The 72,089-nt window shown below is 41.2% G+C and overlaps 2 protein-coding genes across 9 annotated transcripts in view; one reads left to right on the top strand and one right to left on the bottom strand.

Annotated features, from left to right (window-relative positions):
* Positions 1 to 762, bottom strand: part of LOC135225745 (uncharacterized) — a 221,641-nt gene extending 220,879 nt beyond the window's left edge. Inside the window, exon 1 of one of the 7 annotated variants that reach the window (XR_010317084.1) lies at positions 570 to 762. Coding sequence is in view for 3 of the 7 variants with exons in the window: in XM_064265142.1 (XP_064121212.1) it covers positions 570 to 584 (15 nt within the window). In the remaining 4 variants the exon portion in view is untranslated. Of the gene's footprint in view, positions 1 to 260; positions 489 to 569 lie in introns of those variants that run through there. The other 6 variants (XR_010317083.1, XM_064265142.1, XM_064265143.1 and 3 more) reach the window with 6 other exon arrangements.
* A 20,699-nt stretch (positions 763 to 21,461) lies between these two features.
* LOC135225743 (large ribosomal subunit protein eL36-like) lies at positions 21,462 to 52,836 on the top strand. Of its 2 annotated transcripts, none has more exons than XM_064265138.1 (4): positions 21,462 to 21,592; positions 47,528 to 47,637; positions 47,779 to 47,913; positions 52,688 to 52,836. In XM_064265138.1, the coding sequence occupies exons 2-4, from the start codon at positions 47,533 to 47,535 to the stop codon at positions 52,805 to 52,807; spliced, it is 360 nt and encodes a 119-aa protein (XP_064121208.1). In that variant the 5' UTR covers positions 21,462 to 21,592; positions 47,528 to 47,532; the 3' UTR covers positions 52,808 to 52,836. The 2 variants fall into 2 exon arrangements, with proteins under 2 accessions (XP_064121208.1, XP_064121206.1); XM_064265136.1 differs by lacking the exon at positions 21,462 to 21,592 and adding an exon at positions 22,593 to 22,672.
* Positions 52,837 to 72,089: the final 19,253 nt, after the last annotated feature.

Below are 72,089 nucleotides of genomic sequence, written 5' to 3'. Positions count from 1 at the left end.
AACCTGGTGAAGTAAAATGAACTAGATAATCAATGCTCTTATACTTTTAATCACTAGCTTCCTTCATCATACATGTATGAAGTGTCCTCATCTGACAACGTCGATACCGACCTATCAACATGCCTACGTAGGTCTAGATTAGGCTATGAAACTGTAACGTTGTCCAAACATAAGGTGTCAAAGTATGGATGACCTCCAAAGGCCTTGGCGATTCACACATTGATTAGTATTTACACAGACTCGCACTGCTAAAACAATACCTGTGCTGAACTTTCCTACTAGGTGGTAGGTATTAGGGTAGGTTATTGCATTTAGGCTGCCACTAGTTGGTTTACGTCACCGCCCATTAGATACCTGGTTACAATGAAACGAGTTCTGTCATAATATTCAATCACTGACTTTTAACATGGCATTAAATATGGATGTTAGTCTGCTGCTTCCAAGAACAAGCAGGACGTGTGTCTACCGCATAAAGGGACAGACCGACTGTGAAAACGAATTTCCCGCCCGCGACTCGTCAGTCGCTTTCACCTCATCTCTCTCGCCCAACAAACAACTTTAGTACTTACACTAAACCCAGACATTTGGGATGTGACCACTGTGCGACAACTACTTCTTGATATGTTCAGCCGATAACTGATGCCAAATCTCCTGTCCTTATACTAACACGACTACAAAGAAAAGTAGTGGAGCCTGTCAGGGTAACAAAGCGACAGGAGCTCCGGTAGTGACTGGGACACAGAGTGTTGGGCGGCGGTGTTTTATTCATAGAACTGAGCCGCATTCGTATCAACGAACTCACCTCAGTCATGTTCGTAACTTGTCTGGCATGCACCACTGGACCACTGCTTGCACAGATCTTGACCGTCTTAATCACGTATCAACAACGATCAATAAACTGGAGGTTGTCAGTATTTCATTATATACTTTTTTGTTTGTTTAAGGGATAATACGTTACATTCATTCCTGACATGAAAAGGCACAGCATGTTAAATGAGTTTCGAAGTAGTACGGCACGGGTTTCTATAGTAGATACTACTCTGCAAGTTAATTTGCTCATTTCTTTAGTTTAAATTATATGTTTAAAATCATGTGAAATCGCTCCCTGGTCCCAACAGCAAGAGATTTCTTGATGCAGTTGGAAACATTATAATGTTAAAAAGAGCAAGAAACTTATATTACTAATGAAAATAATGAGGTCATATCAACCTATTTCTTACATCCATCGTGGATGTTGAATTAATATGTTTTTCATAACGCTTTCATGTGACCACATATGGAATGAATAAACTTGAATGAGATAGAAGTTACCTCATTAACAGACCTTCCTATCATCTAATGCGCAACTGCATTTTGGCTGAATGATGCTATATATATATATATAGATATAAAATATATATATATATATTATTATCTATATATATATATATTTAATATATATATAATATATATAATATATAATATATATATATATATTTGTGTGTGTGTGTGAGTTGCATTATCTATACCAAAATTTGGTCAGCCATTTTTCACCATATTATCAAAAGATACGTCGCTTGACCACATTTATTGACAACGTATTATTTTAGAATGTCGAGAAACTCAATGTTTACGTCATATATGGCTACGAAGACGGTGCTCTTGACGTGTTGGCGACTTTTTTTTAATGCAAATTCCTAATTAAACTTTTGCGAGGTACAAATATATATAATCTCAGACGTTATTTCCCTATGGATTATCTTGCCTGAATTAACGTTTCACCACTTGGGTGTTTTGGTTGCGTCAGCCGCCATATGACGGTGCTGCAATACGAGGCAACAAAACGTTTCGTTCTCAGCCGGGTCGATCGATGGGGTGTTGGTGGAACACGTAGGAATCTAGTGGGTAGCACCAGCTGATGTAACTTCACACATCATCGTGATTCAAGTTAAATTTGGATGCTCCTTCCAAGCAGATTTACGGTTCCTTTGAGGTACTTAATTTCTGATGAAAAGGCAATAATTACACGCAGATATTCCGTATTCACTATCAGGGATGGTTCCTCGAAAAGAAGAAAATGACAGACAGTACTAACTGCTAAATTTTATACGCTTGAACTGATGACCAGGCACTTACGAAGTCAATGTCTATCGTTGTTATTAAACCAACGGCTCAGATTCGAATCCTGACCGGAGCTAGAGCATTTACAACATATAATTCCTTTTGGCTGTAAGTTATTAATTTTGGTGGTAAGGAGTATTGCAAATATCTTACGGCACTTGCTCTGGGGTCCTGCAATTGAAAACCTGACAATTTGCGGGCTGATCAGTATTTCTTGAATGGAAATCTCTTTTCTTTATTCATTCAGCATATCAATTTTATACGGAGACAGGCTTGACACTGCTGTAATGAAAGTGCAGTTGCCTGCGTGTTTGTGTGATAATTGTAAAAATAAAACAATGTAAATCCGCCACATTCCAGATGTTGACGTACAGTACATGAGCTGATGATAATTTTACACTCGACGCAAAAAAAATTCTCACTTGCTAGTGTGAAATTCTACGGTTACCGGTTTCGGCAAAATTTCCTGGGAGCGTTCGATGACAAAATTTATAAGATAACATATCACAGTAGCTATCTCGATCATTTTTTTTTCAAACGGGTTGTCAAACAATTCTTAGTATCCATTTTTCACATGAAAAGGTTGGCGTTATCTCTTTGTTATTCGAACGCTTATTGTAAGACATGATAAGGTCGAGAACTCTTATCATCTATCATATCTATATATATATTATATATATATAATATTATATATAATATATAATATATATGTGTGTGTGTGTGTGTGTGTATGTGTGTGTACTATACACACACACACACACACACACATATATACATATAGAATATATATAAATATAAATAAAAATATATATCTATATATATATATATATATATAATAATAAATATATATATTGTTCTGAACTGCTCGTTGACTCCTGAAAAATGTAATCTAACACTAAAACAATTGGCCTTGAATGAAGGAACGAGAGATCACTCTACAAAGAAAAAAAAAAACTATGACAGAAGGCCGATATTACTGAGGAAGGAGGAATTTACATAAAAGCTAGACTTTAGTTTTAAATGCACTATATTTACATAGGTCCAGGAACTAATAAGGTGGTTGACGGTCGATCCCCCAGACACACATGGCTGGGGCAACCAGACACAGAGTTTAGAATTTTGTGCAAACGGGGTATTGAAATGCAAGGCTTACTCCAAAGGGTTCCCAATTTCTCGCAAAATTAGGCACGGTGTTTGTCTGCAAAGAGATTGCATCCTAGGATAAGTACTGAGGCAAGGGAAAACGTGGGCGAGCGTTACACACTACTTACCTTCAATCAAAAAAATTACAAAGCGCTCAGCGGCGATGGAAATGACTGGGAGTTCACAGAAGGAACTATTACGTTGCTTGAATTAACTAGGGGATGTTTACTAGTATCACAACGGGAGTAATCACAGCATTGAACCAAGATTGGGGGAATGAGAAGCTAAACAAAGGAGGGGGAAAGTCGCCTTGAAAGAATGGAAATGAAATACAGACAAAAGGCAAAACAATTCCCTGGCTGAACTGAAATTTACTCTCACAGTACCTGGAAATCCTGGGCTTGGTAGTCTTCTTATCTGCTGATATTTCTGTGCACTATGGAAGTGTAAAAATACTTGGGAATTTCCCAGAGGAGGCAGGGGGAGCAGTAAGGGTGAAGTAGTGTCTGCAGGGCAATGTCTGAGGAGCTTCTGAGCTCTCCTAGCTCTGAGAGGTTCTGAGAGCGAGTTGCTGGGTTCCTGCTCCTTTTAAAATTTCTCCCGGTAAGTGCTGCCCAATCCCTGTGGGGAGTAAATTCAGGAGAGCCAATGGGAACAAAGAGAGTTTGTCTAGAGAATAGAGGCTTTCAGTTCAAAGGGGCAACTTATATAGACAAGGATAAATGAGTCTTGTCATAAGAAATCTTAACTTTCCTTGGTTCTGGCTTAAAATCTTGAACAATATATATATATATATATATATATATATATTGTTACGAAGTGCCAAGTATCTGGTTACCATTCATCAACTGTTACCTCACAAAAGCCAGACACCTGAACCCTCATCACAGGTATTAAACGATTGAATACTCTAAAGGCAACAGTGATCCCTTAACAACTTACCAGTATTGCAGAAAATCAGACCAAGTTCATCAAAACAGGTGTGAGGTAATCTTGTAAGTAATTAAATTAATCAAAGGGCATCACTCCATCAACAACTTTAAAAGTCTAAGTATTTCCCTGATTTCAGAAGTCTAAGTACTTCCCTGGTTCTAAGTCACTTCAAGTAAATTGAAGGAAAGCAGATCCATTACCACTCTATGTTTCTACCTAACATCAATATAATCAAATGCAAATATACTGGTTAGAAATGAAATACTTATAAAAATTTTAAATACAAAAATTTATTATGAAACTCAAAATTCATAAGTGAAATTCACAATATCAGGGAAAATTACTGTTACTTGAAAACAAAGTAAGGTTTAATTAATTCTTGAATCAATTAAGTAAAATTAAATCAAAATTAATTTATCACAAAATTCAAGAAAATTAATTCAATTGAAATTCAAAAGTGTTAAGCAATAATTGAAAATTTGAAATTAATTCACAAGTGCTAAACAATTTAAAACTTGCAAAGAATTCTAAGTAAATGCAAATTAATTCACAAGTGTTAAATTTAATTAAATGAGCAATGATTAAGCAATGAAAATAACTAAGTCAATTGAATTGTGAATGTAAATGAAAATACAGAAAAATGTGGACAGTGTAAAAATAAAGAGGCACACTTCAACAAGAAAATGAAAAAATGCACAAAATGAAACAAACGCAAAACACAAAAATTTGCAATGTGTAAAAGTGTAAATCTTTTCACTCAAATCATTGTAAACATCAGTTTTTACCAAACCACTGTTCCTATCAGTTATTAGCTATTAGTTTCTTACCAAACCATCATAACCATTAGATATTAGTTGCAACTAATAAAAATATAACACACTTTACCTTTTTGGTATACCAACTTCTTTCTTTGCTGCAGTCTTGTTTCACTTTACCAAAAACCAGGTACCGTTACAAAAACAATGTTTGTTCAGATTCCACAAAAACACTATTTAACACTAAATAAACTCTAAGAAATATCAAATATGAAATTCTCAAATTACGAGTGACCAGTTTATAAGTACGAAATCGTTACGTTACTTTAAGATCAAAAGTGCTATGAGAGAGAGAGAGAGAGAGAGATCTGAACGCCTCGTGGTTCTGAGATATAATGAATTCTCTTCCTTTCGGAAGCTGGACAGGGGATATGACACAAAACGTTTTTGGCACAAATGTTTCCAGAAGCTTCGAAATCTTACGCAACTTTTATCAAAATGTGTAATCTGCATGTGGCACTCGGCAAAGACATACACATATGAGTCCAGTCTGTTAAAAAAAAAAGACATGTACTCTACTCGATCGACCGAAGCAGAAGGCCTTATCACACATGATGACAGATTCCCAAAACACATTGAAGATTCGAGCTCGCTTATCAAACGTGTTGACAGAATAGGAAAGCAAACGGATCTCGCAGTTCCTCTAATCTCACAGTGCTGACATAATAGGGAAACAATCGTAGTTTTGAACGGACAAAGAAAATCTCTCTCTTTTTACATTCTACGTTATATATATATTCTTTTACATCATGTTATGCGAAATCTGAACACACATTTAAAACATCCTATCTCTAAGCTATCTAGGAATCTGAAAAAATGTTGTAAAATTCAATTCTAACATTTTATACAGTCTGAGAGGGGATATATGCATTTTGATAAAGTAGCAATATATAATATATATATATATATATATATATATATATATATATATATATATATTGTGTGTGGGTGTGCATCTGTGTGTTTATGTATTATGTATGTAGACTACAAGTTTGTAAGTAAATAGTAAATGTTGTCGTGGGTAGATGGTCCCTGCTGAGTTGGCATCCTGTTGCTCGCGAGTACCCTCACTCCTGCTCTTTGATCATTTTTTAAACTCTCAAATGACCGTTGAGTGCACACAAACACATGTGTGCATATATATATATATATATATATATATATATATATATATATATATATATATATATAGTAGAAGCCAAATAACATTATAACCCCATTGGCTACATGTTCTTCTGATATCTATAATTACAGTTTCAAGCAGCATATACTTACTGTACTTCATACTGAGGAAATGGAAAGCGATTTGCTTCCAGTAGGTCTTTTAAGAAAAAAAAACGAAACTTACAAAGAAATATGTTCCTCCTTTACATTGACAAGTTTTCGTCAACACTAAATCTAACATCTGATATCAAAGTTCATATTAATCCTAAAATTTTAGTGTTCGGTACTTCAAAGGTTTAGTTATACTATATTGGCAATATAAACTATATTAATCTAGTATTTAAAAATGATTATGAAAACAGAATGCTTATTGCTCTCGTCTTGAAAAACAAAGGACAGGTTGCTCTTGATGCTTCAAAGGTTACCCACGTCTGATCTAAAGATTTGTTGAATGTGGAGGATAAAGATGAGACATAACTGGGTGATGTATGAGTGGAAAGGGGTACTTGAGGTTGAGATTGCTTGTAGGAGCGACTGCTGAAGACGTAACGAGGCAAATTAAGACACCATGAGTTGATGAGTCGACAAATGAGATGCCGCGGGTGGTGGCGACAGGATGATGAAGTCTGTCTGAACTGGGTGTGTAAGGTATGTCTAGATTGGGAAAAGGTTCTCAAGGATTTAGCGAGAAGGGGAATTGTTACATTGCATCAAAGTTAAAGTAAAATTAGTATGATTAATCTTTGCATTTCCGATGGGATTTTGCAGGGGACTACAATGGCTGCAGTAAAAGAAGCCTGACTTCCTATTAAAATAAAGAAGAAGAAGAAAGTTAAAGGTGATAGAAGTGACTGTAAGAAATATAGGGTCATTACATTACCCGTACTTGCAATACCAGGGAAGGTGTGTGGTAGGATTTCAACCGGGGAAGTATATTTAAGCGAGAAGCGCTAAAGTGAAGGGGGCGGGGGGGTGGCGGGTAACTGTCTGTGACTGCTGACATAGACATATAAGAAGTTTATGAAAGACTCCGTAAAGTAGCAAAGTATTGAGTGTTGAGAATAAATACAGAAGTTGTCTGAAGTGGCTATTGTTTTTTTTTATAACGGATCACTGGTTTGGTTTGCAAGTGGGTCCAAGACATAAGAAGTCAGAGAGCTGTGAGTGAAATGTGGAGTGGTTGATGTTGGTATATACTAAAGTACGGATTAGGGATAGTGAAGAAATATTGTAGAAACGAGAGAAAGGTATTGAAAATATTTGCCAGAGGAGAAAGTTAAGAGTGAATGTCAGCAAGAGTACAGTTATGAGGGTGAATGTAAACCAAGAAGGCTCAAGGAATGTCATTGTGGGTGTTGAAAGAAAGGAAGCGCTGGATTCTTAAAGGTATTTGGGAGAGAATGTAATAGTGGATAGTTGGACGAGAAAATAGGCGATTCAACGAACAGATGAAGCCAGAATCAGAGTGTTTTGAGATGGTTTGATCATATTATATAGAAAGAATGGACAAAGATAGGTAGTGAAACGTGTATAATTCAGAGGAACTGAGAGACACGAGGAGATGAAGATCTAGATAATGCTGGAGAGATGGAATAAAAGAAGCACTGGAAAGGAAAGGTTTGATAATTATCTAAGAATTTAAAAAGTCAACGAAAGTTCCTTTGAAATATTTCATTTATCTTAGGTAGATATGTAAGAAAATGAAAAAGATGGTACGCCACGTTTGAAGATAGAGGTCCATCTTTTAAAATGTGTGATTGTAATTGAAGAAAGTGGAAAAACTGCGCAAATCGAAAATAAAAACATCGCCTGTAAGTATTCTTCATCTTATTAACGGTGGCAGTGATTTAATATTTATATGATCATCAGAAAATTATGATTCAGACATTTTCCATAGGTTGTTCTTCACTGGGGAACTTCCAGCATCTTTGACAGAAGAGGGACACTTTTTCTGACAAAGTGTTGCAGTGTCACGGTGAACTAAACTATATATCTTTTCATGCTATTTAATGCAAATGCGTGAATTAGCGAAGCCCTGATACTTGCAAGTTGATTGAGACTGCAGTGATGATTTCGACAGCGTCAACTCACGCATCTTAATCGAAATCTTTTGGATATTCATCAAAAAATACTTTCCAAGAACGATCTCGTCTGGGGTATATCAATTAATAAATAAATAAAGGTTTGCGCATTTGAATATCTGGAATATATCTTTTTCACTTATCTGAGCACAGTACGTACATAGAATTTATCGTTCCATTATCAAAGTGTCTATTTGCACCATGGCTCTGAAATAGCAGCGTTGATTATCTAATGCCTTATCTGTCGTTATCTCCAGGTTCCAAGAGCAAGATCTTCCATCCATCGTCTTTGTCTGCGGTGACGACGCGACGCCCGTCTGTCTGTCTGTCTGTCCGTTACTGTGGCCACGTGCCTCTCGATTTCATCTGTTCAATCTTTCAGCTCTCTCGTATTTGAATGCCTGCACAAGTTTCTTCCTTCCAGTCAGCTGAATAAGTTCATCTTTCAGTACTGAATTGAATACAGACTCTAGGCCACAGGCCAAGCACTGGGAGCTATGAGGTGATTCAGCACTGAAACGGAAATTGACAATGATAGGTTTGAAAGGTTAACAGGAGGAAAACCTTCCAGTTACACTGCGAATCAATTGTTAGGAGAGGGTAAAAAGTAAAAGAGAAGAAAGAGACTATGAAAGGAGGCACAGTAAAAGGAACGAAAGGGGTTGCAGTAGGGACCGAAGGGACGCTGCAAAGAACCTTAAGTAATGCCTACTGCACCGCATGAGGTACGCTGACGGCACTACTCTCCTACGGGGCACCTTTCAGTAGATCTGACCAGTGGTACTTTTATTTTCAATAATCTTTTATGCATCTATATCTTCTCAAAAAGGTATAGATGGATTTTTGAGGAGTTAAGAGCTATTGCCCCCAGAAGTCAAGTTTTGAAATGGATGTGGATACCGAAACAAGAACTTTTTTTTTATTTTTTATTTTTATTATTATTTTCTTTTTTACTTTTGTTCGATGGAGGGTAAAACATGGTGTTATAAGTATACGTTCTTTGACTTGTTAGTCTTCGGGTGCAGTCCCTCTGCGCCTCTCTCCACTTTCCGCCAGTGTTTGACCTGAGTAGACACCTTCTCTATTTCGTTCTAATAATGAAATGCAATGTTTGGAACTCTGCCTCCAAGATTAAGCCACACCGTTTTCTCCTTATTCCCCACTGCATTTTGAAACCTTGACCTGATGACACTTTGCACATTTGATGAATTCATTCTCTTCTGGGAAGAGGTTTAGAAAGCACTAACCAGCCAGATTCACGCTCTATACTCCACTAGCAGCTATTTCATCTCTATCAATACTTTTTTGTTAACAATATTAACTTACCTGTAGAGAAGATACAATATTAATTAACACAGAAAATAACAGGACTCGAATTTGCAAGAGTCATACTCAATAAAAAATAAAGTCAATATAAGTTGAATGATTAGAAACATGAGTAAAGAAACGAACACTTGGGTCAATGTTATCAGCTTAGCTCAACATTCTCGTGGTCTTCTAAGCCTTTCATCTTTTTGGAAGTGAGAACCACCTCGATGTTGCCTAAAGCATTTCCTCTCTCGATCTTTCAGGAGCTGCGATTCCGACCTGTGGTTCGCATTGGGATCTATCTATGAAAGTATGAAGGGTATTCAAGTAACTGACGAAAATTTATTGATGTCTGCTGAGAGGGAGGGAATCTTTCATTTGAATTCTCTTGCCATGGAACATTTTGATCAAGAAGACATTTTCGCGATATTTCACTCACACACACACAGAGTACATGTTGGTGTGCTTGGAAATGAAGAGGCTGATCAATTGGCAAAAACAGCAGCAGCATCAGAACTACTTAGACACCCAATATTGCACTGTGAATATCAGATGGTCTCGTTGTGATATACGGCGACAACTTTGGGGCTCTTTAGGCCAGAATAAGGCGAGAGAGATCAAGAGGGTCATACCTCCTTGGAAAGTATAACTTTATGCCCCGCAAATGGGAAACAACCCTCTGTCGTCTTCGCACTGGCCATATTCGTTTAACACGTGAGTTTTTAATGAGGGGCAGGCCTTGCCCATTCTGTGAGGGTTGCTTAGTCCCCTTGACTGTATAGCATTGGTTGGTCGAATGCCCCAGTCTTGGGGATTTAAGAGTTCGATAGCCCTCTGAAGCTCGGAGTGGGGATGGCGGGAACCTCCTTCCCATGATCCTTGGAGAGGATTGTGATGTGTGATGCTGGCGGCATTTTTGAATATATTTTGGAAGCCGGAGTTTTCCATGATATCTAATTTTAGTTCTTTCAAGTTTTAATTATACTATTACAAATATACTATTATACTACACTATACGTAGTCTTTTAATTGACAACAAACGTCACGATACCTGATAACTTAAAATCCTTCATTCACACACACACACACACACACACACACACACACACACACACACACATATATATATATATATATATATATATATATATCTATATATATCTATATATATATATGATATCTATATATATATGTTTGGACCAGACGATACATCAAGCGGCAGTTTCCTCTTCCTAATTCAGATAACTACGATGATATCATCGTTCCAGAAGCTATTTTCGGCGTTTTACACAAGTATATAATAATTAAAACATTGATTAATATTAACTCAAAAGTTACTGACTGTTGGGAACTAATTTTGAAAGCAAACTCAGTACCACGTTATCTTCCCCCGCCCCCTATTCTATCTTACTCAGCCACCACGGTGGAAAAAATCCCCTATCTAATCAAACACACACACACATTAACGGAGACAACACCTGCACCAAACCTTTATGCGAGTGATATATCAATCACAAGACCCTGTTAGCTGCCTGAATTCGCACAAGTTCATTTGGAAAGATTTCTTCTCTTTATCTGTACAGAGACCTTCAGAAAACTTGCACAAATGCTTGTTACATGTTACAACATGTTGTGATATGTCCTCTCTGCATTTATTTACAGTCCTACTATAAACTGATCAGATTTTTATATTATTCTATTCAAACTGCTCATGCATAATCATTACGCTATGACAAGTGTTGTCAATATGTAACAATTAGGTAATCTACCACAGTTTGTAAGATGCATAGCTCAAAATAATGTTCATAATTATGTACATCTGTTATAAGTGCAGCACCCAATAGCACAGTGTTAAGACCAGTGTTAATATACGGATCGGAAACATGGGCTCTAAGAAGAAAAGAGGAAGCAAAGCTTCAGAGAAGAGAGATGAGAATGCTGAGATGGATTATAGGAATATCGCTGCTTGAGAGATTGGAAAATGATGAAATAAGAAGAAGGGCAGCCTTAGTAAAGATTACAGAGTTGGTAAGAGTCACAATTGATTGAGATGGTGTGGGCATGTGGTGAGGATGGATGACGAGGAGGGAGTGGAGAGGGCTCCGGAGGAACCTGTTAGAGGCAGAAGATCGAGAGGGAGACAGAGAATTAGATGGCTAGATAAATTGAAGGAAGATATGGAGAAAAGAGGTTTGGTGGAGGATGATGCATTTGAATAAAGGACAGTGGAGAAGGTGCATCAAGCAACCGACCCCTTAATGTAGGGCTAGCGGTGGGAAAAGTGATTATAAGTACCACTCTATCATTTTTTTAAAATTAAAGTTACTTTTTCTACTAACTCTGAGACAAAACTGCGGCTGAAAATTGCTCGCAAGACCTTGTCATTTCATATTAATTAAAAGAGAGAGAGAGAGAGAGAGAGAGAGACAAACCTCATTGCATCTCTACAGAATATTATTGAAATCCAAAGCTTGCGATGCAGAAGGATTAAGAAGTTTCGTCAGGATATGCATATTGGATTGCTGGTAGTAATGCATTCGTCATTTCATTTGTTATTTACTTTTCAAACATTAGTAGAGTAAGATTTAACTTGATTTCAGGTTTAAATGTTTCAATATATATATAATTTATATATATATATATATTATATATATATATATATTATATATATATATCCATCTCATCAACCGTTTCTAGTCCACTGGAGGACAAAGGCCTCAGACATGTCCTTCCACTCCCTTCTGTATATGGTCTTTCTATGCCGTTCTATAACCCCAAATTTTCTTAGCTCGTCAATCCTTCGTCTTCTCTTCCTTTCTCTGCACCGTTTGCAATCTCTAGGGACCCATTTTATTATTCTTTTCGTTCAACCCAAAGAGCTATGAAAGGCTATATATATATATATATATATATATATATATATATATATATATATATATATATATATATATTATTCGAGCCATGTCTTTTAATATCTAATTCGCTCTACCTCGGAAGGATTATACTTTTATTTATGTAAACAGAGGGGGAATTTTTTTTAGTTGATAATAATTTAGGCTTCTCGTGGGTTCGAACCACCGCCCAACGGACAGTGAAGAAATCAGGACTTCAGTGATGTTATCGATTTGGTTTGAACCCACGAGAGGACGAAATTAATAATATTCAACTAAAAAATTTCCCTTCGATTTACATAAATAAGAATATATAATCCGAGGTAGAGCGAATTAGATATTAAAGAACATTTGTGGCTCGAATAATTTATATGAATCACGGTGATGTGATAATTATTCATATATATATATATATATATATATATATATATATATATATATATATATATATAGATGTACGTGATTTCAGATCAAACCCGTACAGTATTCCAATATGATAGTATTTTCGCGTTATTCTACTGGATTTATTTCAATTTAAATATCATTTAGAATGTTCTAATACTCGATTTCTTAATTAAACGAGAGTCAGAGAAAGTGTCCACATACTTTAAGAAAAAAAAAAAAAACAATGGACAGCGTTGAATGGCATGTTTTCGTATAAAGCTACACATCGGGTACTTTTAGATGAACAAACATGTGCAAACTCAAGAAATATATGACAGGAGCAACCTGCTTACACGAAAGGGTCCAGAGGTCATAAGAAAGCAGTTGAAACATCTGCATATACAATAACTGCGATTGATTAGAATTAAAGTAAAAGACACAAAATTAACCGTAGAAATTTCTCAGTAAAAGGGAAGAATCACCTTCAGTAGGTCACAGGGGACAAACAGATAAATGGCCAGCAAGGCCCAACCCAACGCGCTCCTACCGCATGTCGACACATACGTATTTTGGGTACATAAGAAATAATGCTCAGCGAGTCATGGCGTAAATGGCAGCATACGTGTAGCTACTGCCTTCGATCAATTGGGACCTTGTTGAAATTATTGAACGGTGTGTGTGTGTGTTCGCTTGTCTTCCTGTACAGACAAGCATATAATTCCTAAAACGCAGAAAATAGTAAACAATCGTAATTCTATCGTGTCTCATGCATATCTATTATTCTCAAATATACCTAATTTACTATAATCATCTTTCCATAGTTTTAGCTTTACACTCGTATACACAATTCCTTTGCATGGTTATTCGTTCCCATATACCTACTTTTAATAATTTTATCTAATAATTAATATATGTTTAGTAACTTTCACTGCTTAATCCTGTCTTTTCTATGTGCACCACGGAAGTAGACCAATCTTTTGTGATTCAGTATCCCATGATAAATTCTGGAACTATTACTACTTTTATTTGGAAAATATGACAAAGTCAGATAATAAAACAATATTTCGGAGATGCCTGAAACCAAATATAAGAGAACCGCCGAACGGAAGCCGATCGTGCGATTTACGAACCAAAGGTGGGCCGATCGGCCCTTCGAACACGGGACATGGCTCATACGTGTACTGGACATTTTCATCGCGGTTAATTGCACTGTTCTGTTATTTATTTTCCCCTTGTAATTTTACATAGAAAAGGCGCGAAATTTCTCGTTCATTGTTGCGACGTTTGAATTGTTTTAATATTTTAAGTTATAAGACATTTTTACATATTTCCATTTGAAAATAGGGTTCTGTGGCTTTTCTGATTACAAGAAGACATTTTACCAGCGTCCATCGACCAATATTATCGAAGGTTTGGAGTCACAGACATTCCAGTTAAATATGTTACTCTAAATGAAAATTCAATGAATACAGCAAAAACAAAATTACTGTTAATTAATGGGGATTTGTCAAGTGAATTTAACTGTTTGCCTTTCTCATGGGTTTTCTAATAAAAAAGAAAAAAAAAAGTGCTCGAAGGTGAAGAGAACGTTTTAGATGGAGTATGATTAGAAAGTTGAAAGTGTCGCAATATTCAGATGATGCTGTTCCGATCATCAAAGAGACAGGGTTACTGAACTCAATTTAAGGCTAAGAAAAAAAGAAGTAATGAGGGCAATTACGCATCGAGGGATAACATATCTTAAGGTTAAGCAGAGAACGTTTAATGCTGTGAGGTGGAATCTCCGAATCTTTCAAAATAATAAGGAAAATTTACCCATTAAGGTCTTTTGACTTGGAATTTAGTAGTAAATCAAACAGTTGGCAGACTGAATATGACTTGGAATTCAAATAGAATGAAATTGCATATGGAAGTAGGATTATATTCAATTTAGGTACTTTCGGGAGTGTTGTACAGGCATCAATGACATAACAGTGAAACTATATTTATAAAAAGATGTAGATTTCAGAATAGGGTTTTAAGATGAATACTGGTAGTCAGATGACAGGGCCAAGTTCTCCAAGTAAATGAGAGATGAAAGTGAGATGTAGATGACGCATCCCCTGGGAGAATGACGACAGAAGGTAATGTCAGCTGGGCTACGTCGGCCACCAGAAAAGTTAGAAGACGAGATCCACTTGGATCAAAGTATGAAATGGGATCTCCTGTGGAAGATGAGAGGCAAATCAAACCAGTACACACACACATACATTATATAAAACCCATAGTGTTTTAATGGGCTTTTTCTACTTGAGACGTATCCTGTTTTAACAGAAGTACATTATATAGTAGGCTACATGTGCGTGTTTGCGAGGTTGTATACCCGCATACCATATATGTTCTCACTCCGGGAAATGATCAGACTCTTGCAGTTTTAAAGCAGGGACTGAAATATGTTGATTAACTTTGACGGTTACATAACTGGATGCGACGATTTTCACCACTTATTGCACTGCGCACAATAAAGTTATCCACCGCCACCGAGGACATGACTGGTACCTGACAACAACGCGCACGTTTCTGTAACCCTGTCTCTCTCTCTCTCTCTTTCAAGAAGCACTCTATCGCGAGTCATTATCTGTTATTCCATCATTCTGTGTTTACTCAAAATTTCCTGATATACCAAGCAAAGTGTTCCTCTGGATTTGATTTGTTAGACAAAACTTATTGGACAGAGTAAGACATGACGGAACGACTGATGGAAAGAACAATGTCGGGGTTTACATTAGGTAGAGGGTGTGTGAGATAGTGCTTGACGTATAAAGTGAGTCAGCAGTTCAAAATAAAACAAGGGGGGCACGAAAATAATAAAATCGAAAACGCCCATGTGAAGGATGTTAGTGTAAGTTAGAGAATATGAGCCGTTGAAAGCTATACAAAGTTTTACTGCCAGCAGTATTCAACATCCCCATTGCACTTCCATGAGGAATAGTTGGCTCGACTGTCGTTTTATATACGTCTGTTTTTTTTTTTTTTTTTTTTTCTTTTGTCTGTTGCGCCGTGCTAACTCCCTCGCTTTACTTATTCGGTAACTCGGCATTTCTGTCATACAGCCATCGCCTGTTGTAGAGATTTCCAAATACCTGTTTAATTTCCAACATTTGTACAAACATTCCTTCAAGTTTTGGTTTCCATTTTCATAACCTTGATGTTGCATCTGCACTGGCCTTCTGCCTTTGCGAAGTAAAACTGCACTGTCCTGCAGGCCATCTTTGTTATCCCCCTATATCATCTTCAAAGATGAACTGTTCAATCCTGTAAATATCCCATTACCTTGCAACTATATGTAATTTCCTCTTTTGAACTTCTTCCAACACTGCATTCACAAAGATATTAATCAGCCACATGAATCTACACTTGTAAACACACTTCTACGGCAAACCAGCCACTCTCGCATCCACATGTTCTATGGCCTCTTCACTTTCATCGTAAATCTTTAAATTTATATTTTGTGATAGCTTCTTTAAGGGCTATATAGTACCAAACCTACAGCTTGTCTTCCTTTCCATTCCTCAACGTAACTGTTCCAAGGGTGAACGTTGATCCATGAATTCACTTTCTTGTCAATCCTTCTGTCATAAAACGTCTCTCTCTCTCTCTCTCTCTCTCTCTCTCTCTCTCTCTCTCTCTCTCTCTCTTACACACACACACGCATACCCTCTTCCTAATGTAAACCACGACATTGTTCTTTCCATCAGTCGTTCCGTCATATCTTACTCTGTCCAATTAGTTTTGTCTAACAAATCTTATCCAGAGGGACACTTTGCTTGGTATACCAGGAAATTTTGAGTAAACCCAGAATGATGGAATAACAGATAATGACTCGCGATAGAGTGCTTCTTGAGAGAGAGAGACGGGGTTACAGAAACGTGCGCCTTGTTCCCAGGTACTTCTGTTAAAACAGGATACGTCTCAAGTAGAAAAAGCCCATTAAAACACTCTGGGTTAAAGCTAAGGACTATATTTCGGTGGACTGCTTATCAGGGAATCAGTCCACCGAAGTATATCCTTAGCTTTAAACCAATGTTTATATATATATATAGATATATAAAGAGATATGCCATGAAGGAAAATAAACGACGGAGTATCCGCGAGACCTTTTGACGTTTAAACGTCCTTTACTAAGCAGAGGAACTGACATACATGAGGAAAAAGACAATACAAGAAGATTCGTATAACTGACAGATAGGGATTATAAAGAGATTAGTACCTAGAATCAGACACACCTGGAAGATGAGTAACCTTCCCAAACAAGCATAAACAATGGGTGCAATTAAAAGTTTAAGACAATCATCTCAGATACAAGGACAAGACAAGTAAAGGATTATAGGTGACAGCTATTCAGAACTTTGGTAAACAAAAACCATATTCACAATACATATTCACACTACATGTTAGACATACATTACAACGAAGATAACTCTAAGGCAACTAATTTTTATTTAAGTCTGTAATTATATCTTTGAGGTCATTCTTAACATGTTACAAATGCAAGGGTCTAAATGAAAAAGGTCACGACTAACATTGAAATTACAATAAAAAGTAAATTATATTAAAGCAGATTCTAAAAGATTTTATGATAAGACATCTCTTCACCTTGCAATTACGTTTACTTTCGCTATTCTGTTTCCTCTTATGAGATGTGTCGTCACTACCTTCTCCAAGTCTCTTGCGGCTGCACATTCGACCAGAATTCGTCTTAAGTTCTTGAAGAAGTGCCTTTCTGAACAAGTGCTCCCTAAATCCTTGCTGCCACGCCGTCTAAGAAGGTATGACAATCACCCATTCAATGAATTTAGTGCCATGATGTTGAAACCGCACATAGCAGCTGCCAAGCAAGAAGAGAAGGAAAAATTCAAGGAACTGGAAAAAACAAGGATCTCTCAATCATTCCATCCCGGCTGATTGGAAGGACTCGCCGCGACGGGAAATTTACGAAAAACTACGTAGGACTACAGATGCCCTGAAAAGGAAACTCGACAAACTAAAAAATCTTATTGATAGCAGTGATTGGACTAATCGTGCACGTCAAGATTGTGTTGTTAACCTATCTAGTAAACAAATGAGTGAAAATGTTGTGAGTGCGCTTGGATATGGTTTATCTTTCTTTATAACAAGTCGACCTTCTGCTTTAATGATTGCGTCATCCCTAAGTAAATTTAAAAAATATTGTGATCTTTCTCAAAATCATGTTGACATGATTTCTCAAATCATGTCAACATGATTTTGGCAGCTCCGTATTGTTTACGGAGCTGCCAACGTTAAGCATGAAAGTAACTTCCCTGCTCGCTGTAGGAAAAGTTTGACCGATCTTAAAAGGACAATACTATCCACATTACAAAAGCTGATAAGTCAAATAGTATAGTAATTTTAGATAAAGCTGACTACATATCACGTATGCAAGCCCTACTGGATGATGATATGACTTATAAAAAACTAAAAAAAAAAAAATCCCCTTGATCAAGTCATAAAAACTTCAATAGCACAGTGAAAAATATCCTTAAAGATAAAACAGAACTACTAGGCAAATTGTCAGTCAAATCTCCTTCGCTACCTTACTTGTATGGATTAGTCAAAACGCACAAAGAAAATAACCCTATGCGGCCTATTATCAGTACTGTTGGTTCAATTTCATATAAACTTTCGAAATATATCACTAAGATCTTGTCCCCGTCACTTGGAACCATCTCCGGTTCTCATATATATAATTCTCTAGATTTAGTTGACAAATCAAACAAAATTGCTCTTTGCCCTACTGATAGATTCGTTAGTTTTGATGTATGTTCTCTTTTTACTAAAGTCCCTATAGACTCTATTTTAGAATATCTTAGTAATGAACTAACTCAGCATGAATTACCTCTACCTATAAGTCACATTATTTCATTCACGAGTTTGTGCCTTTGTGATTGTAAGTTTATATTCAATGGTGAATTTTATCAACAAATATTTGGCATGGCAATGGGAAATCCTTTATCACCACTACTCTCAAACTTGTACATGGAATTCTTTGAAAAACGCTACTTACCTAATATAATTTATATTCCTGTAAAGTGGTATCGTTATGTTGATGATATTTTAGCTGTTCTGCCTGTCGGTGTTGATGTAAATGATTTACTCTCTAAATTAAATAACCAGGTACCATCGATCAAGTTTACTCTAGAATTATAAAAAGACAATTACCTCCCTTTCTTAGATGTTTTGATACATAGAGAACCATTTCAATGTAGATTCATATTTATAGGAAACCGACCAACAACCTAACTTATGTTCATTTCTTCTCAGGCCACCATCTTAACATAAAAATATAAATTTTTTCTTCTATGTTTTTACGAGCATTGCGCATTGTCAGTCCACAATATTTGGATCAAGAAATTGAATACATAAGAAAAATAGGGAAAGATTTATGCTATCCTTCACATATATTAGATATTTGTTACAATAAAGCCCACAAAAAGTTTTATAGTGTAAGTAACACGCAGAAAGAAAATTCTAAGAACATTCTCAGTTTGCCTTATTTTAACGGATTTGAAACCATTAAATCATTGTTAATAGCTTTTAATGTCAACCTTGTTTTTTCCTATAATAACACACTAAAAGGAATGTTAATAATAAATGGCCCCTGAGAAAGCAACAACATAATATATAAAATTCCATGTATGGATTGTCCCTCATTTTATCTCGGACAGTCTAGCAAGGGCCTAGAAGTAAGGCTAAGCCAGCATAAATATTCTGTAAAAACTGGGCAAACATCTAATGCAATATTCATTCATTTAAGTGAAAACAATCACCGAATAAAATTGGGTTGGTAGTTCAGTAATTGCAAGGCCACGAGATGTCTTATCACAAAATCTTTTAGAATCTGCTTTAATAAAACTTACTTTTCATTGTAATTTCAATGTTAGTCATGACCTTTTTCATTGAGACCTTTGTATTTGTAACATGTTTAAGAATGACCTCAAAGATATAATTACAGACTTAAATAAAAATTAGTTGCCTTAGAGTTATCTTCGTTGTAATGTATGTCTAACATGTATTGTGAATATGGTTTTTGTTTACCAAAGTTCTGAATAGCTGTCACCTATAATCCTTTAATTGTCTTGTCCTTGTATCTGAGATGATTGTCTTAAACTTTTAATTGCACCCATTGTTTATGCTTGTTTGGGAAGGTTACTCATTTTCAGGTGTGTCGGATTCTAGGTACTAATCTCTTTATAATCCCTATCTGTCAGTTATACGAATCTTCTTGTATTGTCTTTTTCCTCATGTATGTCAGTTCATCTGCTTAGTAAAGGACGTTTAAACGTCAAAAGGTCTCGCGGATACTCCGTCGTTTATTTTCCTTCGTGGCATATATCTTTATTTATGGATTTATCACGTTCCTAACTTTCGTGATACAGTTATACACACACACATATGTATATATATATATATATATATATATATATATATATATATATATATATATATAATAGATAGAGAGAGAGAGAAAGAGAGAGAGAGATGAAGAGAGAAGAAGAAGAGGAGAGAGAGAGGAGGAGCGAGAGAGAGAGAGAGAGATGTGTTTGTGTGTTACCTCATGAAAGTCTATTAGACTACGACATCGTATCGGGGATGCAGCCTATATTATACCTACTAAGAGCGAGGCCGTAAGTTTTTGAATACAGGAGACGAAGTAATGTGAGAGAGAAAGAGGGAACCTTATCTTGAAGATAACCTTAGGGCTATGTTACGTTATAATCTTGTACAAGAATGAACTTCAGAGTCACTCAGATTATTTTAACAATGAAAATCGTTTTCAAAAGGATCTTGTTAATGATTACTGAACCTGGGTGATTACCCGGACCTGATCGAGACACTGAACACAAAACTTTTTTTCTGTTATTTCACCACATTACGTTGACCTTTCCTTCACAGATGACGGGTCAACATTACAATACCACGAATTCTTGTCATTGTTACCATGAAGTATTCAGCTTAAGTTACTACGATTATTTAATTAACATCTCGGTGTCTACTTTTCCAACATACTACGTCAGCCGTTTGCTTCCTTTCGTTCAACTTAAAACATTCAGCGCCAGTGCGATTTTTTGCCTCTTATGGCAGAGACCGGTTGATCAAACAAACCCAGTTTCAATTTTTATATCTCTTCTAGTTTCAGAGAAAACATGTAGTCAAAGAAGCAAGGGGAGGTGGTAGGGGTGGGAAAATGTGGTTCCGTAATTATTTGAACAACTCATGCATTAGATGCAAAAAATAAGACTATTCGTTATTCTACATTGTTATATAAAGCTATTCTTTTACCTGTTGTAGGTGTATCTACCCTTAATTCTCTTTTCCCTCGCTGATATCAGAATCACTTGAGCATCGGATATTGTTTGCTTCAGTGATCATCAGCTAATAACATAGATCCGTGTTACGTTATTATTTTTATAGTCATATTCCTTCACAGAAGTGGCTTCACGTGCACAAACGTACTCGGCAACCACCATCACCGCAGTCTTGCTCTAGTCAAGGGTGATGTTAGGGCTGAAAAATCTCAGGACCTCAGGTTCATTTCCCACGCTTGTTATCAATATCATTAATCGTATGCTTCAAGAATTCCATCTTATCCAGTTACGGGCTGCTCCAGGAGCAAGAGCCCGGTTGTTTCATCGGGTTTGCTTCGGCGCACCGCTAAATCTATATGCAGTCTTGTCGGTAATTGTATCTGATGCCCTTGTGAAGCCCACTTTAGGTAAAACAGCTAATTGCTATCTGCATAAAAATTGACATATTTAAGAATGATTAAAATAATAGTTTAATTTCAAAAATTTACCCCATAAAAGTAAGAATTAAACCGTAAAACATAACGGGAACTCGGGGAGCATCGAAAGAATATAGACTGGATTTCAATAATTTATTGCACATTGTATAGAAGAAAAAAGAATTGTCAGAATAATAATAATCATAGTCTTACTCGTAATGTAGTGTTAGCTGACAGTTTCAGATTATCACCACGGGATTACTTGCAATTTTCTCGTAAAGGTTATCCTTCCATGTTACAAGTAACAAAAACGATACGGAATGGTTTCGAGGAAACTTCCATAGCTTTATCTGAAAAATCGTACACATTTTCTTCTTGTTAAAAGTTTAAAACAGAGCACTCACTATCTGCCAAATTAACCTTCAGAAATTACAGACATTTAAAACAGTAACAATTTACAAGAGCTTAATTAAACTCATTATAAGTATGGGAAAAGAAAGCAGAGACAAGAAAAATAATAATTGTAGGTAGTCCAAAAAGAAGGGGCACTAAAAGGAAAAAAAACATTGTATTTCATGCAAAATGGCAAATGATTTTACCATACTCATATTTCCGTTTTGTAAAGTTTCATGTATCGAAGAACATTTGAAATTTACGCAAATCTGTATCTAAAATAACAAAAATATACAAAGAATATTCGCTAGCTATTCAAAACTTACAAATCTGAGTGATTTTCTTAGAATAATCTTGTATCTAGATGTTTCTTTCTCATCGACACAATTTATGACGTCATTAGAATGGCTCCTTACTGTTGTTATATGATATGCATCCACGATCAACATGAAAGGGACTACACTTAAATATACGTTATTTTGGGAAAATGTCTAGTATATTTTGCAATTATGACTTCTAAAATTAATTTATGCCAATTTTGTATTATAAACGAAGTATTCAAGCAGGAAAGACAAATATTAGCTAAATTCAAGATTCCTTTTGTACTCGTCTGCTTACGTATGTTTCCTTTCCACGCGAGGTGAGTTTTGGTGTGTAAGGAACGAGATTCGCTTACAGGTATTATTACAATTTACCCCTTATTATTAACTGCAGAGATAGATTGCGTATTGTCCTGATTTTCTGTTAAGAGGCACCATCGAAAGAATAGTAAAATTAGTGGATATTAGCTCAAAGAAATGTAATTTGTTGTGGTTCGCGTTAAGGACACATGGAAACCATGGCACAGCACTGTTGTGTTTTACATATCCAGTGGCGTTATTCGCCTTTTATTTCTTGTGCCGATGGTAGTTTATTGCTGAAGTAGTTGAAGGTTACTTAAGGTATGCATTTCAGTGACATACCGGAGTCAAGTTGCATTAGACTACTAAGATAAGTGCCGGCGACGTTCTGGTTGTCTTTTTCGTGTCCAAGGTCTGTGGTACTCAACTCGTAGCAATCACTGTTAAGTTTTCCTGGTTTGCTAGCCTAGGGTACAACACTGTTGTGCGGACACTACCGTTGCGCGGTCACTTGCCCAAAAAATAACTTTAGCACATCCAGTATCCTGAATTAGGGGGAACAACCGACTGGACCAGCGGATCCAGTTTCCACCGCATGTGAAGCCACCCTCTGAAAAAGTACTTTAACTTGGTCTGACACCCGAGATGGGCACCGGTCACAAGTTGTTGGTGGTGAGAGCAAGAGCTCGAGACTTAGCTATAGGGTAAACAAACGCATGGACTGGCTCAACACACCGAAGGTCATGAATGTCCACTCTCTGAGAAAGTACTTAAGGTAAAAAACCTCATGGTACAAGGGTGGACCATGTACGATCAATGTGTACAACCCCCCCAAAAAAGTACATTATAATGCGTCCTGACATCGGAGGTGGGCATCTTGTTGGTGAGAAACGGAGCTAAAGACCTCTACTCCGGTGTCAGGACGCGTTATAATGTACTTTTCTTGGGGTTGTACACATTGATCGTACATGGTCCACCCCTGTACCATGCGGTTTTTTACCCTATAACGCGTCCTGACACTGGAGATGGCCATTAGTCGCGGCTTGTTGTTGGTGAGGCACAGAGCTAAAGACCTCTACTCTCCTTTCAAAGTAAGTATTTTCCCCAAAGTTAGAAATTAAGGCCAAATTTATAGCATTAAACAGAGGGTAGTGAAAAGGGTGGCCAACGCAGTGGAAATCTCACCAAAACGCTTTCGAAATTTTTACTTAAGGTAAACAATCACGGACGATCCACCATCATCACACTGGCCGGGTCTTATTCACTCGATATTTAATTGGTGAAACAAGAATACAAATGCTGCTCTAGGCATACCATTCAAAAGATTGAAGTTTCATCAACATAATGTTATATATAAGAAAGCCCCATACGAATTAAAATAAGCATGTGACGCTCTTGTAAAATAGGGTAAAACACCGCATGGCCTGCATCAATTCAACAATGATCATAGCATGCCACCCTCCGAAAAAATACTTATAACGCATCCTGACACCGGAGGTGGGCATCAGTCGTGACTTGTTGTTGTTGAGAAATGGTCCTAAAGACCTCTACTCTCCTTTCGAAGTAAATATTTTCTCCAAAGTTAGAAATTAAGGCCAAATTTAAAGCATTAAACAGAGGGTAGTGAAAAAGGTGTCCACAGCAGTGGAAATCTCGCCAAAACGCTTTAAAAATTTTTACTTACGCTTCATTTTTTTAGAAGATTGACGCCATCTCGATGTTTACGGAGTCGCTTTTGTCAACAAATTTCCTATTTCCTGTGATAAATCTGCACACCACTTGTAACCACAGACGCTGGGGCACTTTCATCACAACAATCGGAACACGGTCCCTTACCGCGATGTTTTTAAGTAAACTACTCTGTTGGTAGAAGACGACGACGAAGCGTGCACTAGATAATTTTTTAAATAAATAGTAAAACATCAATATTTTACATATTTGTGATTAATTTGAAAATATTCGTTATTGAAAAAGTAACTCGATCCTGACTCAAAATTTTAAGTAATTATTTTTTGGAATTAGAACATTCGTTTAAGTCCTGTATTATGACGTCACGACATCTTGACTCTCGTACCTATTGTAAATAATTGCTATAATCAACTTTCTTGCAGAACAGTTTACCAGTTATTCATGCAGATTATCAGCTATTCATGTAATTGTTATAATTGTAATGCGCATATAGATCTTTATTATTTACTTTTTGGATATATGGAGATGTTTTACTGCTGGATTACCGCCGTAGTGTGACGCAATCGCATTCGGTCCCTGGTACTCTTGTCTGTTTTTGCACCATAAGAAATTATGGGGCCGAATTTGCAACGACCAGAAAGTCGTTAAAAGAGGAAAGGTAGCATTGAGGAGCATATTATTAGGGTAGAACACCACGGCAGGCCAACCCTCATCACGGTGGACGGGTCTTATTCACTCGATATTTAATTGGAGAAACAAGAATACAATTGCAACTCTAAGCATACCATTTAAAAGACTGAAGTTTCGTCAACATAATGTGATTATATGAAAGCCCCTACGAACTAAAATAAGCGTGTGAGCTCTTCGTAAAATATGTTTTCAAGGCAGTTTTGAAATCCAATATGGCGGCTACGTTTTGCATGGAAGGTTCTCATCAGTGACGGCCACCATCTTTCCCCAGCCTTCCCAGCACTCATTTGAACAATGTTAGCGTATATATGTAACGATTATTGAATCTTACTCAAGATTGCAGTTGTAATCAGCATAAAAAACAACATTTTGTTGCCTATATTAGTGAAAGTATGAAACTTGTTATTCCCGGGTTGGTTTGAACTGAATTCCTTTTCTTCCTTGTACTGGTGGTTTTTTACCTTACTCCATCACAACTGAAACTCCACAGTGCTTATTTGATTGTAATTATACACATTTTGGTTCTTAATTCACTCCACAGTGCACTTGAACCATGCTGTGGTTCCTGGTTCCTAAGCACTCACTCCGCAAACACAGTTACGAGCAGCAGACGACAACACTGATTATGAGATGCAAAGCTATATTCCCTTAATTGGTTCTTTACTCAATATTTTAGTTACTTTACTCAAATATTTAGTTGTTTAACTTTACTTCAAAATGTTTATTTAATTCATGTCTATTATCCCTTTTTTGCAACCAAATTAACCCCCAAAAATTACAAATGTTTTCGGATGTATACTTACGAGCAGACGACGTGAGGAAAAATGACTCATCGTTGCCAATCTAGTGGAGCGTCACACATACGCCGATGCATTTACAAACTGTTTCGATGAATTCTAGTTGTCATGGTAATGCAGTAATGATAAAATTGCTGTAATATGTACGTATATATAATACAAATAGATACGCTAATTTCACTTATTTCCCCGTTTTTGTGCAAGTCTTATACCTAGTTTGGAGGGTAAACACACCAATTGACAACACTGATAAACAATTGAAGAGCGCAAAAGGCCGCAAAGAATGCCGTAGTCCCCTTGAATAAGTGCTGGTAAGAGGTTGGTTTACGATTGTTGTGATGAAAGTGCCCCGGCGTCTATGGGTACAAGTGGTGTGCAGATTTAGCACAGGAAATAGGAAGTTTGTTGACACAAGCGACTCCGTAAACATCAAGATGGCGTCAATCTTCGAAACATTTTTAGTTGTAAGTAAAAATTTCTAAAGCGTTTTGGTGAGATTTCCACTGCCGTAGCCACCCTTTTCACTACCCTCTGTTTAAAATCTTAAAATTTGGCCTTAATTTCTAACTTTGGAGAAAATACTTAATTCGAAAGGAGAGTAGAGGTCTTTAGCTCCGTTTCTCACCAACAACAAGTCGCGACTGATGCCCATCTCCGGTGTCAGGACGCGTTATAATGTACTTTTTCGGAGGGTGGCAAGCGTTGATTGTAGGTGGCCTGTTTGGCCTGCTGTGATGTTTTACCCTAGTTTGACATGTGGAAGTGCAAGTACCCTCCAGTCCTCTGGTAGGGTGGGGAGGATTAGGGTAAAACACCACATGGCCCGCAGCAGGCCATGTACGTCCAATGCATGCCACCCTCCGAAAAAGTACATTATAACACGTCCTGACACTGGAGATGGGCATCAGTCGCGACTTGTTGTTGGTGAGAAACGGAGCTAAAGACCTCTACTCTCCTTTCGAAGTTAGTATTTTCTCCAAAGTTAGAAATTAAGGCCAAATTTTAAGATTTAAACAGAGGGTAGTGAAAAGGGTGCCCACGGCAGTGGAAATCTCACCAAAATGCTTTCGAAATTTTTCTTGCACTTCTATTTTTTAGAAGATTGACGCCATCTTGATGTTTACGGAGTCACTTGTGTCAACAAACTTCCCATTTCCTATGATAAATCCACACTCCACTTGTACCTACAGACGCTGGGGCACTTTCATCACAACAATCGGAACACGGTCCCTTACCAGGACGTTTTTAAGTAAACAACTGTTTTGGTAGAAGACGACGACGAAGCGTGCACTTAGATAATTTTTTAAATAAATAGTAAAACACTAATATTTTACATATTTATGATGATTAATATGAAAATATTCGTTATTGAAAAAGTAACTCGATTCTGACTCAAATTTAAGTAATTATTTTTTGGTATTATAACATTCTTCTAAGTCCTGTATTATGACGTCACGACATCTTGACTCTTGTACCTATTGTAAATAATTGCTATACTCAACTTTCTTGCAGAACAGTTTACCAGTTATTCATGCAGATTGTTATCAGTTATTCATGTAATTGTTATAATCGTAATGCGAATATATATCTTTATTATTTACTTTATGGATATATGAAGATGTTTTACTGCCGGATTACCGCCGTAGTGTGACGCAATCAATGTCGGTCCATGGGCCGAATTTGCAATGACCAGAAAGTTGTTAAAAGAGGAAAGTTGGCATTGAGGCGCATATGTTTTGATTGAGAAAAATACAAATTTATGCAATAGCTAGCTTGTAAAAAATACTTGATTACAAAAAACTTGATTGACAACTAAGCAGCATACCTACTATGGGTTTCAGAGACAGTGCAAGCACGTTTTTTGGCAATATTTCTGTAACGAATATTCGTATCGACGAGATTTTGCTATAGTGCATTACACCCAGTGCCGTAATTTATAAGGGTATCGTGAATCACTAATCGTAAAGAATAACAACACGTCCTAGTACCAAGAGACAAAACCTCCATTATCCAGAAATGGATACAAACACGCATTAAAAGCTCCACCTACACCCTCCCCCCCCCTTACACCGCCAGCCCTGTCCTTCCTTCCTTCGCCTCTCTCTCTCTCTCTCTCTCTCTCTCTCTCTCTCTCTCTCTCTCTCTCTCTCTCTCTCTCTCTCTCTCTCTCTCTCTGTTGCCAATTGGTATGTTTTCACCCTCCAAACTGGGTATAAGACTTACACAAAACGTGGAAATTGGTGAAATCGGCCTATGTATTGAAAAGTATACATACATAAATATTGAAGCAATTTTATCATTATTGCATTACTATGACAACTAGAATTCATGGAAACAGTTTATAATAATGCATCGGCATATGTGTCAAGCTCCACTAATGTGGCAACGATGATTTTGCCATTCTTAGCATGCAAACATTAAAGGTTACATTTATTTCTGGCTTACAGTTATTTAAAAAAAATCAAAATACTAATATAGACTTAAATCAATGAAAAGTGCTAGAAAAAAAAAGCACCAAAAAAATACATAATCTAATAATCCGTAGTAGTCTGTTCCTCTATGGTTTTCGGCAGCCAGATATACGACAAGGGTAGAAACATTGGATTGTATCTACTTTAGAAATATCTGTAATTTTTTGGGGTAATTAGGTTGCAAAAAAGGGATAATATACATGAATTAAATTAACATTTTTAAATAACAAAGTAAAGTTGAACTAAATATCGAGTAAAGTATACAATTTAGGGAATAAAACTTTGCAATGTCGTCGTCTGCTGTTCATAACCATGTTTGTGGCGCACGCTTAGGAACTTGGAACAGCAACTTGTTTAAAGTGCAATGTGTGGAGTGAATCGAGACCAAAATAACAATCAAATAAGCACTGTGGAGTTTCAGTTGTGATGACAGTAAGGATAAAAACCACCGATTACAAGGTAAAAATTAATTCATTTGTTCCGACACGGCATACAAACCTTCGGTCCTTTTACAATAGGAAGGTACTAGCGGCAGCTGGATAGGTCGTAAGCTTTCGAACAAGGGGTTCGGTAGTTAACTGCTTGTCCGACAGGCGCGCGCGCGCGACTGGGAGGTAAACAAATCACTTTTGCTTTCGGCCTCACAGTGGATGGACGTGTGTGTTCGACGCTCTCTCTGCCCGCTTCTCGTCGTTGCTTTCTGAGTATTTGGTTGTAATTGTGGTATGAAAGAGTTATTGTAAGTACAATCATTCTCTCTTTTCATATTAATTGCTTCAATCAATTATCTATTTATGATGGAATCTCCTCGCCTCGCTACCCCACGGAGACTTTGCCCGGGTATCGAAGGGCGTAAATGTGGGAAGTTCCGATCGTTCCCGGAGATTGACCCTCATATTTGTGTGCTCGGTGTCGGGGGCGCGAATGCACCCGAGCCGAGCCCTGTGATGTATGTAATGATTGGTCGGAGGCGCCAGTGGACTTGTATGAGGGCAGGAAGAAGCGAAGGCCTGCAAAGGAGTCGTCGGAAAGCTCTCCCCGCGACTCCTTTGGTGACGGACACTTCGTCTTCTTTCCTGCCGCCCGCTCAACTTCCACGTCTCGCGCCTTCCCCTTCGGGGGGTTGGGGTGTCTATGGATCCTTCTCCTCTCCCTGACTGTGGTCGAGTGTGGAGGAGGGGCCGCCTAGATACCCTGACGTAGAGTTTGTACTCGGGTCCATCGGGTACCGCTCTATCCGTTCTCTTCGCGCGAGCGGGTGTTAAGAGGATACCGTTCTAATCACCCTCACTTTTGCCTCCTCGTTTGGCGGTTGCCGCGAAGGATGACCTCGGACAGGTAGTGGGCATCGTTGGGGCTGCAGGGGCGTGCCCGCGTGTCCAGGGGCTGCTCTATCATCTCGCTGTCTCCGTGGCGGTCAACCATGCAACTGGTCACGTAACCCCACCACCGACCCTTACCCCGTAAACAACCCCGGTCTTTAGCGCTTCACCTCCTCCCTGGTGGTTTACCCCCCCACCCAGCACGGCGGTCCTCTGTAAACACCCACTACATCGGTGCAGGGGCCGTAGTCGCCGTGCTCGGGGGTTAGTGTGATGCCCGCCACCTTGGGGTTTTGCCCTGTGCTGCCGCGGTACCCGGACTTCCATGGTGTCCCGAATGGAGCTCGGCCCCTGGGACCTCCCCACCCGGTACCTAGGACCGTCCCTGTGCCGCTGGTTTCGCCCATCTGGACCGCCCACCCACAGTCTGCCCGTATCCTGCCCGTGACCCACACCGCTGCTGTCCCTCCTGTAACTGCCTCCTTCCTGTTATCGTCTGCCGTTCCCTGGTGATGCTCGCACCTCTGCTGGATGTTGTTTGTTTGTTTTCCTGGCGACCGCTGGCTCCCCCTATGCTGGTCCTGTTCGTAACAGGTTACGTCCAGGGCCCTTTTGTTTGCTTTGCTTCCCAACAGCAGCCCCCTGCTGTCCGTCCTGGATGACAGATCTGAACGTCCGGTCCTGAGGGAGGTTGACGGAAGAATAAGGAAGAAGAGGAGGGAAGGTGTCGTCGTCGTCTTCTATCGTCTTTCTTCGTCGTCGTCGTCCGTTCTGCCCGCCTCTTCCCTTCCCCTTGTTTCTTTCTGAAGGCTCCCCCGCCTAAAAGGAAAGAAGACGGTTCGCCCCCCCCCCCCTCCCCCCCTAAAAGAAGTCTCCTTCGGGAACTTCTAAGGGCCCGTCCTCCGCTCTTGGTGAGACGGGGGGTTTCTTCCGCTGGTCGCCCTGCTCCTTCGGGGAGCAATTACCCTGTCCTCTTTCTCCCGCAAAGGAAGAAGAACTGACGGGGACCAAGAGGGGGTGCCGGCTAACACCGGTGGCACGTTCCTCCTCCTGCTGTCCGTGGTTATCTGCCAACGCAGCAGGTCGGGTCCGGTCTCCGGCCAGCGTCGTTTCGCGAGAGGTAACCGCGTGTACGGATCCGCCTACTGACCATCGACCGTGGCAAGGCCATGGAACCAGACCTCTGGAGTCCGCTCCAGCGTCATGGTTTCATGGCACGGAGCGGAAGACTGGTGACAGGACCGCTCGCAAAATGCGAACTCTCATCCATGGCCAGCTCTCGCTCTCCTCCCGCTGGCGGAGCAGCTGGCTACCCCCTGGGCGGAAATACGTGACTGGTCCATGACCGGACCACGGGCTGAGGCTGGGACGAGGTCCCCCCTCGTTTGCGCCGGCAACCAGCCGCGGTCTGGTACCTAGCGAACTGACCGCAACCGTGAGGATACGCACCGATCTCACCACCGTGACAGTGGGAGCTTCGCCCGGTCGCCTGACCGTCAGCTCTCACAGATAGATGTCGGATCGGGTACGGGCGACCAGCCCACCCAGCTCCTCTGACACACCGAGAACCGGGGCCGCTGTTCTCGGTCCCAAGCCGTTCTCCACAGCGAGAACGGCTCGACTAGGTTCTGGCAAGCTCGATCGCCCCGCACTGGGCGGGTTTGCGATCGCCTTGCAGTCCCTCCAAGCCCGCGGGTTTTCTGCCCAGCGATCGAGGAGAGCGTCGGAAGGTCTTCCTCTCCCATACCTTCAACCTCCTCGGGTTACACCTAGGGAGGGGCGAGGTATTGAGGAGTGAATCGTGAGGGGTGCGCCCCTCAGGAATCCCGACCACGTATCGTCGTAACTCACCAGGCCCTCGGTCCTGCGGACCAGCCAGGTCGTACGCACGGGTGGTTGGAGGGGAGCCTAGAGGGGGCTGGTCGCTTTGCTGCTCTCCTTTGAGGGGTGAGGTATGGGTCATCGGAGGAGGTGCTGCCCTGTTTGAGGGAACTGGACGGATCCCGGACTCCGCAGGAATGCAGTCACCTCCTGAAGATCCTAGAGGAACTTTGCCGAGGTTATTGCGCTGATTCGTCAGCACAACGACCTAGCGGGGTAAGGATCGCCCCGCCCCTCCCACCATCCGAGCCGACGCTCCCGGTCCTCGGGAGTCGTTTCTGGGGACCCGAAGTAGGGAACCCAAGACCGACGGTGGGTTTTTGCCACGGCGTTTCGGTAGCTTGCGGACTCAGTGCTGGACCAGGTTTGAAATCGGGGGCTTGTCTCCTGGACAAGACGTTCCGCATCAAGTCTGGCATGGTCTAGCAAGCTGCTTCCACCTCCTCTGCTACGACAGCGGCTGTTTTTTTACGTGCCATCTGGGAGGACCCTATGCCGGCCAAATCAGGTGAACCCTCTGGTAGTTTAGCTAGGCTGACTCCACGGGGGGGGGGGTGGTGTCCTCCTGCCAACAGGCTTCCTGTCCCGATAACCAGTTGGTTTCTCGCAGGCAAGAGGCACTCGGCTGGAAATCTAACCGCCATGGCATCTTTCCAGGCCGTTCTCCTGGCTATATCTTGTGGTCCCTCACAGTTATCTACTAAGGTCCCGCAGCCAACTGCCGGGTGGGATTTCTTTCTCCCGAAGATGACTCGGCCTTGCAAGGAGACGCTTTAGCCAGTCCTGGGGGAAGGGGAAGAGCCATCTACCTTCCTTGCCCACCAGACGGTGAACCTGTGGGCCAACCTTGGTTTCTCCCTCCGACGAAGGGACGCTGTCCTTTACTCGGGTTTGTTTTCCAGGGCGGCCGGGCGTGAGGTCGGCGTTGGGACTGTCGCAACGGAAGCCTTTACGGAGTTCCGCTCTCCTCCTTCCCAGGAGGATGATGGTGGAACTCTGCGGTGGACGGAACCAACGGCGCCACTGATTGACAGTTGACCGTCTTGGTTCGACCATCAGTCCTCGAAAGGCGTTCTGGGCAGCCGCTCGGACTGCCGGCCAAGAGTCTAAGAGCTTTCGGCTAGCGCTTCCTCGGCGTGCTAAGACGTTGCTAGCGTCGAAGCCCCGGGGTGGAATGGACTCTGTCCTTCTTCGTCTGTCTTAATCTAGCAGGGGATCCCGTCAACCAGCCCATCCTAACGCCCCTCCTCCATCCCGTTGGAGGCTCTGGGAAGAAGTCGAAGAAAGGGGGGAAAAGTGGGGGAAACAGGGACTAGGGCGGCCGTTCCCCCTCAACCTGCTGCCGGAAGGTTGGGGTGAGGGGTGCCCTGGCCAGCCATTGGGTCAACTTGGCAGCGCTAACGGCGCCGAGACCTGGAATTGTAAGCATGTCCTTCGGGAAGGGATATCTATTACCCCGCACTTGCGAATCTCGGCCACCCCTCCCACCTCCAACCCGTGTCCCAACAAGCAGTCGTACGTTCCGGTCATTCGAAGGACGTAGCACTGAGACAGGATAATCAGACCATGCTGAGCAAGAGATCTGTAGAATAGCGTCCACTTATCAGTCACCGGGCTTTTACCCAGTCGACTCTTCCTGGTGGAAAAGTCTATTGGGAGGCCTGGCCCCGGTGGTTATAAGATCTTCTCTCCCCTGAAAGACCGGTTTTTGTTTCGCCAGAACCCGGTTTTCACACGATGGGAGACGGCACTCCTCAGTGCTCCGACTCCATCTACCCGGGAGAAACGATTTTCATGCTTTCAGTGGACTTGAAGGAATGCGTATTTCCAAATACCCATTATCATCAGTCCTCCAGAAAGTACCTCCGCTTCATCCGTCGACGGGACCTGGTGTAACCAGTTCAGGGCACTGTGCTTTCGGTCCTCTCAACCGCCCCACAGGTTTGTTCATCGGCGAGTGTTGCACTTCTGGTGTCCTGCTTGGGCCCCAATTCGCCCACGGGATAACGTCTGATGAGGTATCTCGACGATTGGTTTAGTAACCCTGGCTAGCTCCCCTCCGCTCGCAGTTTGGCTGACAGGTAACGTGGGATCGACTGCTCGAGTTCTTGTCGCGATCTGGGGATCGTGGTGAACTTCGAGAAAGTCCGATCTCGAGCCCCACAAGCGAAGGATGAAGTACCCCTGGGGTATGCTGATCGAGCCACGGTAGGCAGGGGCGAGTCTTCCCCGCAGACTCCGGCGGATCAGGTCAGATTCAGGGAGGCAGCCAATCCCAGTTTCCTGTCCTCGGCCGAGGAACAGGTAACCTCAGTCGATGGCGCAAGTCGTGGATCGGACTACCTTTGTCGTCACTTCCGAGAAGTTAAGTCCCTCCAACGGGCGTCTTCACCTGCCGGTCTCTTCCGTTGGAAAGACTAAAGGAGGAGTTGGTCGCATGGCGACGATCCCCCAAAGCTTTTTCGGAGTGTCACTGACACAGGAGGTTGAGGCGAGGACCTAGCCCCTGGTGGTCTTGGACCGACAGAACCTCTTAAGGAGGAGAGTGCCTCTACGCACTCCCCCCCCGGACATGCAGCTGGTTTCTCTGACGCATCGACCGAGGGATGGGGCAGCACACCTGGGGGTAGGAGTTGCCTGACTTTCAGGAGTGTGGGTAACTAGAAAAAAAAACCCGAACGCCGCCACCTTCCACATCAATGTACTGGAAACTCAAGGGCAGCGTTCCCTCCGCTCTCCAAGAGTTTCAGACCAGCTTGATGGGACCACTCAGTGGTGTTTTGATGTGCGACAACACCACGGTGGTGGCTTACGTCCTACAATAACAGGGGGCCTAGGTGTCCTCCTCCCGTTTGTACCAGTTGACCTCGGCAGGTGCCACGGGATTGGCTCAGGCACACTCCAATAGAGCTGTCTAGGCACGCTACATTCCAGGTAAGGAAGGGAATGTAGTAATCAAGACTACGCTCATCCAAGGCCGTCTGGGGGGGGGCGGGAATCAGGTGATAGGGACCGAATTGGTCTCTAACACCAGGACTTGGTGCGGAAAGGCTCTTCGACCTGTGGGGGTTCGACCAGTCGTGGATCTGTTTCGTGCCACCCGGCGTCAACCAGGAACTCCCGGGTGTTCTTCCCTCAATCTGTTCTTCTTTCGTACCGGTTGGGCCGGGACCCCATGGGCATCTGCATAGGACCGCTCTTCAATCCACCCGTGGGATCCCAACCTCTTCTTCGCCTATGCCTTTCCCCCGTTCAGGCCTGATTGTCGCAAGGTGATCAGTCGAGCCCGCTGGTCACCTGTGAATCTCATATATCCTGGTTGGCTCCCACAATGGCCCGCAAGGCCATTTGGTATCCGGACCTGCTGGCTTCTTCTCGCCGGGATAACCGAGAAGATTCTTCCTCCCTTGGCCCAGGAGACCTTCTTGTGCCCCCACACGTCGCGGCGTACCACCAGAGCAGTCCAGTCCCCTACGTCGTTCACGGCTGGCTGTTATCCCCACATCTCTTGCTGCGAACGATAGGCTTTTATCTCGTAGCGCAGTCAACCTGAGAATGGGCTGGAAAGGTCCGTCAGTCCCTCTGCAGATCTGTGTACCAGGTGGGAAGTGGGCCCGCCGTCTTCCTGTGGTTGGTGTCCGTAGACTGGGTCTATCTCCTCTCAGAGCCCCACTCTTCAGCAGGTAGTGGATTTCCTCGGTTTTTCTTCGCCGCGAGAGAAGCTCCTCTCAGTCCCCCCACTAGGTCAAAGGATACAGGAGCCAGCCTTGGCGCCTCGTACCTGAGGACTGAGGGGGTTGGACATCTCGAACTTCCGGTTCGCGCTCTCCTTGCTTATGATGGAGCTTCGAAAGGTTTTTCTTGCCCACCCACGGGTTAACTCAGGCCCCCTGCCGTGGGACGTTTGACTCTCCGTCCTTAGGTGTCTGACTCGAAAACACCGTTCGGCCACTCCGGAGAGTCGTCCAGACAGGATCTGACCCCTCAAGACCCTCTTCTTCCTGCTGGCCCCTGGCATCGGTCGAAGAGTAGTCGGGTGGAACTTTCATGGTCCCTTTCCTATGATTGTACGACACTCCATTGGGGATGGGTGATCCGTGACGCTTCGTTTTCGTCCCAAATGTTCTTCGTTGCCGAAGACTCGAAAGACCGTCGGTCCCTGACTACAGGTTGTCGAGTCATTCACGATTCCCTCCCTATTGGACTTCACCGATAATGATGCGGATGAGATGCTGCTTTGTCCTGTGAGGGCGCTACGGCGCTATCTGAAGAGAACTCGGCACCTCAGGCCTGAGTGTCGACGCCTCTTCGTTAGCACCGGGGTCACCAAGAAAGAAGTATCCAAGAACACTCTTTCATTCTGGCTGCGTGAGGTCATCAGGAGGGCGTATGAGGCTGATGGTAGTGACGACATCCGTACGTCCCGTCCGAGAGCTCACGAAGTCAGAAGTATTGGCCCCTCGTTGGCGTTTCGTAAGAACTTCTCCGTGGCGCAGGTCCTGAAGGCAGGGGTCTGGTCTAACCAGACTACCTTTACGTCCTTCTACCTTCGGGTATATTGCCCACAGGTCCTTGGATACCTTTTCCTTGGGACCCGTGGTGGCTGCTCAACAAGTTGTGTAGCTAACCCAGACCCTCGCAGGCTGAACAGCATCGAGTCCTGGTGTGACTGTGTGGATGGGATGTGTGAGTGAGTGAGTGACTGGCTCTCTTTTCATCTTTTCTCCCCCTCCCCCTCTACCTGTGGGCAGAGGGCCTATGGTCGTCACTACGCTGGATGAGGACGAGATGCAGGTGAGCTATATGACAGAGCCCCATCCATATCCCTTTCACTAGGGATAGGAGCAGAATATCCACCACTTCCTTCTACAAGGGGGGTGAAGTGGATGCCTACAAGAGTCAAACCCATGACTTTATATTTGCTCCTGTACAGGAACAAGTTCTTACATTGCTGGTACGAAGAGATACGCATGCCTCTCTCTTAGTACTTCGGTCCAGAGGTCTGACCATTGATCCTGCGGTGCACCCCACCCCGATCATCGACAGAGGCTTGGATCCCTCCCTCGCTCTTACGACCAGGGAGACTTCCTAAGGTTGGGCGAACACCAGTCTGTTCACAAAAGACTCAGATTCCTCCCACCAAGAAGTGAGTCTTCCTATTGTAAAAGGACCGAAGGTTTGTATGCCGTGTCGGAACAAATGACAATTTGTCCAAAATTGCATTTTTCCTAACTATACAAACCTGAGGTCCTTTTACACATAGCCCCACCTCATGCCACCCCTCACTCTGCAGTTTTTGCTTGGGCCAAAAGCAAAAGTGATTTGTTTACCTCCCAGTCGCGCGCGCGCGCCTGTCGGACAAGCAGTTAACTACCGAACCCCTTGTTCGAAAGCTTACGACCTATCCAGCTGCCGCTAGTACCTTCCTATTGTAAAAGGACCTCAGGTTTGTATAGTTAGGAAAAATGCAATTTTGGACAAATTGTCATTTCAAACCATGACCCCGGGAATAACAAGTTTTATACTCTCACTAATATATGCAACAAAATGTTTTATTGTGCTGAATACAACTGCAATCTTGAGTAAGATCGATAAATGTTACATATTTATGCTAACATTGTTCAAATGAGTGCTGGGAAAGATGGTGTCCATCACTGATCAGACCCTGCCATCCACACAGTAGCCGCCATATTGGATTTCAAAATTGCCTTGAAAACATATTTTCATACAATAAACTTACCTGTCAGATATATACATAGCTAAGACTCCGTCGTCCCTGACAGAAATTCAAATTTCGCGCCACTCGCTACAGGTAGGTCAGGTGATCTACCGGCCTGCCCTGGGCGGCAGGACTAGGAACCATCCCCGTTTTCTATCATATTTTCTCTGTCGCCGGTGGTATCAACATTGTTGCTATTACCTCCTGACTTAGATTCTTATTTCATCCTTTGATCATCGTTTCTCGGCTTTTTGGTGACGTATCTGGATCGTGTTTTTGGCATTCGCTACTGTGGACTGTTTTTGGAATTGCTTTTTGGATTTTTCTCAGTATGTCTGATTCAAATGTGAGTGTGAGAATGTGTGTGAATGTAGGCTGCAGGGTGAGGATACCGAAAGCTTCGGTTGATCCTCACACTGTATGTCGTAAATGTAGGGGGTTTCAGTTGTTGCTAATAATACTTGTCATGAATGCGAGGGATTAAATGCAGAAGAGTGGAAGACTTTAACTTCTTATTTGAAGAAGTTAGAGAGGGATAGGGTTAGACGTCTGAAAGGTGTGAGTTCAAGGCCTATTGAGCCTTTTACTGATAATTATTCTAATCCTAATGATTTAGATTCTCCCTATGTGTCTAATTCACAAAGTGTACTTTCGGAATTGGCCTCGGAAATCGCCGATCTGAAAGCTACTATTCGAGACATGAAGTCCAAAATGGCGGACTTACAAGGTAAGGCTAGTGAAAGTGAGCATTACAGTGAAGTGAGTTCTCCCAGTGTTGTGGAGGGGGCGTTTGATCGTCCCTGCGACGCTCCCAGGCCTAGACCTCTTCCAAGCTCCCATGCCCAGAGGAGAAGGAAAGTCGAAAGCCTTAAGGAGGTCGTGGGGAATCCCAAACGGTCGACGTCCCTTCAGCAAGCTCTGTTTCGTGGCAGGCTGCTCAAGGGCGCTTTAGAAAAAGCGTCCTTCGTGAGTGTTTCTCATCCTCCCTCTCCCTCACCTAAACGAGGGTGGAAGGAGTCGGATTTATCGAGGCCTCTGAAACGTCATTTTGAAGAACCCGAAATTGATTCGAGCCCAGAGCGTTTCTCAGATGACGCTCCCTCTTCTATTAAGAAGGCGAAGGTGGCGTCAGCGTCACCCGACGAGGACGCAGAAGTACCCTTTCCTACTTCTCCCCCGATTGATGACGAAAGGTGCTCATGCAGTTGACGTGGAGAAGCTTCAAGGAAGATTATCATGGCAGTACAAGAACAACTGGCCTCTCTGGTGGGAGTTTTAGCGCCTCGTAGGAGGACGTTGCGCTTCCAATCAAGAAGTCTCGTCCTCTCTCCCCTGCTAAGCGAGAAGCGTCATGCAGACGTGAAGCTTCTAAACATATCACAGAAGCTTCGGGTTCGAGAGCGAGATCGGTAGCTTACGAAAGATACGTAACGCCAGAGAGACGTGAGACGTCTTTTAGACATGAAGGTCTTTGAAAGCTGATGGTAGACGCGAAGCTCCAACCAATATTTTGGCGCCAGTTTAGGACGCCTTTGAGAGCGGAGCGTCTTCCAGGCGCGAGGCGTCATCCAGACGTCAGCAGCCAAGTACGCGGGAGGCGTCAGCCAGGACGCTTGGCGGACGAGAAGCGTCATCCAAGCGGGAAGCGTCTTCTGTTTATGGAGAGAAGCCTGAGCTTTTGGGCGCCTTCCAGGGCTATCAAGCGGGAAGAGAAGGAATATCATTCCCTTAGCCCCTCTCCTATTAGGAGTTTTTGTCTCCTCCAGAGGAAGAACATACAGAGTTGGGAGCGGAGACTCATTTAGATCCCGAGTTAGAAGTAAACTCGGACGAAGAATATCAAGGAAGAGAAGGACTGTCGACTATAAAGTTTTGACTGCCTTGCTTCTAGAGGAGTATGGAGACTAATTGACTCCTGCCGCTCCTCCTTCTCCGCGCGCTCTGTTTTCGAGTGCTAAGACGAAGAAGTCTTCGTCTTTTCTCAAAATAAAGCCCACCATTTCAATGAAGAGGGCTCTACAATCCTTAGACTCTTGGATGAAGTCTAAGAAGGACTTAGTAAGAACGGTCTTCTGCATGCCTCCAGCGAGACTAGCTGGTAAAAGAGGCATTTTGGTATCAGACGGGAGAGAATATGGGTATTGCTCTTCCGTCTACGTCAGAAGCAGACTTTTCGACCTTAGTTGACGCTTCACGTCGACAAGGTCTGAACTCGGCACGTATTATGTCATTTCTGAACTGGACCATCTCCTCAGGGACTCTTTCATGTATTGGAAGTTTTCAACTTCTTAGATTGGTCCCTTGGGGTGATGTCCAAGAAAGCCCATGATTCTGAAGAATCAAACCAGAAGCCCTTTTGTGCATATTGTCTTTGTATAGACAAAGCGGTGCAGGATGGCTCGTTTGAAATCTCCTCTTTGTTTGGAGCAGGTCCTTCTAAAAAAGAGGACGGTATATGGTGCCTTTTTAACCAAGGCAGTCTCCCACGCTCAGAGGCAGCGCTGCTGTATTCGCCTTTGTCTGACTTTTTGTTCCCTTCTCGTTGGTGAAGGACATTGCTCATTCATTAACTGAGAAGGCGCTCAGGACCTTCTGACGCAGTCAGCAAGGAAGAAGAAGCCTGCTTCTACACCTGACAAGAAAGGACCGAGTACATCGGTTCAGGCCCTTTCGAGGTGGCCCTACCTCCAGACCTCCCGCAAGAAGGAAGGCTCCTGAGAAGAGAGGTAGGTCTGCCTTTCGTCCCTTTAAAAAGGGAAAGTGAAGCTTCTCTCCTCCAAGCACCAGTAGGTGCCAGGCTCCTGGGATTTGTGGAGGCCTGACACTTATAAACGCAGACGCGTCATCATTGTCTGTAATAAGGAAGGATATCGTATCCCTTTCCTGAACACTCCTCCCCTCCTAACGTCAATACCACGGGAACTAACAGCCAAGTACAAGGATCCTGTGCTGAGGGATACTCTTCGATCGATGGTGGAACAAATGTGGGCACAGAGCGATAGAACTAGTTACTGGATCAAAACTTCTCGGGGTTTTGACAATCGCCTTTTTCTGGTTGCGAAGGCCTCGGGAGGCTGGAGACCAGTACTAGACGTCAGCTCTGAAACAAATTTGTTCGGAAGGAGAAGTTCTCGATGGAGACTTCTGCTTCAGTCCTTGCGTCATTGCGACAAGGAGATTGGATGGTGTCTCTAGATCTCCAGGACGCCTATTTTCACGTCCCGATCCACCCTTCATCGAAGAAGTACCTCAGTTTCATGACGGGGGGGAAGGATCTTTCAGTTCAGAGCCTTGTGTTTCGGCCTGTCCACAGCTCCTCAGGTCTTCACAAGCCTGATGAAGAATGTGGCGAGGTTTCTTCACCTCAAAGGAGTAAATATCTCTCTGTATCTGGACGACTGGCTCATCAGGGGCCAGATCAGAGAGACAGTGCTTGAGGACCTGACGTTAACTTTAGATCTGATCAAAGCGTTGGGATTGCTCGTGAACCTCGAGAAGTCGCAGCTGACCCCCAGACAGAACTTATCTATCTGGGATTCGGATGGATTCTCGGGGTTTTCGAGTATTTCCTTCGCAAGAGAGAATCGCAAAAGGTTTGCAGATAGTCTCTCTCTTCTTAAGGAAGGAACATACGTCGGCGAGGGAATGGTTGAGCCTTCTAGGGACCCTTTCCTCGCTCGAAGAGTTTTTCTTCCCGCTAGGAAGACTTCATTTACGTCCGCTTCAATTCTTCCTCAAGAAGTCTTGGAGTTGGAAAACTGGACAACTTTCGGACGCCTTTCCCATTCCAGTGGAGATAAGACAGCACCTGGAATGGTGGTTGTTGCCCCTCTGGAAGAGAACAAAGGGATCTCTCTAAGACACAGAACCCAGACCTAGTGTTGTACTTCGACGCGTCGGAGAAAGGTTGGGGAGCAACATTAGGCTCGAAGGAGGTGTCAGGCACCTGGGAACCAGCGCAGGTGGCTTGGCACATAAACTGCAAAGAGCTCTTCGCCGTGCATCTGGCTTGAAGAGTCTAGAACCTCTGGTGTCGAACAAAGTAGTGCAAGTAAACGTGGACAACACCACCGCACTTGCCTACATTCGAAACGAGGGAGGGACTCACTCCTCGTTCCTTTACGAACTGACGAGAGACCTTTTGCTTTGGACGTCTCACAGGAACATCTCCCTTCTGACAAGGTTCGTTCAGGGAGTAAAGAATGTGAAGGCGGACAGACTCAGCAGGAGGAACCAGGTCCTTCATACAGAGTGGACCCTACACGAGGAGGTGTCTAAGATCTCTGGTCGCTGTTGGGGACACCTCATGTGGATCTCTTCGCCACATTCATTTCCAAAAGGCTGGCAGTCTTTTGCTCGGTCGTGGAAGATCCAAGAGCTCTTATGGTAGACGCCTTCCTGCTAGATTGGTCTCGCGTAGACGTCTATGCTTTTCCTCCATTCAAAATCCTGGGACTAGTACTAAAAAACAAAAAAGTTTGTGGCGTCAAAGGAGATGAGGATGACATTGATAGCCCCCTTTTGGCCGGCCCAAGATTGGTTCACGGAGGTGGTAGAGTGGATCGTAGACTTTCCAAGATCCCTACCAAGAAGGATGGATCTTCTCAGACAGCACACTTCAAGAGGTATCATCAAAACCTCCCCGCTCTCGCGCTGACTGCCTTTTCGACTATCGAAAGGCTCGTCAGAGCGAGAGGGTTTTCTCGCGAAGTTGCAAGCGCATCGCGAGAGCACGAAGAACCTCCACTACGTAGTTATCAGTCGAAGTGGGAGGTTTTTAGAAGGTGTGAGAACTAAGAAGTTGTCCTCCTCCACTACTCTATAGCGGAAATTGCTGATTTCCTTCTATTCCTGAGAGAGCATCTCATCTAGCTGTATCCACAATAAAGGGATACAGAAGTATGCTCTCGGCTGTCTTCAGGAATAGAGATTAGATCTGGCAGATAATAAAGATCTCCACGATCTCATAAGGTCCTTTGAGACTTCAAAGTCGAAGGAACCGTCCCCTCCGAACTGAACCTAGACGTGGTTCTCAAGTTTCTTTCATCTGAAAGATTCGAACCTCCTCATCTGGCTTCGTTTCGAGACATCACCAGAAAATGCCTATTCCTATTATCTTTAGCTACGGCAAAGAGAGTTAGTGAATTACATGCTCTGCAAGATAAAGTAGGTTTCAAGGGAGACTCAGCTATTTGCTCGTTTAAGACCCTGTTTTTAGCTAAAAGAATGAGAATCCCTCGAATCCCTGGCGTAAGTCATTCGAAGTCAAAGGCATATCGAGTCTCGTAGGAAGAGAAGCGAAAGATCTCTATGCCCTGTAAGAGCTCTAAAGTTCTACATTCAGAGAAAAGCATCAGAGGGAGGCTCTAGACAAGGTCTTTGGTGCGCGGTAAAAGACCCCACCCCCACAAGACTGATGTCCAAGAATGCTCTGGCATTCTTTGTGAGGAACGTCATTACAGACGCGCATAAGGTCTGTTCTGACGAACAGTTTACGACTGTTGAAAGTTAAAGCTCATGAAGTGAGAGCAGTAGCGACGTCTCTCGTCGTTTCATAAGAATATGTCGCTTAAAAACATCATAGATACGACATTTTGGAGATGCAACTCAGTATTTGCATCTCATTACTTGAAAGACGTTCGTGTGACTATGAGAAGTTTTTTTTTCTCTGGGTCCTTTCGTATCGGCGGATACGATTCTGGGTACGGGAGCCGACACCAATCCTTAAAAGTATATACATTTCTTCTTTTTGGTTATGGTCTGGAGTCTCTTCGAACAATGGAGACTTGGTTTAGCACGGGCGGCCGTCTATGTTGTTCAGTAAGAGAATCTTGTCATATCTAATTAGATGAGTATAATTTTTTTTTTTTTAGAAATTATGTATGTGTGCGTAGTGGTTTTTGAGTTACGGTTGTTGTGAAGAGTTCGGGGATAACTCGGAAACAATCCTTAGTCTAACATATGGTTAGGATCAGGTGGTCGGGATTGGTTTGTGTGCTCCTTCATAAGGTGTATTGTCATATAAGTGGATCAGCACCCAGTTGACAAAGTCCTTTCAGGCTCTGCCGAGTAAGCGGATAAAGACCCATCGGCAGACCCTCAAGAACTAACTTGGCCATAGATCATATATCTCGCTAAAGTTTCTTGAGGTGATGCAGACTACTGGGCAAACACCCACGAAGTCTACCACCTATCAGGTAGGAACCAAGGTTTTATTTATACTACAACATATGTTTTTTGTTTACCTGTCTATTCCACATAGTAGCTGTCTTTACACCCTCCACCGAAGGGTGCCAATCAGCTATGTATATATCTGACAGGGAAGTTGATTGTATGAAAATGATATTGTTATGTTACAATAAAGTTTCATACATACTTACCTGGCAGATATATACAATTAAAGACCCACCCAGCCTCCCCGCAGGAGACAGGTGGAAGAGAGAAAATATGATAGAAAACGGGGATGGTTCCTAGTCCTGCCGCCCAGGGCAGGCCGGTAGATCACCTGACCTACCTGTAGCGAGTGGCGCGAAATTTGAATTTCTGTCGGGGACGACGGAGTCTTAGCTATGTATATATCTGCCAGGTAAGTATGTATGAAACTTTATTGTAACATAACAATATCATTTTACGAAGAGCGTCACATGCTTATTTTAGTTCGTATGGGGCTTTCATATATCACATTATTTAGACGAAACTTCAATCTTTTGAATGGTATGCTTAGAGTTGTGATTGTATTCTTGTTTCACCAATTAAATATAGAGTGAATAAGACCCGTCCAGTGTGATAAGGGTTGGTAGTCAGTGATGTTTTACCTAGTTAGTAATTGGTGTGGATATAGGTAACTATTGTTTATTCCTATGCGATATACAAACCCTAGGTCCTTTACTATAGAAATTGCCTTAGGCGTAGCCTGGACACAACTGCAATTCTTTAACAAGCCTGTTCAGTAGCTAGCTAACTACCGGTCTGGTCATTGGTAGTCTCTCCGACAGGATGTAAATATTCCAGTTTGCTTTCAGCTGTTGCTGCGGATAGATGTGTTCTCCACTGCTCTCTGCCTGACTGTTTACTGCTGTTTTCCTTCAATCCCGGTGGGATTTTTCTTTGTTGTTTCTTTATATGTAATATGTTGTTGTGATAATGTGTTTGTGATATACGGAATCATGCAAACCCATGAATTGCAAGTCTGTGTCCCCTGTCCTTGGCAGTGCCCTGGGGTAGAGGGTAGGAGGTGCGGCAGTTTCTGCACCTTGATGGATCGATCCTCACGCCCTTTGCCCATCATGGCGGGGCCGTGAGTGTAACAAATTTTTGTGTGTGCAGTGTTCTGTAGGTTTATGACACAGTGGGGGAAGTTTGCCGGGAAGAGGAAAGACTTAAGAAGACTACCTGTGATAGGGGTAAGGCACCTCCCACCACACCAAGGGACTAACCTCACCTCTTCCTTTTTATTTCCCTCTCTCCTGACAACCGTCCTGTACTTGGGAAGGAACGGGAACCTGGAGGCTATCCCAAAAGTCTTGGGAGCCCCAGGAGTTCGAACCCAGGTTCTTTTTCTTGTCTATGGTTCCAAGGGCGTTGCTTCCAGTCCTTATTCTGGTCCCTCGAAAGAAGAGGAGTTAGGCTGGAGTGGGGGGGGGCACAACTCTCACTGACGCTGATGGCAGCGCGTTCAAATGCATTTACTGGAAGTATTTGCAACGCATTAGATTGACAAAGTGTGTTGCAGCCTGATCGTTTACCTTATCTGCGTACAGAAGCAGAGATTTTTTAGGTTTTGCCTTTTTTCTAAAATTCCTCGAGGCATTGAAGCTATTTCGGGAGACAGAAAAAAAAATACAGGAATACGGGAGAATCCCTGTATAATCCTGGAGGGTTGACAAGCCTATATAGTACATTGAATTGAAGCTGGATTTTTCCAGTTATGCCTGAATTCCAAAATCATATTTGGTGAGCTTTAAAGAACCAATCAGGTTTCAGTATTGTGGATCCTGGTACAAATAACAAAAAATCTTTTAAATACTAACTATCCATACCCATAATACACTGTGAAATGGAAAATCCAATCGGGAACTCCACTAACGTGACTGGAAGCTGTGGATCAGGGGGGGGAATGAATGAAGAGTAGGGTCAGGGCTACCATAGACCCAGTAGGCATTTCAGAGGGAATATGACTTAAGCAGACTTACCATAACCTAACCTTGCTTAAAAATGGGATCTACCATATTTAACCTGGCTTTGACTTCTCATGGGAGTTACCCCATTATATTAGACGTGGGTTACTTTCCAGTTTGGAAAATGATTTTTGTTTGATTATAGTACTGTGCTTGAGATATTGAACAAAGCTTGATCTTTTTTCAAGTCATATAAAGGTAGTGTTGTGAATATGTTCAAGTCATGTATCGCTAGTTTATAACTGATTCAAAATATTTTCTGTTCTATTATTTGAATTGTTCAAGGTATATGATTATAATTCTGACTAATTTGAATATTTTTATTTGTTTACCTGACTTTCATTCCTAGCCAAAGTTATGACTTGTTTCTGTGACTTTATTACAGGCTGCCATAAATTCTGAGACTGTATTACAGACTCCCATAGATTAATGTGCCTTTTTTTCATGCGATTTTTTATCTGTGATTATTTGTTACCTGGATTCAATTTGCCAAGCTGTCAGCTAGATATAATCTGCGGAAGAGGAATGTGATCAGTTACCAGATCAGGTACTAGTGGGCCCCAGCTAGTCCCTGCACCCTTGTATAGATAGAAGGTTGCATTACTCTAAAAGTACCAGGAATGAAACTGTCCAACTTAATGACTACTACCAGATATATAATCACCTGAAACATCAAATAGTCCAAAAGAAAAGGTGTTTTTAACACCTACTTATGCATTGGCCAGTAATAACAGCACACCAGGCACGGAAGCTTTTATCCTAACAACCAGACTCTTCGTCAAGGTGCCGAATGAGAATTTCCCTGTGGCCCACGCTTCATCAGCTACACATTCTGAGGTATCCCCGCCCATAAGCTTTTGTTTCTTTGCTTAGGGATCATCTGGTTGTCAGAATAAGAGTTTCTGTGCCTGTTGTGAGCTGTGTATGTTGCCAAGTAGGATCCAACCACTTGTATCAAGAAAGTTGACACCTGTAATGACATGCATAAGTATGTGTTATAGACATCTGTTCTTTTGGACAAATTAATGTTTCAGGTAAGTGTATGTGTTTCTGGTATTAGTAAAAAGGTTGGGCATGGTTTCATTCCTGGCATTTCAGAGGCACAATTTGCATGTTGTTTAAGGGCCTAGATCCTCTCGGATAGTAAGCATGTCGCTGGAGTTCCTAGAGTGTCAGGCTGACCTGAATGATCAAACGACTGGTTTCTGTTCATTCTTCCTTCTTACTCTCTCTGTGAGCAACAACTAGAGATACCTGAGTATGCACTGTACTGGCTGTAGATGTGTCGGTACCTATTTAATCAAGCAGCTATTCTTGGAGTTTAGGTATTAAAATGTGACTCTCCACTTGAACAAGGGGACCAGCGGTAGAGTTATACAGGTACAAGCAGCCCCTGGTTAATGGCTATCCGGTTTTCTGCGCTTGTCTAACGGCGCTGTTAACTGGATTTTCGTACCAATTTTCAGTTAACAGCGGCGTTGTTAAACAGGTTACAAGTGCTGGTATCACAGATGTTTGGTTAGCAGTGTCTGCCGGGAATAGAACCCCTGCCTTTTGGGGGGGGGGGGGGGGGGGGGGGGGGGGGGGGGGGGGGGGGGGGGGGGGGGGGGGGGGGGGTGGGGGGGGGGGGGGGGGGGGGGGGGGGGGGGGGGGGGGGGGGGGTGACTGCCTGTATTCTGATCCCAAGATGTAGGTGTCTATCTACTTACTTCCGCAACCATTATTTACTGGTCTCTGTGTAGATGTAGGAGCCCATTAAGACAGAGCAGCCATTCGTGGACTGAAGATGTGACTCCCACCTAAACAATGGGTCCAGCAGCAAAGTTATACATGTATTCTGATTGGAAGATGTAGCTGTCTTGTGCAACCATAACAGGGGTAGCACATGGTTTACCTGTCTTTTCCGTACTTGAGTGTATGGTTGGTTTTCAGACTTATGGAAGGTTTGGTGACTCGGTTAGGACACCAAAGTTGTTAATGCCCCAAAACAATCTTTAAGGCTACATAATCATGAAAGCTCAAGTTGATAAGGCTACTTAACCATGGTAGCTCAAGTTGAATTTATTACTGAGTGCTATATATGGCCTTTGACCTTATGAATTGTTTCTATGTCAAATCAGTCTTGTATAATTTAACTATCTTTCTATAACTAGTCTTTTATTTACAGACAAAATGGCTAAAAAAGCGGCTCCTCGATATGCTATGGCTGTTGGCCTTAACAAAGGCCACCGTGTCACAAAGAACAAGAGGAAACCCAGACCAAGTTCAAGGAAGGGGGTAAGTAAAAAGTATAAATATGTAGTAGTAAGTGTATGTAATTTTATTTAGTTAAAGCTTTTGTTACCATTGAAATAACTCCTTTGTTATGTGTATGTTGTAATACCTATATACTAATGAAAGATTTTTTCTTTATCACAGAAAAACACCAAACATAATAAATTCATCCGAGATATTGTTAGAGAAGTGATGGGATTTGCCCCTTATGAAAAGCGTACTATTGAATTGTTGAAGGTCTCCAAGGATAAGAGAGCTCTTAAATTCCTGAAAAAGAGGGTAAGGATGTGTTTAATTTTTTAAAAGCCTGTACTATGTGTTGAATGTTGTTGTTGTAGTTTTTTTATTTATTTTTTTTTAAGTAACTTACCAAGGAATTACATAGCTGTTTCCTATCGAACGGCAGCTTAGATTAGAAATTTTACAAGTAATGATTCAATGTAGTTTGTGTAGGTGACAGCTCATCCCACTAAAGGAATGTTGAAACAACGTAGCAGACAATTATCATCTGTTTCCTGCCTTCCATGGAGGCAACACCAGGTCTGGCAGTAGCTTTATTACAGGCAGCCCCCACACACGAAACTGAACTCCTGCTGATAACCAGCCACTGTCTGTGATTGTTTTCTGGCTATTTGATTCGCTTCCAATGGAGGCTTTTTTCAAATCAACCATTGGAATGCATATACTGTAGCCTTCAAGCTGAAATCTTTCAGGATGAGTTTTATTTTGTTCTTAACATTATGTTCTTTACATTGATTCGAAGTCATCGACAAGCCGTCGGTAAATGATGCCATTTGCATTTATTGTTTTGTTTACTAGTTAGGCTACTGGCAGCGCCGATAATAATTTTCCCTTAAAAAGTATTTCTCGGGATAATTTGACATTATAAATTTAAATTGTTTTATGGTACATCTTTTCATTTGGCAATTTATCCATTGTTTTCCGGCTGTAAAATACTAGCGAACCGCCAATAATGGATTTGCTAAGAAGTAATTATCAGATGTTACAGCATTCCATCATAAAGTAATTGGCGCATTTTATGATAAACTTTTGTTGCAATTCATGAATTGATTTCTGACCATAGGTTGCTGGCAAGACACTGATAATGGTTTTACCAAAGTATGTTTTCAGATGTTACAACATTCTATAATTGTTTTTTCTCTAGCCCATACCTTTGGCAATTTATGATTTTTTTTATTGGCCTTGGACTTTGCACAAGCCTTCAATAATTGCATTGGAAGTAATTTTTGGATATTTTGGCAATTTATGATTTGCTTATAGGCCTTAGTCTTTTATTTGTTTATAGGCCTTAGACTTTGTGCAAGCCTTCGATAATTGCATTGAAAATAATTCTCGGATTTTTTGTCATTTCATTAGGTCTATAACTTTTACAATTATGATTATTTAGCTGACATATGCTTCTTGTAAGCCTCTGGTAGATAAATTTTGGACATCACCTTCACACCTTTGCAGAAGAACTGAAGTGTGTTGAGGCAGAAAGTAGTAAGGAGAGGGATGGGTGGTTTGTTGATTGCTATGAGAAAGCTACTGGCTTGATGGTTCTGATGTTGGGTGCCAGTATTGCCTGCACCCTCTCACAGGCGCTGTCTTTCCTTCTACTAGCCTCTAGCTACTTGCTCCTGCACCTGGTAGTGCAGTAGAGGAAATGGCTACTCGTCCTCCAGTGCTCATAGATAAAGGACCTGTCAAACTCAGCGCTTGAGATGAGGCATACGGTAAGTCCAAGGGAAAATTGGGGGTTTACACATGGGTAATTGCCACCTCAGTTTAGCCTGTTGCTGGTCCCAGGTATCGACAGATAGCCATTGGAAAGGCATCTTGCTAGATTTGTTATGAAGGAAGGGAGTATGTGGCCCTACTGGATCTCTTAAACCCAGTCCTTGTCTGACTCCTAACCCTGAAAGCAGCAAGTTCAGGAAGGTAGCACAGTTGTTCTTGTCTCAATGGGAGCATCCAGCCTGGCAATGGCAAGTCATAGTTAGTAACCTGTCGTCATTGGAGAAACTGGTCCATCATTGGCACCTTCATGTGCTCAGTGGAGAATTAGGGAGTATTGGTTCCAGTCTTAAGATTCTCAATCCTTTCTCATTCCCCTATCAGAGGAAGTGAGAGGTGATTTAGACTAGTGGCTGGACAACAAGAACCTTGTAATAGGAGTATCCTATGCTTCTGTACATGGATGCGTCGACCGAGGAATTGGGTGCATACCTGGAGGAGCTGCTGACTTCAGGGATGTGGAACCGACACAACAGACTCCTCTACATCAATGTCCTAGAACTCAAGGCAGCCTTGCTAGCTCTCCAAGAGTTTCAGGACAGTGTGATGGGTGCACTCCATGGTGTTGATGAGCGACAACACCATGGCAGTGGCATATGTCAACAGGCATGGTGGATCTCTTATCTCCCTGCTTCACCATTTGACAGTGCAGGTGCATGAGTGGCCAGTGGCTCACTCGGTGGTGCTGTCAACCAGATACGTTCCAAGTAAGAGGAATGTAGTGGCAAATAAGCTGAGTCACCAGAATCAGGTGATGGGGACAGGGTGGTCCCCTTCACACAGACATCACGGAGAGGTTGTACAACCTGTGAGGGTGTCCAGTCATAGATGTTTCCCTCCCTGCGCAACAGAGAACTACAGGCCTTCTGTTCCATTGTGCCGAACCCATGGTCGGCTGCAGACGACGCATTCGAGCACCTTTGACACATGTACATACACCTTCCCTCCTTGTCTGATTCGCAAGGCGAGCAGCAGAGCACTGATCACCTTGAATTTGAAGATGACTCTGGTAGCTCCTGGCCATTTGGTATCCCAACCTGCCAGCTGTGCTCTCCGAGGCACTGAGTTTCCCCATGGCACAATCTGCTGTGTTAGCCACACTTAAAACCACCATCAGGTAGTGCAGTCTCTGTCACTACATGCCTTGAGGTTATCTACCATCTCTTGAAAGTGAGAGGTTTTTCGTGTTGTTTGGCAGTATACCAGGGAAAATGGGCCGTCTTTTGTGGTTGGTATCGCAGACAGTGTATCTCTCCGGTCAGAGCTACTCTTCAACAGGCTGCAGATATCCTTGTCTTCATATTTAGCTGCCCCCGTTTAGGTCTTTGAAAAGGGTAGATATCTCTTCTTTGAAGACTTTGCTTTTGAGAAGCTTCGAAAGGCCTTCTCCACCCAGGGATCTCAGGTCCCCCTGCGTGGAATGTGACTCGTCGTGAGGAGCCTGACTACTACTCTGTAAGAGCCTTTACGGTGTTAGTCAGGTGGGGATCTGACCCTCAAGACTTTTCTTGCATGGCCTGGCATTGGTGAAGAAAGGAGACAAACTTTAGGGACTCCTTTGATGTTAAACACTCGAGGGGATTGGGATCATTACGCTCAATTTTGTCTCACACTTCGTGGCAAAGGCTCAAAACCCGGCAGTCCCTGTTGTTAGGTTTGAGTCCTTTATGATTCCCTCCCTAGAGGAGTTAGTTGATAATGATGCAGAGATGCTACTTTGTCCTATTTTTTCTGACTTCGTGAGACAATTTGAAGGGAGTACGCTGCTGCTGGCCTAGATGACACCAGTACATCCCAACTGAGAGAACACAAAGTTAGAGGCATTGGTCCAACCCTCACATTCCAGAAGAATGTGTCATTCAATCAGGTTATGAATTAGGGGGGGGTTTTTTTTTTTTTTTTTTTTTTTTTTTGGGTGGGGGCAAGAGGGGGGTGTGGGATGTGGTCTCAACAAACTGCCCACAAGTCTTGGATATTTTTCCATTGGGACTTGCAAAGCAACCAGAAACATGGCATTTCCCTTTTGGGGGGTTTGGGGGGCTGTTCTCAACTTATCAACTCCAGGCATTTACACTACTACCTCTTGTTATGAAAGGCGAATGTTTGTGTTTCTGTAGGAAAAATTAATAAATTGTAAAAGTAATTTGTATTTTTCCTGGTATAAACTTGAACTCTGTATCCATCCCTCTTAATCCCTGTGGCCAAAGGGAAAGTGAGTAGTGATAGAAGGTGATTGGTGGGTATTCTCCACCAGTTTAGTGCCTTGTTACCAAGTTTCAGTGACTCATCCAACGCAAGTTGGGCCTCTGTATACAAGGCTTTCGTTTGTATACCTAGGAAAATACATATTTTTATATTTATTTTTCCCCTTTCTACTGAAGGTGGATTTTCATCATTACCCAAAATGGAACTTTATTTTGGATGACCATCCATAGATAGTAAAAAATTAAATTACCCGAATATTTGAAATACCTGTTAGGTAGCATCAGGATTACATCTTGTTATTGGGGATACTGTAAATTCTCTTGAAAGTAGGGACAGTTCAAAGAGAATTCTCTCAATTTACATCTCGATAAACAACCACGTATGTTTTTCCCTATTTTTTCTTTTCAGTTTTTCTCTGAAATGACAGGCATAAATGCTGTCATTGGAAAGGACATTTATTGTGCTTTTCTTGGTGCAGGAAGATTTCTTAATTTTTTAAAATTAAATATGAAAATGAAGTTTATATTCTCAAGGAACTCAACATTTCATGCTGTTTACAGTAAACTATTAAAAACTTAGTTTGCTTCAAAATGAGACTAAAACAGAATTATATTCTATAATGAAAAGCAAATTTGCATAAAGAAATTAAAGACAATGTGCTAGTTCATGAGCATTAAGATAGATCCCAGGTGTTAGGTGTGCTCTGATATCTGAAAGTCTGTAATGAATTATGATGGCAAAGACGTATGTACCCCCAAAAAATCAAAGGAGGGGCCTCTAGAGGAAGACAATTAAAATTAGGGCAGAAAGTGCACAACACAAGAGGAACTCTTATTTTTATTGCACAAGGGAAAAAAGAAGTGAAAAGTCTTGAACAATGAAATGGAATTATTAGTTCAGATCTGATGTGATGTGTCAGTGAAAGGTTTGGTATAAGTCGTTATTGTTAGTTTAAGAGATGTGCTGAAATTTGATTCATCCTTTATTGATTTTTTTGGATGTTAAGAAATCTAAGTGATTTTGTTATAACAAGGGTTTTCCTTTTTCACAGCTGGGTACGCACATCCGTGCCAAGAGGAAGCGTGAGGAAATGCAACGTGTCATGGGACAACAGAGAAAGGCTGCTGCTGCCGCCGCTGCTGCAGCTGCTGCTGCATCATCCCACAAGTAAAAAACTTGTTTAATAAAGAAAAAAATCAACAGATCCTTTTAATATCCCCATATCAAAATGGCTGTTTATTAATCCTAAGTCAAATAAATCAGGCTTAGTAGGGAGGACACATGCAGGTGATGCAGTCATGCTTGTAGAATTATATTTCTGCCTGTCTGTGATAGGTAGGTGTTGAAATCTGATAGCAATATGCTATGGTTATTTGACTAGGCATTACTAGAAGTGTGCCTACAGCCCCTAGCTGCAACCCCTTTTGTTCCTTTTACTGTACTAGCTCCTTACATATTGTCCTCCTATCTTACTTCCTACCCTGTCCTAACAATTGCTTTCTAGTGCAACTGAGGTTTTCCTCCTGTTACACCTTTAAAATTTTTGCTGTCAATTTCAGTTTCAGCACTGAATGATGTAATTGGGCCCAGTACTTAGCCTTTGGCCCGAAATCCATGTTCAATTTAACTCAATCCAAACCCCACAGAACTTATTTGGACTTAATTGGTAATGCTAGTAGTAGTAGATGAAACCTGTGAAGGAATATAATTTTTATTTACCATTTCCTATATTCTAATTGTAGTTCATTGTTTAAACTGCTTACGAAAACTATATTTTTGATCTCCCATGTGATATTTTTGAGATTTAAGTCTTGTAAAAGATGTTTGTAAATACAATTTAGATATCACTTGACCAGGTTATTTCATTGCAGAGATTTTAAACAATGCAATAATGTCTAATGTACAACTTTGCAGTTGAAATCATGTAAAGCATTATCGTGTTAAATGTGTCTGCACAGAGTCACCTCGTATGCCCCAGTTCTTTGCTGCTTATGACCTAAAATCTATATGCTATGATATCCTTGCTATAAACAAAGTTGAGATCCCAGCATCACACGAACACACTAGAAAGTTTTGAACCACCTTGCATGAACAATCTGAAAAGGATTCGGACAGGTATAACGTCTGTGTCCATCCATCGCAGTATATTGAGGATATGATCGATGTAAGTCTGTTTGAATAGTCACTCGGTTGTAGCTGACACTGCTGTGTTGACTGAGAATGCATTTAGGTAGAGTTTATGTTGAAAAGTCAACTTCACTTGCGCCTCTCTCACATCATCATGAAGTTTGAAACTCGCCGTCACCATTACCATTCACTTGACTGATAAATCCAACGAAGCTTTTCACGCCAACCCAATGGCATTATTGCACCACTGGACTGGTTTGGCATTGACACTTGACTTATACGTCGAATACACCTCTTCACATATTGCCTTTTTATTTTCCATTCTCCACACGCCGTAATCTAGTATACTACGGACCCGTATTGTTAAAGAATTGATCGGCATATCGATGTTGAATTGCTCGTTTCTCTAATTGGAAATGAAAACCATGCTACGAGTATGAGGGTCTGTAGCCACTAGTGCTTGGTTACCGTACGTAGAGCTGGAAAATAAAAGCCACATTATGCGCAGAGGTGTATTTGACACGAAAGTTGACTGACTGCCAAAGGTGCAGCGCTTTACCAGTCCAGTCGGGTGCCACACATGCAGTGCGGTACCGCAGCAGTGAAATAAGCACCACATGGGTATGTAAAGCTTCAAACCACAGGGTGTGACGGAGGCCTCATTAGTAACAAATGGTTATTCTAGCAATTGACAAATCTGGGAAGAAAGATCTACTTCTGGCAAGCATTGTTCATGTATGTCTTAAACCCGTCGACTAATACCGTTTGATCCCACCATTTTCCAATAGGGCTCATTGTCTTCAGCACTGCATCCCAGTGGTTGTAAAGTTTGTTAATCTAGTTATGGAGCAACAACAAAGTGGCTTTTTACACACGAGAAATTCAATAGGCTGTGCGCCTCTCCGCACCCAGTCAATTCAAAGCGCCTCAGCGGCGTGGTAGATATGGTATTAGCGTCCCACCTCGGTGGTCGCGGGTTCAATTCTTGGCCATTCCATTGAGGAGTGAGAGATGTGTATTTCTGGTGATAGAAGTTCACTGTCGACGTGGTTCGGAAGTCACATAAAGCCGGTGGTCCCGTTGCTGAATAACCACTGGTTCCATGCAACGTAAAAGCACCATACAAACAAACAAACACATACCCAGTCACACGTGACACATGTGGTGATGCCTGACGAGCAGTGGGTAGTGGATGTTCTCAGGGTGGGCTAACTGATCCTATTAGACTTTTCTCTACCCCTTGCAGATCAATTGTTACTACACCTTTCTTACACTCCTGGGTCTCAGAGATTCCTTATTCTGCAAGAAGCAGTGAGGAAATGGTGAAGGGAGCTGTAGAGCAAGTCTGTAGTACCTCCGTCAAGTGGATTTTATGGCCACATTTTCCTTGTCTAAGGCCAAAGTGCCACAGTGGTGTGGTCGATATGGTGTTGGCGTACCACCTCGGAGACCGCGAGTTCGATCCTCGGTATTCCACCGAGGGGTTAGAGATGTATATTTCTGGTGATAGAAGTTCAACATGGTTTGGAAGTCACGTAAAGCCGTTGGTCCCATTGCTGAATAACCAGTGGGTCTGTGCAACATAAAAACACCATGCAAACAACACTGGCAATTGGAGGACAGTTATAGATGTCGATTTTGAGTGTTTTTCGTCAGGAAGATGAGATTGAAAATAGAGACCAGGCTTGAGGAATTTTAAACATTAATAAAATTAATTTTTTATTGATTTTTTTATTGTTAGAGGGTTTTCAATCTTTTTTTTCACAATTTATTTTATGACAGAATTACTATTGATTTATATTTTAGGTTTCCAGTTCTGGCCTAAAGCATCGACTTGCAATTTTTTTTATATATAAAAAAAATGGGTCAATCAAAGGTTGGGGTGTAAGGACAACGTCCTTCACTATTTTTATTTTCACTGCAATGACTTGCCAACTTCCAATTTGTGTCATTCTGTAGAGATTTCTCCGGCCTTTCTGCTGATATATTTATGTATATATATGCAGATTGCATTTGTAAATATTCAGGTATAAGTGTTGGTAAAGAAACAAATTTTCTAACTGCGCTCCTATATCTCTGTAGACCCAACTTGGGTACTACATAACCATCGCACCAAAAACAAACAATAACCGTCGCACCTGTCTATGTCGACCACGATCATCTGTAATAAAGCATCAGTATCCAGATTACCTAACTGTCTAGACCTCACAACCGGTGACCAAGGAGTTTTTGCTCCAGCCATTAGATTAACTACAGTCGCTCACCTTCAGGGAACTTTAAACGGACTAAATAAGGCACCACAATCTATGTCTCTGAAAGCTCCTTTCCGCGGTTGACACCAGCCCCAATCAACGGACTCACTATGGCACACCTCCAGGTGTGTTCTGGCGTTGTTTGAACAATTTGGCTCCCGCCATTAACGACCCATGTTGACTGCACTCAAAGTCAATAGGAGAGTCATTAATGGAAATACACAGCGATTAGTGTTGACTCTGACAAACCCAACACCATTAACGGACTAAAAACGGCACTCAATTGAGTCAATTCACGTTTTGGTGTGAGACAAGGCATGAGAACGGGTACCTGGGTGCTGGTCAGCCGGCACACAGAATTGGGCTGTGGTTCGGGCACATCCACATCAACGTCGTGGGCTCCTTTGCCTTAATCGGGAACACTAGATTCATCCTCGGCGCCCCCCCTCCCCCACCCCCCGACACCGCTGCCTGTGGGCCTGCGTGACACACCCGACGTCGCTGCCTCACATCTCCTTGGTCCACCCGATATTGCTGCCTCACCTGTAGTTCTCCTCGGCCCACCAAACGTCACTGCCTCACCTGTGGGCCTGCTCGGTTCACCCGACGCCGTTTTGGACCTGTAGGCCTTATTGCCCCTCCCGAAGTCGCTGCCGCACCTGTAGGCCTGCTCAGCCTGCCAGACATCGCTGCCTCTCCTGTCGGCTTCCTCGGCCTTTCCGAAGTTGCTGCTGCACCTGTAGGCTTGCTTGGCCTGCCCGACGCTGCTGCCCGAGGACCTGCTTGGCCCACTCGACGCTGCTGCCGCACCTGGGGGTCTCCTTGGCCCTTCCGACGCTGCTGCTGAACTGGGGTGCCTCACTTAGTCCACCCCACGGCACCACCGCTCACAAGGCCGCTCCCAAAGCTCCCAGAGAGGCATCCTGTCAGCCAGAACACCGAAGGAATCTGCAGTCAATAATGCCCCACAGTAAGTGATCACAAGGACACTGGTTGCCTCCTGCCTCCAAGATGTTTTTATTACATTTTATTATCCAATCATCATTCAATAATAATTGTCTAGTGGGAGAGTATTTTTATTTTCACTACAATGACTTGCCAATTTCCAATTTTGTCCTTCTGTAGAGAATTCTCCGGCCTTTCCGCCGATATATTTATCATGTATGTACACAGATTGCATTTGTAAATATTCATCTATAAGTGTTGGTAAAGAAACAAATTCTCCATATGTGCGCCCAGATCTCTGTAGACCCAACCCGGGTACTACATATCCGTCTGCACCTGTATATGTCAACCCTGCTTAACTGTAATAAAGTATCAGTACCCAGATACCTGCCTCTCTGTCTAGTCTTCACAAAGGAAAATGGAGTCAACAGGACAGAAAATTATAAACGTGCTGGAAATAAAATCAGCATTTCTTGCCTTGTAGGAGTTAAAGGAAAGGATAGAGGGATATGCGGTATTAATATTAGATGATGGACAACACTACGATAGTGGTATACATAAACAAACAAGGAGACCTGACATCTCAACAACCAAGTAAATCTCATGACATTTCAACCACATTGGTGGGCTGTGGAAAACTTATAGAAATTAGGGCCAGATATATTCTGGGGAAAATGAATGTAATAGAGAAGTTGAGCTGCTGGGAACAGAGTAGTCCTTGCATCAAGAAGTGGCAGACAATGTTTATCTTGTGGGGAAGGCTGGTGATAGCCCTGTTCTCAACAACATACAAGTGAATGGAAATATATTGTTAAGTAGTTCCAGACAAGGAAGCAATAGGAGAGGATTCTCTACAACATCCGTGGGACAATCTGGACATATATGCGTTTTTTCCATTTTGTCTTCCATCAAGTCCTGAACAAGGTGATGTGGTCTCAAAATCTCACAATAACTGTAGACCATGCTCTCTTGTGGCCAAAGGAAGACTGGTTTCCAGATCGGTTATCCCTGCTAGTAGAAGTTCCAGGAGAACTTCCACCCTGGCAAAACCTATTACATCAACCACACATGGAGAGGTAACACCAATCAGTACAGTCTCTCTCTTCACGGTGTGGCGGGATCACAAGCAAAGCAAAGAAAGCAAGCAAGCTCCCACAGTTATGTTAATCGTACTGGCTGGCAAATTTTCCCACAGCCACGCTTTCCCCTTTACGTTACTTTTTACACAGGACAGTTGGCTTACCGAAATACAGACCATACCAAAACACAAACACATGTACTCACCTCAGACTCCAGATACTCAGGGCTAGGTAGTTGCTGTGCTGTCTGCTGGATATAGCTAGGCTAGGCTAGCCAAGGCACAACCACCGCCGAGAATCAACACAAAACAACCAGCCGAGAACACAACCATACAACAACTTGACAACCTGACAAATCACTGCGCAGACAAACACCAACAGCTCGAAACAACACGACAACCATACACAATTCAACCCAGCACAACAAACCACCAACGACAACATTGTCCCCAACTGCCAACTCACAGACACCAAAACACACAACCAGTACAACCAACCTCTTCAACTTCACCACAACCAGACAGATTTCAAAAATTTTATAGAAAAACCAAAAGCTTTCACAAGAGTTGCTCGTAACCTTGAATGTTTTCTTTCACAGTTAAATAAAAACACAAATTCTTTAAAATTATTTATTTGTATGAAAGTTAAGATTACGAAATGGCATAGATACAACTCCGATGGCTGAAGTCCTGTTCCCAATCGCTAATCATAAATTGATAACTACTGCTTGTGGTGGAAAGACCTTCAACTCATGGAAATTTTTGAAAACCTATGGATTCTGAAAACAACAACAACAGACTATCATTATCGAGTCCAACAATATTTAATAAAATAAAGACTATCCTCATGTAGAAAAATGTGTATCATTGACCAACTTGACACAGAAATTACCTAAATCAGCTGCGTGAAAGAACCAGAAATTGAATCTGTCTTCCACTAAATCCCTGTCCTCCTTAACAATTAGCAACTGCCTAAAAATCAAAGAGCAATTACACAAATGGTAATAAAGTTCCAAAAATTCTGCACCTTTCTGAAAGTCTAGTAATAATTAAGAATAATTAAAACCCCTAACCTAAGGTTTACCATACGCCACAAATTGTAGGAGACTTACTGAGCAGGAAAGGTTCAACCATTGACTCCATAGAAGTGTTGATGACGTAGGCTTAAAGACGAAGACGGAAGAGGCAGAGACAGGTGGGTCGGCAAGAATATGTTACTTAGTTAATGTAGATGCTTCTTCAATACACAAAACATTCTCTTACGAGGGAGTGGGGTTCACCAGTTATCTTCAAATATTATCCAGTGGTTCAAGTTGGAACCTGAGCTTGAACTGCTTTTCCTTCTTCGTGGCGGGTGGCGGTAGACATGTTTTTCTCCTCCAAGAATCGCGAAATGCAAAGGCCATCGTCCTTTCATATAAAATCAAGGATGAGGAGGACGAGCTGAAACCGGTAAAAGAGCCAGCAGAGCCATCTAGGTGTTGCGCAATCCTTTAAACTCCCATGTTCCTTTTAGAATTTGTTTAGTATGGCACAGGTGTTTAAAGGACTACTTTAGTATGCAAATAATAAACAAATAAATTTTCTATAAAATCTTAAACACTCCAAACGAGGGAGTCAAATTCAATGAATTTGAATAAATCAAACTAAGTAAATCAATAAAGTAACCCATAAACAAATCATACCTTATAAAATTATTTCAAAAAAGCTTCAAATATTCAGTACAACAAATTTAAACAATAAATTTTCATCTTTTAACATAAATTTGGTTTTCTGTTTACTCGCAAGGGCAGTCTTTCTTTGTGGTCTTTTCCCAAAGACTTCTTCAGAGTTATCCCTATTTGAGAGTATATCAGAACTGTCATTATCCAAGGTAACAGTATTTGGTTTCAAGAGTGGAATTATTGACGACACATGTCTTCTTACCAATTCTCTGGAACCACCCTCAAGAAGTTCTACTTCAGTAACTTCATCCAACTATTAACTTTAATTTTCTTTACAACAGCCATCGGATAATTAGAAGGCTTCATATTAGTTTCCTTAATCAGTACAATGTCTCCAATCTCAGGTATTTTATGATCCGCTGGGTTATAACGACTTTTCTCATTAGTTGCTTGATATATCAAATTAGTTAAAAATTCAAAATTATATTTTTCAATCTAATTATTTTTCACTTTTAAGAGTTTATGTTATTTATTTCTGATCTCATCTACAGGATTATCAATGCTCCATTCCAAGTCTCCCTCTGAAAGTTGTAAATTTGGAATGATGTTAATGGAAGGCAAATTATATCCGTGTATCAACATTTCTGGTGTGATAGCCTCTGGTACATCAAGAGCATCTCTTAAGCTTTCCTTGAAAGCTATAGGAAGTCTATTAATTAGGTGAACAGCTTGTTCAATAATAAATTCAAATTCCCTGTATTCTAAAACATAATTCTTGACAGCACTATGAATCAGTTTTTTACACATTTTAACACAAATTTCTACAAGGCCAACCAATTTGTTACATCCCTTTGGATATTGTTCAAACCTTAACCTCTTAATGTTATTTTCATCAAAATAACTGAAGTTCAGGATCGTTCAAAAAGGCTGCTACAATATTCCCACCAGCAACCAATTGTGAACCAAGATCTGACAAAATCAACTCTGGAATCCCATATTGAAAACAATGAAGTTGAAGGGATCTCAAATATTCCTTTGTAGTTAAATCATCACAAATTTTCAAATTAATGGCCCTAGACCAAAGACAAGATAAACACAAAATCCAAACTTTGGAAGTTTTACCATGAATTTTTATATTGAAGGGGCCAAAATGATCTACAAACACATACCTAAATGGTATTGAGGGAGGATCTATCCTAAAATCTCTGTATGCGTTCTGATTAATTTTATCGTCCTAACTGTAGTTTTCTTGCACAAAATACATTCCTTAATTACCTTTTTCACTGCAGAAAAATATCGAGGAATCCAAAACCTTTTACGAATTTCAGACAGCACTGCATACAAGCCAGAATGCAACATTTTTTCATGCAAATCTATGATAAGCTTAGTTAACCTACTTTTCTTATGCAATAGGATAGGAAAGTGCGCGAGTTTATCAGGTTTCCACTTACCCACTTTACTTCTAACTCTTAAAATTGAACATTTATCTCTATAAACATTAAGTTGCAAAATGATATTTGGAATATCTTTGACATTCTTACGGTTACCCTCAAACTAACGACAAACTTCTGAGTAGCAAATGCTCTGTTCTTTTTGAATAACAATAGTAAAAGCTTTCAAGTAAAGATTGGGTTTTGAGTCTGAGCTTAAATTCTTTCTGGCTCTAATTCGCTCTTTCAAATTCCATATAACTTTAGAACAAGCATATGAATCTTGATTAACTTTGAAAATTTGGACACTTCATTCAAATTAACTAAATGCTCACTTTGAATTAAAAGGGAAACATTGGTTGTGTCAGAAGTATTCAGTGAGTAGTTTGTTACTTTTTGACCTGCCATAGGATTAGAAACTACTACATCAAAATTATCATTATTTCCAATTTCTTCACTAATTTCTGTTCTTAGAAATTCTGGCCCTGAAAAGTAATTAGTTCTTTTGAGTACCTTATAGGATATGCACCTAGTGATACAATCAGCTGGATTTAGTATTCCACTTATGAAACTTAACAGGGTGCTTATTACAAAGCCTCTGAAGGAGCTCTAACCTGTTCATTATATATAAATACACCTTTCTTGTTCATTTTATCCAGTGTATTAACGTACCCATTGATCCAACTTGAAGAAACCATACTATCGGTATACAAAACCAATTCTGTAATTTTAATGGGTGTTGGTCATTGTGGGTCCGTTATCTCCTGACGTAAATCAGTTAAGGTTTCTGTCCCCAAAACAACGGCCTGCAATTCTAGTGAAGGGCTGCTTTTATTCTATAACTGTCTGTTCACTAACCTATTTTTAGCAAGAACGAAGTTGACTACTAGCGTCGAAATATCCTGGATAAAAACAGTAGTGCCATAAATAGATTTACTGCTGTCTGTAAAAGCCATTAGCCTGTATGAACTATCTCTTTCACCTACAGATCTTTGGATTTCAATTTCTGGCGTAGCATTTACTTGTTTGTAAATGTTCTTCCATTCGTTTTGTTGCCTATAGGAAACCTTTTTATCCCAACATAGAGACTTGTCAGTCTGTAGACTGTGCATGAATAAGCGAGCTCTATTTAAAATAGGTCCATTAAAATTGTATGGATCAAAATTCAAAGCAATGCTTTTCAAAACCAACCTTTTATTATCAGCCTCTGGATCCAACTTCAGTTTACGATTAGAAATCTTGTCTGTGATCCTAACCCAATTGAGTCCGAAGAGTTTTACTACTTTTGGAGTCTCTATTTCTAATTTACGATCAATATCACTTTGCAAGGTTTCGTCATTAGTAACAAATTGCTGCAGAACAAACTTATAAGGGTGAAAAATTTCATTCAATTTTTGAAAACCCCATCTTAATGACTTTATTAGCAGTAAATGCGCCATTGTCTATGTATAATAATGAATAAATTAATTTCTTAAAGTTCCTCAATTCAATTGGGTCAACTCTTGTGTCCAGAATCAAAATTTTAAATAAGCCTACCATTAGTATTGTTGGGCTACATCGTAAACCAAAGCTAAGTCTGAGATTGCGATAAGCAATATAAGTGAAGTCTCCCATGTTAAGGTTTTTAAACCAGAAAAACAAAAGTTTGATCTGATCAGCTTCCTCTAAAGCAATTTGCTGGAATGCCTTTTTCAAGTCAAAGCACATGAAATATTTATCAAATCTAATTTGAAACAAAGAAGTAGATATCTTCTGATTAAGACAAGGTCCAGCCCACATGGCTTGATTGTGACTTATAACAGGATTACTCTTTGAACTATTTTCACATAAATTTGATAGGAAAACTATTCTATATTTAGTGGTATCCCTATCTAAATTGAATATTCCCATATTAGGTAGGAAGCTATGCTCAGGATGCTGAGAATAAAATGCTTCTAAATTATCTATTCTGTCTATCAAACCTAATTTTCCTTGTTCCTTAATATTCTCATCCATCAATTTAATCAAATTCCCCTGTTTGGACAGTTTCTTGTGTGTAGCTTCCAATATTTTCTTAGACAAGTCAAAATTTTTTCCTAATAAATGCGAAACTCTACCATTCCATAACAATGGCATTACTAATCTACCTCTTCATTCCTACGAGTGTTCCTAAGTAAGAACTTCACTAATTTCCGATTCACTTCAGTAGTTTCCTCATCTAGTCCTACATATTCATGAAAATAAGAATCTTGTTCTAGTGTTTGAGAAGCAGCTCTTTCTAATTCCTCATCATTAAACACGCAATTTTGGTAAAAAATGTTAAAGTTTTCCTCTTTAGGGTTTTCAAAGGTTATTACAATAGACCTAAAGCAAGAAGTCATGGGAAAAAGACTTTCCAATACATTAAAACTTTCTTCATTAATTTGTTCCTGAGGAAGTGACAAATGCGAAGCTACTATGGAATTAGATAAATACTTTAGATTAGCAAGCACACACTTTAAGTTTCCAGTTAATAAAACTCCATATTTTGTTTCATAATACATGGAAGGAGTATCTCTACCATATACAACAGAGTTTATCATAATGCAATATAAGGAATTGGAACCAAGAATAAAATCTATGTTTGAAATAGTCACTACCCGTCCTTAGAAAATTATCAAAAAGCTCATACCCTCTTTCTGTAAAGGACTGTACAATTAAACTTAAGCCAGGTAGTTTCAAATTCAAGTTAATTTCGGGAACACAAATAGCTTCTATGTCATATGTGTCGTGTCCAAACTTTACCTTAACTTCTACTAATTTAGAATTATACTTCCTTGGGCCATTAAATCCATTAATAGTAACCTGCAGTTTATCCTTAACAATTCTGTAAAGCTGTCCCTCTTGAGCCCTTTCCGATATTTGAATCATAATGTTCTTAAAAGTATGATTCATTCCTTTAAGGAAAAAGTATTGTAAAACATCATCAACACTAATGTTCAGAGTCTTCACGGCCTCTTGTATTTTCCCAATATTACTAATGTATTCAAATGGTTCAGAATTTTCTTCTAACTTCATATTTACCAACTGTTTCAGTACATTAAATTTTTGAACTGGAATAGAAGCAAAAGCTGCTTGCAGGAGTTCTTTTGCATGTGCATAACCTTGCCTATCTGCCTCTAATGATTCTATTAAAACAGCAGCCTTACCAGAAATTTGCTGCTTTAGCAAAAGTAGTTTATCATAATCAGTATACGAAAATTTACTTGCAGTTTCTTCAAACTGTCTGAAAAATAATTCTATATTTTCGCCATCACTGCTAGCAAATTTAGGCAAAGGAGCTACTGGACTCTTAAGGAGGCTACGGGGGGTTTCATGCAGTTCAGTTGGTGACAAAGGAAGTATATTTTCTAATTGAATTATCAATGAAATAACTTTGTCTAAATATTCCTGGCAAGAACTAAATTTAGCCTCAAATTATGCTTCGTCCTATCTGGTTATTCTGTTGGAATAATCTAGAAGACCGGCTCTGCAGAAAGTCAAGCATGCTCTCTCCCTTGATGAAGACTTCTAATAGAAGATCTCTGTCAAAGCGGGCAAATAGGTGGATATCTAGAGCTTTTCTTGGAGATTTCTACCTTCTGGTTATTCTGTTGGAATAATCTAGAAGACCGGCTCTGCAGAAAGTCAAGCATGCTCTCTCCCTTGATGAAGACTTCTAATAGAAGATCTCTGTCAAAGCAGGCAAATAGGCGGATATCTAGAGCTTTTCCTAAAGATATCTTCCTTCTAGGTTATTCTGTTGGAATAATCTAGAATACTGGCTCTGCAGAAAGTCAAGTATGCTTTGTCCCTTGATGAAGACTCTTCTAATAGAAGATCTCTCTCAAAGTGGGCAAATAGTCGGATATCTAGATCTATTCTTGCAGATATCTTCGGTTATTCTGTTGGAATAATCTAGAAGACCGGCTCTGCAGAAAGTCAAGTATGCTCTGTCCCTTGACGAAGACTCTTCTAATAGAAGATCTTTGTCAAAGCGGGTAAATAGGTGGATATCTAGAGCTTTTCTTGGAGATATCTTCCTTCTGGTTATTCTGTTGGAATAATCTAGAAGACCGGCTCTGCAGAAGTCAAGTATGCTATGTCTCTTGGTAAAGGCTCTTCTAATAGAAGATCTTTGTCAAAGCGGGCAAATCGTCGGATATCTAGATCTATTCTTGCAGATATCCTTCTGGTTATTCTGTTGGAATAATCTAGAATACCAGCTCTGCAGAAAGTCAAGTATGCTCTCTCCCTTGATGAAGACTCTTCTAATAGAAGATATGTGTCAAACCAGGCCAATAGTCGGATATCTAGATCTATTCTTACAGAAAGACCTCATAAGGCCACCAGAAGGACCCCAGAAGGCCACCAGAGGGATATACAGTTGGACACAGCTTTACCTGGTACAATGTCTTGAGAGACTTCGAAAAATTACATGGTAACAGTGTTTACTGAGGGAGATGGGGGGGAGAACTTCTCTGCTAGCAAGAGTTCCACCAATAAGTTCGTTTGGTGGGCAGAGTTATTAGGTATGTTGGAGAAAGACACACACACACACACACAGAGGAGAAAAAAAGAGATCTGAGCAGTTTATATCGTTGTAATGAAGATTGTTGTCTCACTTGTAATATAAGTTTGTTTATTAAAGTTCCATTTAACTTTCGGCCAAGACGTTATCCTACCACCGTGTCTATTATTATATATCGGTCATATTCATTACACAATACTTAAAATGTATCAACATTTTAAAGTTATATTGGTAATGCCGAAAATCACAAACATCATAACAGGATATTTTAACCTTATCACGTAAGCCAAGTTTACAGCATCGGTTGCAGTGCGTTTCCTACAAATTCTACAATAGGGAGCTATAAAGAGAAGCGCAGCAGCACTTGATTGACTATACCAAAAACTCAAGGAATGTGTTGAGTCTCTGACACTTAGCTCCTCTCTCTCTCTCTCTCTTATACTAGCTAACTTATCTCTCTCTCTCTCTCTCTCTAAGCTATACTAGCTAACTTAGTGACATGATGCCATCTAGAATAACCCCTGCGTTCAGTATGCAGTTCTGATATGTCATTAGTGTATCCAGGAGGGGATCAGTGACCCAATAATATCGAAGATTGCCCTTCCTGACAATACCCATAAGCATAACCAAAGCAAAGAAATTTCTCATCTCTGATAATGTAATGTCATACCACTCTTGTTCCCTTGAGTGTTCGCTTGCTATATTACCCCATTTCATATCATGAAATTAACGATTGGATCTCTCTACAGTTAGTTCCATTATAGAATCATTAAAAACAGAATAAAAAAAAACTTTATTCCTGATATACTTTCATCAAAATCGAAGGTGTGCGGCAAAAAATTATCACCACCAATCCTTTGCCACACAGGATTAGCTGGTTTGACATTTCTGACAACCTCCTAGGCCACCCTTAACCCCCCTCCCCCGCGCAGTTCATACAAATGGAAGACGAGCAGTGCAAACGGCCAGCAAGACCTCTAATAAGGCACTAAGTAGTACAGAAACAATATCGATACAATAAGCTATGAAGGCGCGCAAATTTAAAAACTTAAGAACGTCACATGACGTAAACAACATGTGTGGGACGACTTCTGCAACACATCATATGACTTGGTTGACCTTTTAAGGGTTAACTGTTGTTTTTCTAAAATTATGTATGCACTGATATATTATAGACTATATATTTCGTTGACCTCAGGTGATAAGTGAAGTCATTTGGGCTTTCCTTATAGTGGCTGACATAAAGAGAGTAGCATCTACTGAACTGACAGTTACCTTTTAAAATATCCTACAGAGCATATGACCCTTACTTAGTTTTAACCAAAGATACTACATTGAAAATATCAATAGGATATAAAGCATTACATTTCAAATAATCGAAACTATTTTTAATAGACTCCAAGAAGCTAATAAGCGAAAATAAGCAGCGAGGTATCATATCTGTAGCGGCCGCACAAGTGAACAAAGTATACAGGTAAGGCAATTTGTCAATACTGTTACCGACCTCACTGTATAAAACAGTGCTCGGCGAGTCATTTAGTTCTATAATTCAATACTGTTAACAAGAAACGGTGATTAGGAAGACATAAAAAACACGTGGGGCCCGAGTAAGTAGGAAGTTTACTGCAATACTCTCAATATTGTATGGAGGCATTTTGCCATTTTTTTTTTACATATACTTCGAATATTATATCAAGAACATCATGGTTATAATGAAAACTTGTTGTGAATTATGTTTATTAAACATATAATCAAATAACTAGTGAGCACAAAATGAGAACATTTTATGTCCTATTACAAAAAAATAACATTTATATTATACAATCTAATACCTTGACCATCCACCTCTCTCAGTCGCTTCCCTCAATCTGTCGGGCATTGAATGAACAAGGTTGAAAATTTGCTGTGGTCTCTGTCTACAAAATTCTCACTGAGAGTTGATGTGAGCCATGATGGCTGTGTTGTTCTCTCATGTTGTCAATCACATTCATATCTGCTCCTTTTCTCGGCCATTCAAGAAGAAGCAGGTTATCCTGTCCGGCAAACCACTCTTGAACAAAGCGAGCAGTGTGAATGGGACTTCGGTCGTGCATGAACAGGATGGGCCCTGGTGGGAAAAGGAAAAATTCCTTTCTCGTAATGAAGGCAAGAAGGAGGTTTGCAGCAGCTCAACATACTTAGCTGCTGTAAATCGTCCCTCGATACAGAACACATCACCCATACCATGCAGACACACCCAACCCCCATACGTTGCAGGTGACATGGCCGGATCGAACCCTCCTCAACGATGTTATGAGGTTCATATCTGAAGATGAGAGAAAAAAAATGGGGGTGTTGTATAATATAAATCATATATATACCTTTGGAGAATTTAAATTCTCAGTGATGAACAACACTGAAAGAATCCTATTGTCTAATTATTTATTTTATTATGTTTGAGGAAAAAGAGCAAATGATGCCACTGTCCCTTACCTAATATTTATCTCAAAAACAGCACTCTTATTTATGTACACTCCCTTTATATATTTTTGACAGTCCACTTCCGTGGAACAAAATCTGAAGATTAATAATTAATATAAAGAATGCAATCGATAATTGATGCAAATAATGATTTTGCTTATCATACCGAGTTCTATTTGTTCGCCAACAATGCAGCTTCCCAGTATTGAATTATAGAACTAAATGACTCGCCGAGCACTGTTTTCATACAGTGAGGTCGGTAACAGTATTGGCAAATTGCCTTACCTGTATACTTTGTTCACTTGTGCGGCCGCTGCAGATATGATACCTCGCTGCTTATTTTCGCTTATCAGCTTCTTGAAGTCTATTAAAAATAGTTTCGATTATCTGAAATGTAATGTTTTATATCCTATTGATATTTTCAATGTAGTTATCTTTGGTTGAAAACCTAAGTTATAATGAACAAGAGTAAAAATGTGGGCATATTTTTTTTGGCCGTCGTTGTTCGTTTCTGTTTTGAGTAATAAGGGGTCATTGATGCTCTGTAGGATATTTTAAAAGTGTAACTGTCAGTTCAGTAGATGATACTCTCTTTATGTCAGCCACTATAAGGAAAGCCCAAATGACTTCACTTATCACCTGAGTCAACGAAATATATAGTCTATAATATATCAGCATACATAATTTTAGAAAAACAACAGTTAACCCTTAAAAGGTCAACCAAGTCATATGATGTGTTGCAGAAGTCGTCCCACACATGTTGTTTACGTCATGTGACGTTTCTTAAGTTTTTAAATTTTATTTGCGCGCCTTCATAGCTTATTGGTATCGATATTGTTTTCTGTACTACTTAGTGCCTTATTAGAGGTCTTGCTGGCCGTTTGCACTGCTCGTCTTCCATTTGTATGAACTGTGCGGGGGAGGGGGGGGTAAGGGTGGCCTAGGAGGTTGTCAGAAATGTCAAACCAGCTAATCCTGTGTGGCAAAGGATTGGTGGTGATAATTTTTTGCCGCACACCTTCGATTTTGATGAAAGTATATCAGGAATAAAGTTTTTTTTATTCTGTTTTTTTTTAATGATTCTATAATGGAAAAACTAACGTAGAGAGATCCAATCGTTAATTTCATGATATGAAATGGGGTAATATAGCAAGCGAAACACTCAAGGGACAAGAGTGGTATGACATTACATTATCAGAGATGAGAAATTTCTTTGCTTTGGTTATGCTTATGGGTATTGTCAGGAAGGGCAATCTTCGATATTATTGGGTCACTGATCCCCTCCTGGATACACTAATGACATATCAGAACTGCATACTGAACGCAGGGGTTATTCTAGATGGCATCATGTCACTAAGTTAGCTAGTATAGCTTAGAGAGAGAGAGAGAGAGAGATAAGTTAGCTAGTATAAGAGAGAGAGAGAGAGAGAGGAGCTAAGTGTCAGAGACTCTCAACACATTCATTGAGTTTTTGGTATAGTCAATCAAGTGCTGCTGCGCTTCTCTTTATAGCTCCCTATTGTAGAATTTGTAGGAAACGCACTGCAACCGATGCTGTAAACTTGGCTTACGTGATAAGGTTAAAATATCCTGTTATGATGTTTGTGATTTTCGGCATTACCAATATAACTTTAAAATGTTGATACATTTTAAGTGTTGTGTAATGAATATGACCGATATATAATAATAGACACGGTGGTAGGATAACGTCTTGGCCGAAAGTTGAATGGAACTTTAATAAACAAACTTATATTATAAGTGAGACAACAATCTTCATTACAACGATATAAACTGCTCAGATCTCTTTTTTTTCTACTCTGTGTGTGTGTGTGTGTGTCTTTCTCCAACATACCTAATAACTCTGCCCACCAAACGAACTTATTGGTGGAACTCTTGCTAGCAGAGAAGGAGTTCTCTCCCCCCCCTCCCCCCATCTCCCTCAGTAAACACTGTTACCATGTAATTTTTCGAAGTCTCTCAAGACAGTGTACCAGGTAAAGCTGTGTCCTCCAACTGTATATCCTCGCCTTCTGGGGTCCTTCTTGTGGCCTTATGAGGTCTTTCTGTAATAGATCTGATATCCGACTATTGGCCTGGTTTGAGCAGAGATCTTTCTATTAAGAGTCTTCATCAAGGGAGAGAGCATACTTGACTTTCTGCAGAGCGGTTTTCTAGATTATTCAACAGAATAACCAGAAGAAGACATCTTTAAGAACAGACCTAGATATTCTGACTATTTGCCCACTTTGACAGAGATCTTCTATTAGAAGAGTCTTCATCAAGGGACAGAGCATACTTGACTTTCTGCAGAGCCGGTCTTCTAGATTATTCCAACAGAATAACCAGAAGGAAGACATCTTTAAGAACAGACCTAGATATCCGACTATTTGCCCGCTTTGACAGAGATCTTCTATTAGAAGAGTCTTCATCAAGGGACATAGCATACTTGACTTTCTGCAGAGCCGGTCTTCTAGATTATTCCAACAGAATAACCAGAAGGAAGATATCTGCAAGAATAGATCTAGATATCCGACTATTTGCCCACTTTGACAAAGATCTTCTATTAGAAGAGTCTTTATCAATGGACAGAGCATACTTGACTTTCTGCAGAGCCGGTATTCTAGATTATTCCAACAGAATCATCTTCTGGTATCCCTATGGTGGCCTTCTGGGGTCCTTCTGCAAGAGCAGATCTAGATATCCGACTGTTTGCCCGCTTTGACAGAGATCTTCTATCAGAAGAGTCTTCATCAAGGGACAGAGCGTACTTGCCTTTCTGCAGAGCCGGTCTTCTAGATTATTCCAACAGAATAACTAGAAGGATGATATCTACAAGAATAGATCTAGATATCCGACTATTTGCCTGGTTTGACAGAGATCTTCTTATAGAAGTCTGCATCAAAGGACAGAGCATACTTGACTTTCTGCAGGGCTGGTCTTCTAGATTATTCCAACAGAATAACCAGAAGGATGATATCTGCAAGAATAGATCTAGATATCCGACTATTTGCCCGCTTTGACAGAGGTCTTTTATTAGAAGACTCTTCATCAAGGGTCAGAGCATACTTGACTTTCTGCAGAGCCGGTCTTCTTCCTCCTCAAAACTTTCTAAATCACTCTCGAATTCCAAACTTTCGTTTTCGTCTTCATCTTCGTCTTCCTCTACCAGCCATTCCTCCATGATGGGGAAAGTTCTGCGTTGCCCGATGAAGAAAGTCTGTCTTTTCTCCTTCTCAGGCTGGCGACCCCTCTTGAGGATTTCAGCGAAATTCAATCCCTGTTCAGGCTTTTGTGCAGATTCCTCAGGAGGGGGAGCAAGTACTTCCTTATCGAGGTCTTCATCGTCAACATCGTGTCCATCCCTCTCGTATTCGTCAAGGATTTCTTGAACGTGTAGGAAGGCCATATCGACGCGGTTTTCAGCGCCCTCCAAATGGCCAACTTCCTTCATGTCGTCTTCGGGAAGGACGAGGGGGACGTTGTAAAATTTGCTGAACTCCTGGACCTCTCCTGCTATTTTGCGCAGAATGCGCTTTTCCTTCATCGATAGCGGGAATTCATACAGGTCTCCCTTCTTTTCCTTCGAGGGGACGTCTTCCACTTCCTCTTGGGGCTCCTCAAGGGGGACCTCGTCGACTGTCTCTTCTTGACAGTATTCAGATTCCTCATCCTTTGAACTAGTTTTAATTGAAAGTTCTGGGAGAGAAATTTCCAAAACGTCTTTCACCACCTCCTTCTCCTCCATTTTTTCGTCCAGTTCTCTTTCGTCCTCTTCTTTCTTTCCGGTCATGTCTTGTTCTTCTGCCTCTTCTCTCCTGTCCGTCTCCTCTTCTTCGACGTTTTGATTTGAAACTTCTGGGTCAGGGATTTCCAAAACGTCTTCTATCGCTTCCTCCTTCTCTTCCATTTCTTCATCCTGTTCTCTTCCATCCTCTTCTTTCTTGTCGGTCATGTCCTTTTCGACGTCAT

This window comes from Macrobrachium nipponense, chromosome 13 (assembly GCF_015104395.2).
Source record: "Macrobrachium nipponense isolate FS-2020 chromosome 13, ASM1510439v2, whole genome shotgun sequence".
In the NCBI taxonomy this organism is placed as follows: Eukaryota; Metazoa; Arthropoda; class Malacostraca; order Decapoda; family Palaemonidae; genus Macrobrachium; species Macrobrachium nipponense.
This window is presented reverse-complemented; position numbering and strand designations above follow the sequence as displayed.

Excerpts from the sequence above, each read along its gene's own strand:
- LOC135225743 (XM_064265138.1), top strand. The coding sequence starts at position 47,533 with ATGGCTAAAAAAGCGGCTCCTCGATATGCTATGGCTGTTGGCCTTAAC. Across the intron at positions 47,638-47,778 it reads GACCAAGTTCAAGGAAGGGG|AAAAACACCAAACATAATAA; the intron begins GTAAGTAAAAAG and ends TCTTTATCACAG. Across the intron at positions 47,914-52,687 it reads TTAAATTCCTGAAAAAGAGG|CTGGGTACGCACATCCGTGC; the intron begins GTAAGGATGTGT and ends CCTTTTTCACAG.